We start from the raw sequence: 70,407 nt of genomic DNA on the forward strand, positions 1-70,407 counted from the left end.
GAGCCAGATAAGACTTTTAGGTCGCTAACATTGACGAGTCGAGCCAAGCTAGCTAGCTTATTAACATAATAGTCCAAACAAGCTGAGCCGGCTTATTATCCATCCCTAGATGTGTCTACTCGTAAATATAATAAAATGTTACTAATTTTAAAGTTATTTCAAGAATTACACCTTCATCATACTATCTTAAAATTTCAACCATCAATTATATTTAGATTAAGCTTATAAAATCTAATGGTATTATAATAGTACTTTCTGCAAATCTATACATATCGTTTCTCTTATTTTAAACTAAATATTTGAAAAATAATTTATGGTTGAAGTTTCAAAAGTTTGATCAAATCTGATCTAAAACTTCAAATATTTATAATCGGAGAGAGTTGCTATCTCTTTGTTGATTTTCAAGCAACAGTTTAACAGATTTTCATGTCCCACGAAATATATTTGACGATATTGATTCCGTATTTGTATTCAAAATTATTCATTATATATTCATGACTAGGGTATTCGTATTTATATCCATGCCATAAAACAATGAAAACAAATATGATAGTCATTACCGGTCTGTATACATGCCCTTTTTACCCCAATTCATATTATTCTTTGCATCTCTTCTCAGGAAAAGTACCTGAATAAAACAGAAAGAGAACAATTTTATTTAACGGCGATTTCGGGAGATGTCTCCATTTCATGATTTATTAGCAACATTTATGTTCCCTTTTGTTGTAGGAGATTGATCCTTCATTCCTGTCCTCTCAAATTCATGTATACCATATGGAACTGAAATGTTTTCATGTATAGCTCTTTCTTGTGAAAGCTGTAAGAACCGCCACAGATTATTGCTATGATTTACAGTTAATCATGTGTAACAGCATCTGTAATCCACCAACAATATTCACCAAAGTAAACTTGTCAACTATTCTAGAAATATCAAAGCCAGCTGCTAATTGCAATATCACCTCTTCCAAAACTTTCTGATCTGGAGTGAAGCCCTACTTGTCACTTTGTCAGTCTCTCACACCTAATCTCGTAGAAAAGAAGCATGCAAGCCAACAGAGCGCTCTGCATTCTCTCTTGTAGAGGCAAATCGACAGGACTATCTGACGAGACCGAATGCATCTTATGCCAAGGTTGAAGAAGAAGCATCACTTGGCCTCAGGAGAAGCGGAACACAAAGCAATGCCTTGCCAACTTAAGTGAAAGCTTGATCTTCAAGATGAAATCATATGTACCAGGTCATTTTAGAGCATATTCGGTCGAAATATCCAATGCAACTACCATGCTTGACCAGAGAAGGTTAACATGTTGATTGGCACCAAACCATCAGATCACAGTGCTGAGGGTTTTCCTAGCTCGGGTCAATGAAGGTCCATATATTCTGTAACATTGTAAGGAATAAGGAGTGCAATAGCTTACAAGGTCAGTCACTCGAGCAATATCTGCAATCCAATTTCTTCTGTTTGAATTAAGCTTTACAAGCTTAGAGATGTGGGTGAGCACTGAACTCCAAATGTCTACACCAACAAAGTCATGCTCACCCAAGGTCCAGGAATACCAAAATCTGCATATATGTTTTGTCGCCTTCTGAGAAGTTGTACTAGTCGAATCATATTTTGATGTTCTGCCAGAAAAACACAAATAATGAACAAAGGAATATGTGCTGAGGAAAAGAACATGCATTTGATGCTCATATTTTATTAATATTATAAACTCTAGAAAGGTAGAGACAAACTGGCAACAAATATGATTCTGGCAGAAAATCACCTTGGCTGATAGTTTCCATGAGGCAGCTGTCGACACTTCGCATTTTGCATGTAGCCATGGGGTTGCCAAACCCTTTTACAGAACAGATAACAAGTTACCAAAAGTGTTTATTTCGGTCAGCATTGTTGAGAAGGAAGAAACAATAAGTTAACAGCATGTTTTCCATCAATACCTGCAGGAAATTCACAAAAGATCGCAGGGAGATGACCTTGTAAAGATACAGAGAATGCAGTTTCCAATCCTCCCACATATATTTGATGAAAAGCACTGTTAGATGATAAAATAAAAGACAGTCAATCAACAGGCAAGTAGGCAACAGATTATCATGGTATCCATTATTGGGCTATTCACCACAAGCAATTAATTCAAAACTGGTAAAAGTCACAAAACATACATTGCAAAAAGATTAAAAAAAATAATGTATAGTTTTATGGCTCTTTTGAAATAATTTTGCATACATACTGGTAATCTGTATAAGAGTACGTGAACTGCACTAAAAATAACAAAGTAATAAAGAAATAAATCAAAGATTAAAAATTCAGGACTTTCAAAATATAGAGGCACTTACACATAATATTTCCAATCCACCTTGCATTAGATATCTTCAATTAATTGTCTCCAATCATCAGTAGGATTCAGTTTCAGAGCCCAAAATAAAGTCAACTTCACCTTGTCTCATCAGGTGATTCAGTGAACAATATCAACATCTCATTTCTTAACTGGCTGAACAGCAAGAATATTGCTTCCAGTTTCACGGCAGGAAGCCAATGTTTTATGTAGGCTAACCTCATTGTTTTGGTATCCAAGAAAGCCATTTACACTACTCAGGCTTTCCGACATTCCATTTCCATGTATCCCATAGCAAGTTGCCAAATGGATGTAAGTAGCTGTGTCTGGTTTGAGTCCTAGCTCATGCATCTGTGTGAATAAACTGAAAGCTTTATCCACCTCCCCACAGGATGCATAGACTTTGAAGGCAACATTGCACGCGCACTGGTCAACTGTCAATACAGGGTTCATATATTTCTCACAAACATTTAATGCAGCAGCATGCATGCCAGCTGTCAAATACAAGAATGCGACTATAGCTTGACTGGTCGAGCTCCTGTTGTCACTATATGATGATTCTAACTGTGAAATTTCCTCAGGTGAAATCTGACTTTTCTTCATTATAGAAAGTATCAGTCCAAACGTTGAGGCATCTGGCAAAATGTTTCCTTCCTGCATTTGTTGAACCAATTCTGCACATTCTCTTAGCTTTCCCTTGGCCACAAAACATGCCAGAACAGCATTGTATGAAGCACAGTCAGATAGTAAGCCTGAATTCTGCAAGTCATGAGCAATCCTAACTGACTCATTAAGCAAGCCCATGTTCTTGTAGAGGAATATCATGCTAGTATATGAAACATCATCAGCCTGATTATTTCTCTTCAAACAATCAAATATTTCCTTAACCTTAGTGACCATCCCAAGATTTGCATAAAGATTTAGCATGGAATTAGAAGCAACAATATCAGGACCACTATCCATGTTCTTCATCCTTGAATACAAATCCTGTGCTTCCTTCCAGCAATTGGCTTTACTGTAGGCCTTGATAAGTGAAGTTAAAATAATTTGGTTAGGAGTGATTCCAGATTCTTCCATTAAGTTGCTATAATGTAATGCCTCATCTATTTGCCCTGTCTCAGCAAACGTATCAATCAGCACACCATAAACAACCACATTTGGCTCAATGCCTGAGGCCTTCATTTCATTGTACAGATCAATGGCTTCAGATACCAAATAACTACGGGAGTACATTGTAATAACAGCAGCGTATGTTTCGCACTTTGGTTTAAACCCTGCATCTTTCATTTTATCTAACACTTTCTTAGCCCTCTGTGGAAATCCACCAGTAGCAAACATCTGAATTAAAGAATTAAAGGTGCACTCATCTGGTGAAACACCAGACTCATTCATGTACTCAAGTAGAGGACGAACTCTATCATACCGTTTTGCTGCACCATAAGCCTTGACCATCACATTGTATTCAACTATGTCCCTCCTCCTAACTCCTCTATCAGAGTAGAAAACATACTCAGCTTCCTCCCAGAGACCCCTCTCTGCAAAAGCATCCATGATGGCAGCAAATGCCTTGGAAGAGACCTCCTCGCCTCTGCAATGTCTATTGAAGAATGCATTTGCCTTATCAAGCAACCCCCGATCAATATACATCTTCATGACAGCAGGCAGGGACTGTTCAGGAACACAATCTCCAGACCTAATTATCCCCTCAATCACACCTTCTGCTTCATGTACCATCTTTCTCTCACACAGCAGCCGCAGAACAATCCTATAGCTCACAGCATCCGGCGATAACCCCATTTTCCCAATATGACAGTAGTGCTTCAAAACTCCCTCGACATCCCCCTTGGATGCAAACACTGTCATCATCACATTAAACGTCTTAATGTCTGGATCAGTTCCCCTAACTACCATGCTAGCAAACAGTGCCTCTGCCTCCTTAACATTACCATGCAACCCAAATATGTTGATCATTGTATTGAAAGTACATGTATCCGGCGTAACCCCATAATCCGGCATACCCATAAACATGTCCATCGCATCCTTAAGCCTCCCGGCCTTCCCGTAAAGATCAATCATTGTGTTATATGTGACAGCAAGCTTTGGAACTGTAGGAACTCCCTGAATGCCAGATGCACCAGCATCATCGATGTTGTCATGGCACATGTCAGCAAGCAAGAATTGCATCGGGCCACCTGCATCGAGCGCGCTGTAATCGAGATCAATGAAGCCAACCTCGAACCTGCCGTTGCACCAGTTATTGAAGAGGGCGACCGCATCGGAGTAGCGGCCGTCGCCGTTGAGGATGCGGACGAAGGTGCTCATGGACACCTCGTCAGGAGCCACACCTCGGGTGCGCATGTGGCGGAGCAGCAGGAGGGACTCCCGCGCCTGGCCGGCCTTGGCGAGCGCGTCGGCGAGCGCGGCGTAGGCGGGGTTGGTGGGCGGGAGCGCGTCCTCGCGGTCCATCCTCGCCCACACGGCGCGGAGCTCGCCCCACCGGCGCGCGCGGGCGAGGTGGCGGAGGACGACGCCGTAGTGGATGGGGCTGGGCGCGTACCCCGGGAGCGCGCGCAGGCGGTCGAACAGGTGGCAGGCGCGGCGCCAGTGGCGCTGCCGCGAGAGTAGCGTCGTCTGCTCGCGCGGGGACATGGAGGCGAGGGACTCATCGGATAGGTGGAGGCCGGAATCGACGGCGGCGGCGGCGCTCTTGGACGGGGTCGGGGTGGGCGGAGCGGGGCGGTTCCCGGAGGACAGCGCAGGCTGCGCGGGGAGGTGGCGCAGGTGGACACGGGAGGGTACTGCGGGGGCCGAAGCGGGGAGTCTGGCCTGCGTTGCGGAGATCGATGGCTCGCCGGCTCCGGTGGCTGCGACGGCGGCGGTGGGCGGAGGGCAGGTGGGGGTGGGAGGAGTCAACATGGTGGTGGGGTGGGAAGAATAGGAACGGGAGAGGAGACAAGCGACGGGGGGTTTAAGGCGCGTGGGACCCACTTCCTCATCGAAATAGTAGTAAAACACGATTAGGCAACACTCAGTATTTCTTGTGCCTATAAGTCAAAATTAAAATTTTTAACTTTAAATTTAAATTTAAAGTTAAGTTTGACCAAGACTAATTTCTATCAGGGTCACTTTATCCCATATTAACATATGTGGTTCTACGTGAATAATAAATAGTGCATGAAGTTCAGTCCATACTCGAGTAAGCTAAATACTCCTCCATCGGCGTGCAAGTAACTCCATATGCACACCACTTGCCGCTTTAAGTCTAAAATAGTTTCCATCTCTATTTTAATTTACAAATACACAAAGTCTTCACCTCAGTTTGGCATATAAAGTAATCCTATTTTTTTAAATTTAAAAGGTCACGTTATATATTCAGCAATTTTAGGCATGGCTAAGCATATAGTACATAGGTAATGTAAACCCAAATGAGCACAATTAAAATACTCTAACCCATTTTATGGTTACAAATAGCAATAAATACAAATGTCAAGGTTGATTGTGAACAATTACATCATAGCTACCATTAACACATTTCAAATATTAGTACTAATATTTTCATCTACGCATGTAATTTTGTAAAATAAAGTTTTCATTCCCCAAATTGGTCAAGGAGGGAGTGGAGAAAGCACTTGCCTTGGACTCATTCATGACAAAAACAAATCCAAATATCTCTACGTTATGGTCTTACCACTTATATAATAATTGGGATCATCTGCAGTACTGTTTTTTAGGGCAATATTGCACATATAGTATTACATACTATCCACACCCCTTGTATAAACATAATGCTATAGAAAATAATGTCAAAAGAAAGCATAAAATCCATTTTGCTCTCATATGCATGATTTTGTTGAGAAAATTGATATTTTACCACTCTCAAAACATGGATTCGTTATAATGCCACTTCTTGTTTTGCTTTCGCTACAATACCCTTCTCAAACTACTGCAACACGCTGGATACCATTTTCATTCATTTGGAACAAAAGAAAATGTTTTTGCCTTTTATTCTCTTGTGAGTTTACCAGATTACCCCAAGATTAGAGGTAATAAGCTAGTTCAGTTAATCAAATTGCGTGGGCAATTAGAGAAATATTTTGGAAAATAAAAAATAATTAAGCATATAATATCGAATAAGGTGGTGATACAAGCCATATATTTATTACAAACTAAAATACATATAAAAATAAAAAAATATATGCACCAATACACCATTCGAGCATAATTCTAAGTGTTCTGACAATATTTGAGTTGTTAACTTAATTAACATTTCAATAAAGCATCCACAGTTATAAACTTTCAGTTACTGTTCTGAGTGAGTAAGCTAAGTGTTGGCCGAACGGTCCAGCCCTCTAGCCGGACAGTCCGGTTAGGTTTCTTTTCTAACGGCTAAGTGGTGTCTGCCGGCCTATATATGGCCCCCTTGAGATATAGCCATTGGTGAGGCTTTCTATTCGAATTTTCTGGTTGCTAGGATAAGTTTAGCACCTCTCAAGCCTCCCCACTAACCCAAAACACTTCCTAGAGAGATTAATCGGTGGATCATGTCTTAGGGAGAGTGTTTAGGTTAGTGAGTGGTTGAGTGTTCATTTCTTAGGCGTTGATGGATGCATGCGGAGTCAAGGTGGCCTATTACTCTTGGAGATTGATCTCCTAGACGGATAGGAGTTACCCGTGAGCCTCTGATTTTTGTGGATCGCCCGGGAGCAAATTTGTGAAGGTCTTTGCGTAACATTCGCAATGAAATAGTTAAGATTGATAGTGGATTCTTGCGCTTTCTCATAGAGGGCTGCAGGGTAGAGAGGATTACAACCTAGGGATGGACAAGCCGTCTTGATCTTGACCTTAATGGTCGATCAAAGGGGTTGCTAGTCCTTATATGTGAATCCAGAGACCCGTGTTGGCCTTGTGGAGTAAGTCAAGAGAGGGAAAGGATCGAGAGAGATTGTCACGCCCAGAAATTCCTCACACGAATTTCTGAACTTAATTGTGTATTAAAATCTCTGTCCAGGACCAGCCAGGGTACACAAAAAGACAATGTTGATTACATAACCCTCGTTCTTATAAACAACTGAAAATGACACTTATTCTAACGAAAATGCAGCGGAAAGAAAAGTAGACTAGCTCCAGTGGGTACGGCTCCAGTCCACAGGCAAAGCTTCGACGGTAGGCCAGCTCACTCCTGAGAGTCTCCTCCATCGGATTCCACTTCTAACTCTGGAGGGGGAAGACGGCTTTGGCCGGGCGGGGAAATGCGGCGGCGCTCGGGCGCGGAGGACGGCGACCGGCGGAGGGCGGCGATGGCGCGGCTCGGCGGTGGCGACGACGCGACAGACGCGGCGGTGACAACAAAGACTGCAGCCGCACCAAGAGGAGGGCGACGAAGGACGGCGCCGGCTCGGGGAGAAGGCGGCGACGGCGTACCGGACCCGGCGACGCCCCGACGGGGGCGGAGTCGCTTCAGCGACGGCGAGGCGAGGGTGACGGCGAGTGGAGAGGCGACGGCAGTGACCAGTGCACGCACGCGCGCGGCGACGGCGGCGACCTTGGCGACAGCACACGGAGAGGAAAAAGAGAGGGTGAGGAGGACGACGGCGGCTTACCAGCGGCGGGAGCGGGTGCAGCGAGTCGGCGACAAGGTGGAACGCGAGATGACGGTCGGCAGCGGGTTCGATCGGCGACCGCGGAGGAGATCGTGCGCGGTGGTGATGAGTTCGGGTGCGACGGCGGCTCAGAAAAACGGGCGGCGGCGCGCGGGAGAGGGGGATTTATAGGGGGACGACTCCGGCTAGGATGGGGACGGCCGTTGGAGACCGGGTCGGCCACGACGCGGTCTCGGCAGCGGCCGTTGCGGGCGGCGGTTGCGGCGGCGGCGCGGCGGTGGCGCGGAGTCCGGCTCAGTTCCGGCGCAGGGAGGAGAGGCGAACTTCGGCGTGGCGCGGGCTCGAAAGCTGTGCCGGGGCGGAGAGGGAGGCGCGCGGCCCAGGCGGAGGGGGAGGGAGGCGCGTGCGGAGCGGCGGGGAGCTGGGCCGAGCTGCGGAGCCGGCCCAGGATGGAGGAAGGGGGAGATGGGCTGGCTCAGCTGGGCCGACCCGAGGAGGAGGAGAGGAAAAAGAAAGAAAGAAAAAGAAGAAGGAGAAGGAAAATTGGACTTCGGCCCAATTTGGGGAGGAAGAGAAAAAGAAAGAAAAAGGAGGGAAAAAGGAAAGCCCCACTTTTACCGAATTTTAGGTTACTTTTTGGGCAAAATTTTATACTTATTTAATTTGAGTTTAAATCCAGTTAATCGATTTGGAACCTCGATTTAATTAAATTAATTTCTTTAGGGAGATTTTTCCTAAGTTAATTAAGCCAATTATTATTTACGAATTTCTTTTACGAATTTAGGCTTAGGATTAAACTCCAAGTGTGACAGAGATCCCACTCGCAGAAGCACCTCAACGGAGAGTACGATCGAAAGATCCAAACTTCGGGATAAATCTCTCGTCTCTTCGCTTTTGTGATTTTGGTGTTCCTTCTGTTCCTGTGATCTTTCTTTGTTCAATTTCAGCACACGATCACCTCACGTTCCTAGGAACTTTACTGGAAAAGAACCTTCAAGTCTGCTTTTTCAACTGATCGGACGGTCCGGTGTTCTAACCCGGACGGTCCGGTCATAGCTCTCGGCCTAACCCGAGAGTGCCGACCGGACAGTCCGACCATAGGTCCGGATGGTCCGGCCATACTGACCGCTACCTTTTGGAAGAATTTTTCAAGACACATATTCACCCCCCTTAGACTGTCTCTCTAGGACTTTAATGAGGACCTCGTAGTTATTTTTATTTTTTAAAAGATAGAATTTACATATAATATCTATCAGGAATTCAGCACATGTAGGATCAGCCCTTAGACAATTTAGGATTGCCTCTAGTTCATCTTAATGAACTAAGTTGATATTAAAAATGGAACTTAGTTCAATTATTAAACAAGAGCCAATCCTATAGCCCTATATTTCCACTTCTACTTATGTTTATAAGGCACAATTTAAATTTTTCAAATTCAGGTTTTTTTAGTGTAGTTTATCTCCAGCCTTTACTTTTATATCGCTAATAATATTAATATATATATATATGTATGTACGTATGTATTTTATTCATAAATTATTTTCCATTTGCAATTGTTTTGTGTTTCTCTCAAAAAGCCAAACGACCATAAATTATCCATGGGTCAATCCATGCCATCCGTATATGTGGACAAGTCAAATATGCTTGACAAAATTGCCAATGTGTATTACCACGTAAATATCACGTAGGACAGAACCAGGGTGCAACCCACTAAAAAGGGTAAATTGGTCCAGTTCCGAAGTACAAGGAGACAATATATTTCTGTTGAATGACATAAATCATACTCCGTCCGTTTTTTTGACGCCGTTGATTTTTTTATTTATGTTTGACCCTTCATCTTATTTAAAAATTTTGTCCAAATATACAAAATTATAAATTATACTTAAAGTTTCTTTAGTAATAAACCAAATCATAATAAAATAGTCAATGATTATATAATTTTTTAATAAGACAAAAGATCAAATGTGGGAAATTTAACTATTTGCCACTTTTACATATTGAGTGGCAATAAATTTGCCACTCTTCCCTTACTGTAGCTGTGAGAGGAATTAAGTGAGAGTGGAAAAGAGTGGCAAAAAATTAAAAGTCCCGTCAAAATGTAGATAAAAAGTCAATGGTGTCAAACAAAAAAATTAAAAGGAGTACTCAAACCATAGTTGAGCGAGGCAGCATGGACTTTTTCCATAAATAAATTGCACTACATCTCTTATTGGGTGTGTTATTTTCCATGTAGTAAAATGGGGGATAAATGAGCATGCCGGAGCTCCTAAAAGATGTGTTATGCAAAAAAACATCTATATATGAATATCTTAATAATTGTTTTAAATCTTTTTTAAAAATTTATCACAAAATTATTTAGCCATTTAGCACAAAAGAACACTGAGAAAATATAATTCTCATGTGAATGAATAAATCCTTTCTAGAAATCTATGTAACTCAAAAAACCAAAGTTACATGTAAAATAAAGACTTTATGTTTGATTGTCAATTGCTAATAGTAAAAATGCTTAAATTTGTTTACAGGTAGTACTACATTTATTTTTAAATATATAATATTGTTAATATTGTTGACTTTTGGACATGACATTGACTGTGTCACTAAAAAAATATGCAAGTACCATTGCTCACTTTGTTGTAGTTTGTTTTCATTAAACACACTTTAAGCATGACTTATATATGTGTCTTTTGTGTCTTTGCACTGAAGAAATTAAATAAGATAAATGGTCAAAAGTCAGTAGTGTCATGTATTTAAAAGTAGAGGTAATAGAAGGTAAGTTCCATCATACTGACCAGAAAAATCCATCCATACTTGAACAATTGTTTTGTTACTATAACAAATGCACATTTTGCCTCCTTCAACAAACACCACAATTGGGTGCTCAAATCTCTCTCCTCTCAATTAACTTGGGACTAATGAGAGGCTCAAGTTATCAAAGGAAAAACGTGGCACTCATTGATATCATCCCTCATCCCAAAAGTTGTGGTTTCTATGGGATCTTTCTCTATACATACATGTATGTACCAAATTGAAATTATATATGCCAAAAACCTGGTGTATACACTTAGTACACTCCTGCAAATAGTTTACATATTAATCTGTCAAAAAACACATCTGCCATTTTCGGATCAGCAAAGTACAAATGCCATGGCGGTTGCACACTCAGGCAATCTTTTTAAAATGAGGTACTGCATATAAACTAAAACCAATCAGCTAGAAGGCTATTTTCACTGCTCATTTTCTTTAAGTGCCTCGCAATTTCACATAAAATTTGGTAGTCTTGAAGTTATACACATTTGGAACCACCAAAAGTCTTGTATCATTCCATAATCCAATTTGTCGCATGAGCGAAGCATCATGCTAATGATGCAGTTTTTCTGTACACTCAGCTTACTGAAAACTCTCTTTGCCTCCAATTGCTTAACAATATGTGGACAGGCTGCACTTTGCTTCAAACGGGCTTGCTGAAGAAGTTCATGATCAGGGTCCTTGTCATTTTTTGAATAATCCAAAAACTGCTTTTCTCGAGGATGATATGATTTTAGTGCCAGCCTTAACTGCTGATAAAAAGAGAAGAGACCAAAACAAATAGCTCATGTTAAATTCTCAAATAAATCAGCAGAAGGGAATTCATGCATTTGTGTATTGTTTTGGAACTTGATCGGCAGTTAGCGACGAAAATTTATCTTTAAATGTTCAGACATCATAAACGTTAGCAGTCCAAATTTGTGATATATAAATTCCTGCTGAAGCATGGCCATGGGGTGATGGAAATCAGTTCAGATGGATCCTAATGCATTCAACCATTATATCATAAATGATACAGTGCATATAATCTGACTGAAAATTTTTCTAGCTCTATGTTTGTATGGCTATGATTTAGTACCAGATAATGGCATTTGATCATCAGGTCCAATTACAATTGGGGTGTGTATAGCACTGTATTTGCTTTAAAAACACAATATTTCACCTTTTTGGAGGTTCATAGCCCTTTTCACAGCAGAAAGCAGCAAGCTCTGCATCTTTTCCTTGGGTTTGAATCAAGAAATTTTGTACAAATTTTCATATGAGAATTTGCAAGGTTATTTGTCTTCATATTAAAAATAAAGACAGGGGAACCTTAATCTATGTACATGATTCTTGTCTTTGTAGCATAAGCATGCAAAGGTTCATTGAACAGTAGTGGCCAACAACAGGAACCAAAGGAGGTGAAAAAGAAAATCGTGACACTAACTTTCAGAACCAAAAACAAAATGAGCATTTAACCATGCCATCATAAATAAACTCGACCAGCAGGGGAAATACTGCCCCCACGGCTTTTCAAGCTAAGAAGAAACCTCTGCCAAAGCCAGCCAAGAAATGCCATAAACCCTAGTCCCTTGACAAGATCCACCCCCCATGGTCTAGCGAGCAACTTTTTTTGAACCAACTCTGATGTTTTGCTCCTGAGGGGAGTCAAACCTAGGAGCTGGGTAGGTGCTACCAGGGTTCTACAATCACTAGGCTATAGACCCGTTCCTATTATAAATAAACTGAAGTGAGAAAACAAGTTTCATCGATAGGATGCCAAAGCTATTAACTATTGCATAATATGTGAAAGACGTAAAATTCTTAAAATATGAGCCACAATCTACAGGTATATGCCAGACCAAAAAAACAAATGTTGATTCACCAAACCAAGTTATATATGTTGAAAACTAAAATAACCCCAAAAAAACTATAAATCAATTCGTTGTTGGTTCAAAATATATTATTCGCACAACTTTTTCTTGGATTTTTGCAACAATCAAAGAACCCATGATAGATTTTTTTTTTTTGCGAGGACCATGATAGAATGGCTTTGCTAAGGTTTGAATGTAGACATAAAGGTCATAGTTATAGAATGTACCATTAATTGAACTGGTACTTGTGGGCTTAGAACTAACATCAGGAGCTGTTGGGTTAGCATGGCTGACAGAATCTTGATTGGATCCATCATTGCCACTATTACCTTGCTCCCTTACTTCAGAGGTTTCTTTTTCTCTAGATTTGCTTTCTTGTGCAGAAGCCAAATTAGTTGGGTTAGCATGACTGATAGAATCTTGATTGGATCCATCATTGCCACTATTATCCCGCTCCCTTACTTCAGAGGTACTTTTTTCTATGGGTTTGCTTTCAGGAATAGAAGTCAAATTAGGTGTGGCTGTCTCACTCGAATGGGCCGCAATTCTTGATGGTGAATCCTCTCCCATCCTCACTTCAACATCAGAAGTATGAATATTACCTGAACAATGGTAATTTACTTAGGAAAAGAAAAGATTTTATTCTCACAATTGAACTAAACAATTCATTTCGATCTTTCACCTACCTTGTTGCAGCAAAGCTACATCAATAACTGAACCAACAGATGTTGGCTTCTTGCTTCCCGATGGACTGTAATCGTAAACGGGATCAGCAATTGGGATGTCATCAATAAACTCCACCTCCTTGGCTAGAAAGAAGAAGACCATAACTCATAAGATGTGCGATGTTTTTACTAGTATCAAGGAAGTGATATTGTTTTTTCAGATTACCTGGTAGTTCAATGCTATTCAGTTCAGAAAGTTCAGTTGCTTCTGTTGATGATGACGACGAGTCAATATCATTTGGATGTGGGGATAATTGGTGAAATTCGTTGCTTGTCATCTCCATTTCATGAGGGTATTCAATGACGCTAGGACCATCCAATGATGCATTTTGCGACAAATTCAAATTCGCACTCTCTTGCGCTTCTTCCCAATCATTTATGTTTCCATCAGGAAGTGATATGTCATCATCCGAGGAATCACTTATTAGTAAAGGTGGCTCGATGTTGAGTGCGAGAGTAACATCTCTAGCATTTTGGGCAAGATGGAATTGTTCCTCTGTTTGGCTCAATGGAGGTCTCAGATTTTGGTTTGAGCAATCCTCCAATACTAGTTTATGGCTTTCTTGGTCAGTAACAGAAGAAGTGCTATCCGAGTCTTCTGCAGAACTCTTTTCACTTGCTTCTCCCTCAATATTAGGAACTGGGATTCCCTCATCAGCCATTTTTTCTGTCACAAAGTATGGTCTGAACCGAGAAGGTTGCATATCTTGCCAAAAGTCACTAAGAAATGGTGCTCCTTGTGTAAAGCTTTCATGCCTCCTAAACATCGTATCCTTTTGTGATTGGGAAAAAACAGGAGTAGAGTCCACATGGCTTGGGTTAGCTCCTTCAGAAGAGCTACTCTCATTTGCTTGGTCAAATGGAAGATCAAACTTGTTTAACATTTTCAATGGCGCAGACGGAGCGGATTCTGGAAAATTATCTTCATTGTAAGGAAGGTCAAATGGGTTTTTCCTAGGAGCAAATATGGCTGGAATTTGAACATTGAACTTTGAGAGCTCCTCAATTGTTGGGAGGGAGTCACTACTGCCAAAGTCAATCAGGTTTCTATCAACATATTTCCTTGCCCTGCGTCGAGCAATCAAGCTTTCCAACCGTTGATTTCTCTCAATCTCCAAACACCCTATATTTAGTATGTTCTTCTGATCATCTGCAGTCCATGCTACAACTTTACTGTTTTTCTGCTCATTTTCATTGTGTTCTTTACTCTCTTGGTTCTCAGTTCCATCCTCAATGCTACTGTCATTGGAATCCCCATCTTGAGAGGATCGCGATGAACTTGTAGCTGACCTAAGATGATGGAACGTGTGGAGCATTTGATGGGCGTTGGTTTCTGACCCATCTGATTCACTTGAACTTGATTCAGAGGAAGAACCTCCATTATGAGATCTTCTCTTGGTTACCTTACCAGTGTTGTTGTGTTTGGCTAATCTCTCTTCATTAGATGCAATTCTTGGAGCAGATATACCTCCAACTGATTTATCATTGCCGCCGACATTCCGATTGTAAGCTTTCTCGATTTTCTTGTAGACATGATCATTTTCTGGAATGTTCGGTTCACCATAAGCTAGGATGATTCCAAGGAAGAAGCCAGCAAATAGGAAGATGGGTGATGTTTCCAGGATGAGGGTGAACCAGCCAAAGAAGTACTTGTACAATATGACTAGAAAAACAAGTGAGACGAAAACTGAAGGATGTTGCCGAAAGAATCGGCCTACAGTCTGCAACACTGGCATCTCCTTTCACCTTTTGCAGTTTTATTGTACGTTTTCCCAATGTCTGCAATATGTGTATCAAATGTATCAGGTTCCATGTTAAGAGATTTCAATAGCCAGAATTATTAGAAGCAATTTGTTTTCATTGGAATCTCATATTTTTAGTTTGTGGGCAAGAAACAAAAATAAATGGCCACCTACTCGTTCTGTAAATATTGCTTTATGTCCCGAACAAGACAACAACCAAATACAGTTGTACAATAATTCTTCTTAAGAATTATCGCATCATCGAGAAAAAAAAAATACTCTTTCCACCTCACAATTCCTAGACATAAGTACAGTTCAGTTTTGAGTGTGAAATCTTCTTAACCAATTTATAGTATCGATATATGATATTCATAAAATGTAAAATATATTTATCTGTCCAGACATTTTCATGCCCCATGATGTCACATATGAAACTGGATACTGATCTTCTCAGAAATCCCCACCCTCATCACTGGAAAGGGATGACAATGCATCATTAGAAAACGATAACCCTTTCATGCAAAATTATATTCTAATTCATCTGCTTTCGAGAACCCTACGGATTGGAAGAGTGGCTTGAATCCCCCCCACCCACATTATTTAGCACATTCCTCTCCCCTAACAATGACCCAAAGAGATGATATTCCAAGATGCAGGGATTAGAATTACCTGGAGCGGGGGATCGTCAGGAGATTGCGGTTTCTCTCTTCTTCATTTCTTCCCCCTTTCTTCTCCTGGGATGGTGCTCCTCCTATCTCTTGCCTTTTGCTGGTTTCTTGGGGATTTTCTCTCTCCTCCATGCGAGCCCCTTTTGCTGGTTTCTTGTTATTTTCTCTCTCTCCTCCATGCGAGCGAGAGTGAGGCCGCAGAGAGATACGTGGGGAGTGTCCTGCGGCCTACCACCTGTATAGCTTAGAGTTTATAGTTAGTTTTCCATCATTTTTAAGGATTACTTTTGGGAAAAAGAAAGCTATACATTTCAAGTGTCGGTTTAGTTCAAAAAATATTACATCGAATCTTTGAACATCTAAATAAAACATTAAATATATATGAACATTAAAACTAATTACACAACTATACGGGAAGTCGTGAGACGAATCTTTTAAGCCTAATCAGGACGTGATTAGCCATATATGCTACAGTAAACAACATGTACTAATGACAGATTAATTAGACTCAAAAGATTCGTCTCGCGGTTTCCAGGCGGGATCTGAAATTTGTTTCGTAATTAGAGTACGTTTAATACTTCAAATGGATGTCCAAAAACTTTGATTTGATGTTTTTTAAAAACTTTTTTAAACTAAACGGGGGCCTAAATTTCTCTTTGCACCCTCATATTTTCTTTTTTAAATTTTAAATTTTAAAATTAGAATAGATTTTAGATTTTTTATTATAGTTTATTTTTCAGTCTTGGCTTTTAGAAGACGCTAAGAACACGTATGTAAAAGTTTTATTTATAAATTATTTTTTGGTTGCAAATGTGCCATTTGACAATCACCCCCTTATTTCCTATAACCTCTCCAATTAAATCAAACAGTTAAATTCATTGTTAGTAATAGTTTTGTAAGAAAAATAGTGCCCCTCTATATTTTAATATAACATATGACATCATTTACTTTTAGCATATGCTTGACCGTTCGTCTTATTAAAAAACATATGTAATTATTATTTTTTTATTTGTGATTAGATTTATTACCAAATCTAGTTTAATTGTAACTTAAATTATTATATATTGACATAGTTTTCTTAATAAAACAAATAGTCAAATGTATGAGAAATCAAAAGTATCATCTATAGAGTGAGTACATATGTAGCAATACTTTTTTTGCCTAAAGAATGCAACATAGCCTGTTTGGTATGCCAATTTTCCATTTGATTTAAAATTTTTAGATGTGTCTACAGTTTTTTTAAAAAATTTGGACCATTCCTAAAGGTTATTTGGACTTAGCAATATTGCATCAACTTATAGCAGCTTAGAGAAATTACCATGCGTATTTTTTTTATCTCTGCTACTATAAAAACATATTAGTCCTCCTTCCATTTCCTTCTTCAAACGGCGCTACACGTGCAAAACTTTTGGCCATCTCCAGTTATAAAAGCTGTGCATCCCATTCAAGTAAGAGCAAACCCAACAGCTTATGTATATGTCATCATCTATATGATTATTTGGATGACCATGTAAGAAAGATCCCTCCTCCATATCACCTTGCACTCAACAGATCATCCATAATACATCATTTATATTTATTTTATTATTATTTTAGAACAATATACTCTCATGTTGATATTACTCCCTTTTCTTGTGATTGGATGTTAAAATATGTATGGAGGAGAGAGAACATCTAAATTTAGATGACCTCTCTCCAATTTAGATGGTCATCTATTTTTGTGTGATGGGATGCATGATTTGATAGAGCCTATTTTTCCCTCTTCATCATCTATTTTCAATATGAATGATGGGATGCATGAGCTGCTGGGTTTGCTCTGTAGCATATCCATTGTAATTTACAAATACATTGGCATGATGCTCTAATAACAAAAGGAGGTGATCCATTCTGCGCCATCAAACACGAAATCTATGTTCGATAAAGTGTAGTTCTATAATGTATTATCAAATTTGTTCCTTATATGCAATCGTCGTTAGTCAAACTCTGTTAAGAGGGAGAAAATGTCCCTTTTACCCCTAGAGTATCATGTGTACTCATGGGTTTCATTAGTCATGATCTGCTTTTTTTCTCATTGATGAAAAATTTAATCACTTTTTATCATGCAATATAATTTCATGCAACATGGCCCTATGAAAAATCATTAATTCATCTTAGGGGTAAAATGGTTTTATTTTCTCGATGAAATATTGGACTAACGGTTGACTAACAACCAATACAAGGAAGAAAAAAAAGTTGTTGAATGGTATATCGTGGAATTATGCTTTGCAGTGACATATAGTAGAATCCGTGCTTTGTCAAGGATGGGTCTAATAGACGAATGTCCACGCAATAGACTGCCTCCACAAACACATGCATACCTAGAAACCTTATATATAGAATATTTTAAAGTATAAAGTATATAGCAGAAAAATATCCATATTGAAAATATCATGTTAGAAAGATGTACGTGTTATTTTCGCTTTGTCGATGGCATAGAAAAAAATACAGTCACATTCTCCTGGTGGGATGCAATACAAGCAACTACCCACTAATATCATCAAGTGTTATCTACATATTTATGGATCAATATGGTCCAGGTAAGAAGAATGGAAATTGGAAACAAATAATATTATTATATGTATCTTTTAAGATTTAATTATATATAAAATGCATTTATGGTTAATTGATTTTTTTCCAAACACTGGAGTTTTCATAAATTTATAAGATGAAGTGGTTCAGTCGCTCGGCTAGCTGTCAAGCCATCATCACTTTAGTCAGGAAAAAATACAATCAGTCCTTGCTTCTTTTATTTAGTAATATTCTTGTTAGTTGATTACTGTGTGGTGTTTTAGGAACAGCTAACTGAATGTTCAATTCTAACGAACCCAACCACCACTACACTTGTGACTTGTGTGACCTTTTAAGTTCCTTCGGTCTTCGGATCCTATGTGGCCTATACATTGTGGATAGATAACGGCCTCATCTTTTCACGAATTTTTTTAAAACTTTTTTAACAAATAATATTATTACTATACATCGGAGAAAAATATTTTTGTCATATGAATCTTTTGATCACGCCAGTGTTAGTGGCGTGAAAAGATGTCACACAGAGAATTTGGCGTAGCAGGCTTGCCACGCCAAGTACTCTGTGTGACAACGCTATCTTGTCACGTCAATGTTGGTGGCGTTGCCAAAAGGTTCATACGGTGAAAATATTTTTCTTCGAGATTCAGTAATAAAATTATTTATTAAAAATGTTTAAAAAATAAAAAATCTCTTTTCACTTTAGCTAATGCTTATAAGCCAAAATTTTAATTTTAAACCTTAAATTTAGAATTTTCTCATCGTAAGTTATTTTTTAGCCTTTGATTTTATATCAATATAAATATGTATATCACATTTTATTTAAAAATTATTTTTCTTTTACAAATATATTGTCTGGGATTTTTCCTTTAAAAAATAAAAATACGACCTCCTTAATCTCTATCCTCTGCACTTTGGAATGTTATTTCGTAGACGTATTCGTTCTCAAGAAGAATTAATAGCTGCTGTTGTACAAAATGAGACTTTGGCAACTAGTTTGCCTAATTATTGTTGGTTTGTTAGAAATTTAAACATAAGAAATAGTCCAATAATGTTAGCTCGACATCGGTTCACAATTGAAAACATAGGTTACATCTCATCTTTTTCTTATACTTATATTTATAAGACAAAATTTAAATTTTCAACTTTAAACTTAGAGTTAAATTTAGGGTTTTTCACCGAAATTTATTTTTCAATCTTGGCTGTTAGATCGCTAACAATACATATAAAATTTTTTATTAACAATTTTTTTATAAATATGTCGTTTGGGTTTTTTCATAAGAAAAAGCCAAGATCAACCCCTTAGTTTTGTACTTTCATTCCTTGTTTACCACTTCCATCACCAAGGAAAGAGTTGGATGTTGAATCCTAGTAGAAAACACAAATTTCAGTTACAACCTTAGTCTATCGTTCTTTCTCCATTCCCTCCAACGTTGAAAGGTTGGCATAAGTAAGACCCTGTTTGGATTCAAAAAAGTCCATGGGACTTCTAGGAAAAAGTCTCTCTTCTTCCCAACATGATGGACTTTTCCATCGAAGTCCCTCGAAAATCAGTAGTCCCTTAGGAGGGACTTTTAGGAACTTTTTCTCCCTCTTTTCACGCATTGCCCCTCTTCTCTCTGCTCTGCTGACACTCCTGCCCGCTCGTCCCCGCCCGTCAGCGCCGTCCGCCCGCCCGCCATCCCCGCCCGATGCGCGTCGTCTCCGCCCGGCCGGCGTCGTCCGCCCGTCCACCGACCGGCGCCGCCCTCGCCCCTGTTGACGCTGAAAATAGTAACAACGGTCACACACGTAGGCCCTCGCCCCTAGCCGATGAACCAGACGATCGGCTTTATAGGAATTTCATGACAGTGGGTATAAATATGCTCAGTCGGCTAGGTCAAAGGCAGGATAAATGCCAAACAGACAAACCAACCAATTAATCTTAAAAGATTGGACTCAACCGAGACAGTCTTAAGATTAATCAGCCGATCGAACCGATTTAGCACTTATCGCACAGAAAATCGATAGCCGATAGGAGACTAAACATAGAACTCAGTATTAAACCAGAATACTATACCAATTACTAGCAAAGGACAATAATAATTAGCTACGCACATGCCGATACTAGATCTAGAAGATCGAACCTAATCGAGACAATATAGACCTAAATATATTCATATGTCAAACCAATCAACCATTGTAGCATGCGAATAACAGGACAGTAAACTAGCCTAATCTATCAACTTATTTATTAATTCCAACCGATCGGACAGACCTCTGTAAGAAGATCATACAAAATACACATCAATCAGACCTAACCGAGACAGTGCGCAATTTAGCACGATAGACTCATAGAGATATAAAGATCGATAGATTTAACAAATAAATCAACAGATTACTTAGGATAATGCTGGCTAGAACTCCAGCGATAAACCCTCACGAGCCCCGATCCAATCTGACAACACAAACCCAGCCAACTAGATTGATCCGACCGAACCGAGACAATCAAGTTGCCCATAATCACGCTAGCAGATCGAACAGAAGAACCCGCAAGGATTTGATCAAAAACTACTACTACTTTAAACTAAACAGATCAAAGCAATAATAGAACTTAGCCCATCGATCAACCAGGCAGGAGATCGGACTCAACCAAGAAAGTCCTGTTCTAGTTGATCGACTAGTTTTGATAAACATGAACTTACATTGCGAAGGTAACAAACCCTGCGCCGAAAGCCCAAGCAAGTCGAAGGTTTTGGAGGCGATGCACCGAATTTGATTGATCTAAAGATGATTTACAATGACCCTAGGCTCACATATTTATACCCCGGATCTAACTAACCTAACCGGATAAGAATCTGTTGCTAACTAACTTGTTGTACCCGAACTTTAATTAAATGCAAAAATCCTAAACAAACTCTAAGGTAAAATCTAATTAATCTACATGGACTCACAACTAACACCGAATCGATCTCTACACCTTGGGCCCAATCAGACTCCAACTCCTGTCCGATTCGGACTCTATCGGCTGCATCCATACCACGTCCAATCTCCTGCCTCCAGCCGATTCGCCCCTTCTTGTTCGATTCGATCTTTAGTTGTGTTTCAATCCACAACGGTAATTTGCTAAAATCTGGAGTTAACATCCACTGGTGTCGTCCGCCCGCCCGCCTGCTAGCCGGCGCCGCCCCCACCCCACTCGTCCCCTCTTCTCCCCACTCCACCAGTGGTAGCGGATCCGATCAATGGAAGTTGGAGTAGGTAGCATCTCAAGGATACTATAGTACTTGTACCATATAGTAAGATTTTTTTTAGTCGCTCTTTCCAAATAGGAGGGACTATAAAAAAAATCCAGGGACTACTAAAAGTCCCTGAATCCAAGCAGGCCCTAAGTGTGCTGTGATACAGAATAGATTCTCCTTACGTCAACATGTGGGGGTGGTAAAGTAGTGGTGTTGCAGTGTACATGTGGTGTTTATAAGCCCATAAGTGGTGACAATATTGCTTTATGAAGTAGTTGGTGAACAGTGGAACTAAAAAAAATCAATTGGTGGCAGCTAAGAGAATACCGTTTTTCTCACTAGCAAATAAAGGGAGCTAATATTCTATTGTCCGAAAGAAATACTCTCAAAAATAAAAATAACACGCATATTGGTTGTTGCATTTTGCGCCATTATGCCAACCTATATAGCGCAAGTTTAGGGAGCTTCTGGCCGTTGGAGCTGCTGATATAATTTTCAGAAGTCAGAAGTTCTCCTAAACGACACTCAATTTCTGAGAATCTGGAGTTGCATAATCAAAAAATGAACTAAAAGCCAGAAGTTAGGAAAACCAGCTATTCCAAATTATGAGAAGTTGACTTCTCTCCAGTTGAGAAAAATCTTAAGCTCGCTAAACAAAATCATAGTTTTTATAAGTATACTTCTACGAAAAACACTTAGAAAATAAAAATAACAACCTCCAAACGAAAACAACGAAGAATAGATCAATAATAGCACAAGGTTACGTTACCAGGCCCCATCCTGTTACCAGGCCCCATCCTTCCATCACGAGCCGTTTTTTTTCATTTTATTTGTGTTTATAACCCAAAATTTAAATGTTTAGCCTTAAATTTGGAGATGATTTTAAGGTTTTTTTATCCTAGTTTATTTTATAATATTTGTTTTTAGATTAATAAAAACAAATATATAAAATCTTTATTTATAAATTATTTTCTGGTTACAAAATATCGTTTGGTTTTTTCAAACAACTAGCATTTGTTGAATTTCGCAGAACTTTCAGAGAAGAAAAAAAATTCGGTCTCGTTTAGTTTGCAAAAGTTTTTGCAGAAGATGTTACGTCAGACGTGTGACCGGATGTTGAAAGGGATTTTCGGATACCAATGAAAAAAGGAATTTTATAGTTCACCTGGAAACCGTGAGATGAATTTTTTAAGCTTAATTAATTCATCATTAGCACATGCGAATTACTGTAGTTCTTATGGCTAATCATGCGCTAATTAGGCTCAAATATTCATCTCGTGATTTCTCTCGTATATGTGCAATTGGTTTTTTTAATTTCATCTGTATTTAATACTTTATTTAAATGTTCAAAGATTCGATACGATATTTTTAGAAAATTATTTGGGGGACTAAGGGGTTGTTTAGATGGGCTAAACTTTTTAGCCCCATGTCATATCGGATGTTTGAACATTAATTTGAAGTATTAAATATAGACTAATCAAAAAAACTAATTTTATAAATGAGAGCTAATCCGTAAGACAAAATTTTTTAAGCCTAATTATTTCATAATTAACAAATGTTTACTGTAGCATCATATAGACTAATCATGGATTAATTAGGCTCATAAGATTCGTCTCGTAAATTAGTCCGAGACTATGCATGTGTTTTATTTATAGAGTACATTTACTATTTATAATAAATGTCCAAACATCTGATATGACTAGAGACTAAAGTTTCGATAGAAACAAATACCCCTGGATCGCAGATCTGGATGGTTTGATGACTTCGATCATCAATCAAGCGGTGCTCAACAGCAAATGATGGGCTGCACCGCCTATAGCTGCAGAGGATCCGTGGAACGACGCTTTCTGGGAGGATGATGTGGCGATGGAAGGTGCACGGCACCAACCTGATTACCTGAATCCTAAAGCATTCAAGCAAAGCAAGGCATGTTGGGGTTGGGGTTGGGGGGTACCTGCCACAAAATTGAACCCGTTTACATTTGGAACCTCCTGATTACTGCTTATTTCAGCAACGTTGGTGGCATTGCACTGAACAATGTTTTTACAGAATGCTCTCTCTCTCTCTCTCTCTCTCTCTCTTTTCCTTTTTTGAGAAAAAAAAACTGTCCATTGGATCAGATAATTTGCAGATAGGATATTAAATTCAAGTAATGTTTAATGGTCGGTGTAACCAATAATAGAAATAGTTGTTGGCAAGAGATTTGCATTTCTGGCAAGTAGGAAACCAGCTTGAGAAAAATGTGTGTCTAATAATGATAGAAATCCAATATTTTAAATTCCATACCTGAATTTAACTGTTCTGGCCAGTTTATTACGGTACTTTTCACTAACTTCGAACCAGTTATGTGTTGGTTACATCACTAATATGTTGATTGTTGAGACATGGTGAAATCTGCTCTCCTTCACTTGCTCCAAATAACACTAAATATTCCTTTTGAAGTCTAAAACAGTTTTAATAAACATTGCCAGACAACAGGGCTTAGCTAGAGGGTATGCTAGGTATGTCCTGTCATATCATGTACTCCATATTCGGTATATATATACATACATATATATATATATATATATATATATATATATATATATATATCTAAAAAACTCAGCTAAATATAAATATGTGTTACCTAGTGTATGTATATTGAATCATGTTGTTATTTTATAATTATTACTGATTCGCGAAATGCATTACCAAATTGCATAAGATAATTTTTAGACGGGCATATCCTTAGCTAAAATCTTAGATTCGCCACTGCTAAATAAAATCTATGCAAAATGCCCCATATTCTAATATCAAAATTTCAAATGCATATCTTGATCATGTAAGTTCATATCAGTGACCACGGTTCATCAAACCATTGGTTATTATCGCGTGGTTCACGGTAACCACGGTAACCAAACTTACTAAAATTTCTTGATTAACAAATACTCCCTCTGTCAAAAAAAAACTAATTCATCGGTTTTTGTGCCATCGTTTGGCCATCCGTCTTATTTGAAAAAATTTCAGGAAATTAGAAAAAAAATTAATCACACGTAAAGTACTATTCATGATTTATCATCTAATAAAAACAAAAATATCAATTGCAAAAAAAGTTTTAAATAAGACTAAGAGTCAAAGATTATAGGTAAAAAGTGAAAAATTGGTTTATTTTTGGACGGAGAGAGCAGCGGTTTTCACTTCAAACAACATGGTTGCTGTGGTAAAACCACAATAAAGTTGTTCCTATAGTGGATTTTTAATCTTTCCTAAATCAACATGCGACGATTTTCGTTTCGAACCATATGCATGGTTACTGTGACAATACCATTCTTATGACCGATTTTGAATTCAATTTTTTAAAGCAAAGGCATCACAATTTTCACAATTATTGTGTGATAATCGTGCTGTTGTGGGAGGACGGATTGCGTAGGTCAAATGATTTCCTGAACCCTGAAAAGACTTTGATCTTGAGTGAAGCTCCAAATATGTAGAAGTAATCTGTCCAGAGATGATGATAAGGGTGCATCTCATGCAAGATGCTTTATAATAGCAAACAGGCTATTAGCCTATCGTGATAAATAAAATTCTTGATATTATGGCAAATAACATTCCTAATAGCTGGAAAGTTTGTTGGAACATCTATATTCCAAGAAAATTGGAACATCTAAAGTTTGTTGCATAACTGGGATCATATTAATGTGGAATGTAAAAGAAAATGAGGGCAAGGTGTCAAGGTGAGGAAATAGGAGGTTGTGCATGAATATGAAAATGGCAGAGTAATACAAAAATTTTACTAATGTTTAAAATGAAATCAGAAAATATATTGGTCTAAGAGACGTGAAAAGAATTTGGCTAATGTCTAACATCACATCGTCACATATGACCAAAAATATCGTTTTAAAGCACCCCAAATGTATACTCCTCATGTTTTGTATTAAATATATTAGACGTCACTCTACGTTTGTCCTAAGCTAAACCTTTTTACTAATACTAAATTTATAAGAAAATATATAGTCATTTGCAACGCAAAATAAATCTGCTATAACAATATATCTAACGACGCATTTAATTCAACTAATTTTATTATTGCATAAGATTTTATATTTTCCTATAGATTTAGTCAAAACTGGTACGATTTTAACTTTAGTCAACTTGGAAGATTTTAACTTACAAAGAGAAAAAAAACACAAAACTATTCATAATATAAGACGAAATGAGGGGGAGTATATATTTATCGAAGGCGCGAAGCCATGCAATACATCAAAAATAGGAGGGGCGAGGTAGGAAAGCTCTCCCACCTTGAAAAAGTAAACCAACCAATCGCGGCACCACCACCACCACCGTCGCCGCCGCCGTCGCCGCCTCCTCCTCCTCCCGCGATTCCAAACCAAGCCCAACAAGCCACCCATCCCCGAACGAGACACCGCGTGTCCGCCGCCGGTGGGGTCGCCGGGGGAACGACGCGCGCGCCCGCCCGCCCGCGGAGGCCGGATCTTGGGAAGGAAGGGCGGCCGGTAGCCAGGAGGAGGAGGAGGGAGGATGTCGCGGGCGTCGCTCTCGCCGTCGTCGTCGGGGGACGAGGAGGAGGAGGAGGACGAGGGCGTGGAAGGGTACCGCAAGGGCGGGTACCACGCCGTCCGCCCCGGGGACCAGTTCGCCGCCGGCCGCTACGTCGCCCAGCGCAAGCTCGGCTGGGGGAACTTCTCCACCGTCTGGCTCGCCTTCGACATCCAGACCCAGGTACACCCTCCGCCCCCCCCCCCCCCCGCCCCCCTTCTGATCCGGCCAACCAAGATTGCGTGCGTCTCCGCTCTTGGCGGCGCGTACCTGATCCCTCCCTTCCTGCCAAGAAAAAGATCGAGGAGAGGAGAGGAGAGATGGCTTCCATCGAAGATCCCGGGTCCTTGTCGATTAGGAGAGGAGATCAAAATGGAATTCGATTGCCGCTGCTGCTGCCGCCGCCTCGTTCTCACGGGTTAGAGGGTCGGGGTCCCCGCGAGGGGGGAAAGGGACCGATGCAACCAGTACGGATTTCCGTTTCATATTTTTGAAAATATATGCGTTTCGATTTAGTTTGTCATTTTCTTTCTAGGAAATTCGCTTATCCGGTACCGGAAAGTATCCACTTTTGATGCCGGAACAGAATTACAGTTTGGATGTTTCTTTGTTTTTATGCGCGGTGGAGTAAAATGTCTTAAAAAGTGTCATATAGCCAAATATGTCTGTTCTCATTTAATAGATGCTGGATAAAAAAAAATTTGGCTGGTTTTGGCCGGCTCTTTTAATGGCTGTGATCCAATGATTCTGTTTTTTTTTCTCTCTTAATTATGTGGATTACATTTTGTAATAATGATTGCCATGGTTTATCCCAGTATGGTAGTTTCTTTAATCTTATTGTACTGACAATTGTTCTGGTGTTTTTCTTGTTTACTGAGCAATGCCTAGTAAATTAGAAGTGATTAGCTTCATTGCTTCAATGTTCTGGAGGAAAATTCATTATTCTGAGTTTTGATCTGTTATGCAGAAATTTGTGGCTCTTAAGATACAGAAGAGTGCACCAGAGTTTGCTCAGGCTGCCTTTCATGAAATTGAGTTTCTTTCTGAGATCACCAAGAGAGATCCAACAAATTGTAAATGCATTATCCAGCTGATAGATCACTTTAAGCACGCTGGGCCTAATGGGCAGCACATCTGCCTTGTTTTTGAATTCCTTGGAGATAGCTTACTTAAGCTAGTACAATACAACCGCTACAAGGGCATTGGATTTCGACGGGTCAGGGAAATATGCAGATCAATTTTGATAGGTCTTGATTACTTGCATAGAGAGCTTGGGATCATCCATTCAGATTTAAAGCTTGAGAATATTCTTCTTGTTTCAACAATCGATCCCTCAAAGGACCCCATACGTTCTGGACTTAAACCTAATCTTGAGAGGCCTGAAGGGAATCCTAATGGAGAAGCTATGCTTAACCCGATTGAGAAGAAATTAAAGATGAGAGCGAGGAGGGTGCTTGCAAAGCTTGCTGAGAAAAGGAAATCAGCTGCAGAATATGCACGTGCTGAAAGGAGCTTGGATGGGATTGATATGACATGTAAGATTGTGGACTTTGGAAATGCTTGTTGGGCTGACAAGCAATTTACTGATTTTATTCAGACAAGGCAATACCGGGCACCAGAGGTCATCCTTGGTTCAGGATATTCATTTCCTGTTGACATGTGGTCATTTGCGTGTATCGCTTTTGAACTTGCAACAGGGGAAATGCTATTTACACCCAAGGAAGGACAGGGGTACAGTGAAGATGAGGTATGTATCTTCTTCATTAATCCAGCTCATGATGTTTGTTCTTGAACGTTAAATTTCTGTATTCATATAGTGTGTTTGTTCCAGAGAGAAGTGATTGAATGAAATGAAGTTAAAGGAGGTAGACAAAGGCTAGATAAATATGTTATCTCAGGGTTAGATTGTACTCCCTCCAGTTCCATAATATTGTCGTTTTAGATAAGGGTGTGGCCAAATTTTTAAAACTTTGACTACTAATAACTTAAAATATTTAGTTTGAAAATACTAGGACATCATGTATAGTTGGGTTATGATGGGTTATAAAGAATACTATAATAAAAGTAAACATCTATTTATTTTTTGTATATATTTTAATATAAAATCAGATAGATTTAGAAGACTGTGTCGTTGTCTAAAATGATAAGAATTATCAAACTGGAGAGAGTAACGCTTTAGCTAATGCAATCTCAGAGTTAATCTATACAAATCCAGTATGGCTTAGCTGTCCTTAGTGCAGGACGATGCAAACAATAAATATTTGTAACTACATATGTGATGTGTATGTGCATCATCTCTCTGGCTAAAACTTTCGCATGTTTCAACCTTATTTTTGAACTAGATGGCTCGGCCTGGCAGTTGAATCATCTTTTTTATAATAATTTGCTTCCAATTAAGGACTGTCTGTTATGCAGGATCACCTGGCTTTGATGATGGAGGTCCTTGGAAAGATACCAAAAAAGGTATACATATTCTTTTGTTGGTCAATATCTTTTGGTAAGATCATGATTCTCACCACTGTAATCTTTTGCAATGAGCTCAGATTGCTACCATGGGGACAAAATCGAAGGAGTATTTTGACCGTCATGGAGACCTAAAGCGGATAAGAAGATTGAAGTTCTCATCTATTGAACGTGTCCTAGTTGACAAATACAAAATTTCTGAATCGGATGCCCAGGAATTTGCTGAGTTTATTGGCCCTTTGTTTGATTTCGCCCCAGAGAAGCGTCCAACAGCGGCACAATGCCTTCAACACAAATGGCTTCAATACAATGATGAAAAAATCAACATTAGTGATGCCAAAACTGCTAGTGTTGCATGCAGCCCTGGAACTACCGCCAGCAGTGATTCTAAGAGCATTGATGTAAAACACAACATTGGAGGTACACCTGACACTTTTGCCGAGAGAGCTGATGCAAAGTGCAGTACTAGTAAAAAAAGCATTGTCAACAGTAATGCTGAGAATTCTGATGTACAACCCAACACTGAAAATGTTGGCAATAGAAATTTTAAAAGCACTGATGTTAGTTCCAATACTGTGAGCATCATGAACAAAGATTCCAAAATCACTGGTATAAAACCCAGTATTAAAAGCTTTGCCAACAGAAATGCCAGAAGCTCTGATTTGAAGACTGATATGGGGAGCATAGCCAACAGAGATGGTGAGACGATTGATGTAAAGCCCAACATTGGCAGCACCACCAGCAGAGGTGACAGTAGTAGTGACACAAAGAGCAACATCGGAAGCATTATCAACAAAGATGCCAAAACTATTGATGCAAAACCCAGCACCAGCAGGGATAGCAAGATTGGTGATGCAAGGAGCAACATTGAAGGCATTTCCAACAGAGATACCAAGACCACTGATGTGAAGCATAACATTCGAAGCGTTGTTAACAGTTATTTGAGGAATTTTGATGTGAAGCGCAATAATGCTGGAAGCATTGCTGATGGTGATGTCAAGCACTCAGATTTGAAACCGAACACTGTAAGTGCTGCCAATGTTGATGCCAAGAGTATTAGTGCAAAGCCCAGCACTGGAAATAATGAAAACTGTGATGCCAAGAGCACTAGCACAAAACCCCACATTGGAAGTTTTGAGAACAGTGGTGCAAAGAGTATTAGTGCAAAGGCCAGCACTGGAAGTTTTGAGAGCACTGATTCCAGAAATATTATGAAGGCTAACACTGAAATTGATGCTAACAATGATGCCAAGAATACTGATGTACAAACTAATACTGAAAGTGTTACCAGCAGTGACGATAACGACATTGACACGAAGCCGAACATTGGACGTGTTGCTGCCAGTATACAGAGGTTGGAGAGCAGCATGGGTAAGGTGCAAAGTGGGAGATATCGGTGAGAAAAATCCGTGCTAGCACTGATCCAGTACCTATTTTGATCGGCTTGGATCTTTTTTCTTTTTTTCTTTTTGTGGAGAGGCATATTCATTTTCATTAGATTTGTGTCATTGATTTGATTGCTGAGGTTAATAACTACCCATGTGATGGAGCCAACCTTCAAGATTTTAGAGGATCTGGCAAGCACCAGCTGATGCTTTTACATATCTATATGTTCTTGCTAACTGTAAAAAGTTTTGTATTTGTACACACAATACACATGGAGGTACATATTTCTTATATACCCCTGGACAAATGGTGTTAATGCTCACAGATTTTATTGACATTCACGGTACATAAAAATTCTTTTGGACTTGATCAGTCTGGTACTCCCTCTGTTTCATATTATAACTTTCTAGGTTTGTTTAGATTTATTCATGTATAAAGATATATCTTTTGTGTCTGTGTTTAGATTCATTAGTATACTTATAAATCTAAGCAATGCTTGAAAGTCTTGTAATATGGAACGGAGGAAATATCACACAAACACCTCTCAGTACAATGATTAGTTTCCTTGTGTTATTCTCTTCGGATTTCAATCACGAAGGTTTATGATGATGATTAATGTTACTCAATGTGTGCTTTTCTTTAGTAACTCTTATCTGTATTGCGTGTGATCTCCTAGGCTTTCTGGAGGAGGTTTTTATTATGCATAAGCATGAAGTTGCTAAGTATGAGTAATTGTGAGTGTTAAGGAAAAGGGCGTTATACAAAAATTCCTTACGGGACCTTGTTTATTTTCGATTTGTACCAAATGAATCTATCATAATTAGTAAACGATAATGGTAGAACTGCCGAAAACGGACCTGTTACAAGATCAACTTGGACCAGCTCTTAGTCCTTTACAACATACGATTCAAAAAGTGCATAAATGTTTGTTTTCGATTTCTACCGACCGAATAAATCAGAATGAATTAGAAAATAACAGTTGTGTGGTAGTATTATTAAGGGAAAATTTCATCTATACCACAAACTTTTGAGCGGTAAAAAAAATATCATAAAATTTCCATCTTCCCAACGATACCACAGAATGCAACGGGAGTCGAACGGGAAATAGCGTTCACATTTCATAGGACTAAAATACCCATGTGTAGAAGAGAAGAGCGTGCGAGGATGAAGTTGAACCCAGGGCGTTGGCCGGCGGGCGAGCAGGATGGGCTGGGTGGCTTGGGCGTCGGCTGGCGGGCTGGGTGGTGGCAGGCAGGCGTCGGCCGACGGGCAGGGCCTCGGTTGGTGGGCGAGAAGTTGCCCGGCGGGGCATTGGTGTTGATTGGCGGGCAGGGCGGCGGCCGGCAAGGCGTTGGCGTCGGCAGACGGGGCGTCGGTCGGTGGGCGAGGCAGTGGCCGGCGGACAGGGCCTCGGTCGGCGGGCGGGGCGGCGACCAATAGGGCGTCGGCCGTCGGGTGAGGTGGTGGCCGAAAGGCAGTGTGTTGGCCGGCTGGGCAGGTCGTCGGTAGGCTGAGACCGCCGCCCAGTGATGGCCAGCACGACGCAAATGGGAGAGACGGCGCAGATTGACTCTTCTACTAGCTTGGGGCAATTTCGGGGAGGGTAAACCTGTCAATCGCGCTATTTTTCATGTCGTCCTGTTCCACTCCCATTGTTTTGTGGTATTGTTGGAAAGGTGAAAAATTTTGTTGTATTTTTTGGTACCGCTCAAAAGTTTATGGTATAGATGGAATTTTCTCTATTATTAAAAGATAGATCAATGTTTTTTTTCTATTTCTACTCACTACTACCTCTGTCTTGTAACAAGTACATTTCTGGAATTTAAATTTGTCTCACTCTTCGTGGAGTATTAGTTATTCAATCAATCATCTTATATTCAAATATCTATCCAATTTACTTCTAGATATCTCACACTCCATACCAATACCATATCTTATTTAATAAGAGGCATTTAAACTATTTTCTTTATAACTAATTTGTCTCTACAGTATTAGAAATGTATTTATACTAGGATGGAGGAAATATATCAATTAGAATTAGTATACAATCATGATAGGACATATTGAAAGTGGATCAATGTATGTTTTGTTATTTCTATGGACCAGAATTAATCAGAATCAACAGCAATAGTGGTAGAACTAATGGAAACGCCTCTAAAACCATGGGCTAGACCTTAACCTAACCTAAGTTCCAAGGTTCGTGTTATAGGGTCCCATTTTCTCCAAACAAATGTGAAGAAAATGTTGCATCATCTTGAATAAACCTCTTGTATAGTTGTATGTAGCATGTTGTGTATAGTTTATCCTTACTATGTTGAGTGATTCCGCTATGCTATTGCTTTTTATGATATGATGATAGTATTAATTGTATACATATAGAATAAATCATTACTTATATTTGCATAGTGTTAGTACATGATGTTATATACTCCATCCTTTTCATATTATAAGGCCTTTTAAATTTGTCTAGATTCATCCATCGATCGATTTATACAACTTGTATATGTTTATAGATTTATTAGCATATATAAATCTAGGCAATGTTAAATAGTCTTACATTATAAAATAGAGCGAGTAGACATGTACTGTTTAGTTAAATGTCAAATGCATGAATATATAATGAATATATAGTAACATGGTTTAGTGTTTCTTGGTTTCCAATCAATATCAGCTTGTTTCTACTATAATAGTTTCATTTTCCAATAATTTGATAGTTATCATTTGTTTTGGCTTTGCCATTTTCAAGAGGAAACACACATGGTGCAAGGAGTGATTTTTAGCAGATTATCATCAATTCCGATCATCTCCACCAATAGTTGATGTCACTGCAAAAGAAAAGAGGAAATAGTTGAGGGAAGCTATAGCCTATATGGTGATAAGGATATAGCAAATGGCCTGAGATAAGAATATAAAAATAACCCCTGAACTTATTGAGTAATAAAAATAAGAGATTTATAGACATAATAAAATAAGTATCTCGACGCCTATCTATTCTTTCTTATTTGAGTCATGACCTTAAAGCCAACACAAAACAAAACAAATTCACCAATGGTTAGGCTACAAGCCAACTTTGATTTGGAACGTCCACATATTTGCCGGTCCCAAGCGAGCTTGTATTCTCTGAAAGAATTTGGTAGCAACTATTGAGTATGCTAACCTTTTGATCTAAAAATAGGGTTAGATCTAAAAAGGGCGAGTTAAAATTTCAAAGACTTTTGAGGTTTACAGTTGGGGATTTTTTAAAAAACCTTTTTAATAAATAATTTTATTACTAAATCTCGGGAGAAAATATTTCCACCGTATGAACTTTTTGGCCACATCAGTGTCGGTGGCGTGGCAAGACAACGCTGTCATGCCACTGACAATGGCGTGACAAGCCTACCACGCCAAAAACTCTGTGTGGCAGCGTTGTTGCTGGCGTTGCTAAAAGGTTCATCCGGTTGAACTATTTTCTTGCAGGTTTAGTAATAAAATTATTTATTAAAAAGGTTTTAAAAATACAAAAATTTTAGATTTGGGTTACAAACGGATGCATGAATTTTCATCCATTACCACCCCTACCGGGTAGCTAGAGTAGATCAATTTTATGGTTCTTAAGAAGGTACGAGTAGGTACCACTTTCTATGTAAATTACACTAAAATTTTAGTAACTCTCGGTAACTACTCAATAACTATAAAATTGCTCGCTAGAGTAATGTTGTCTATTTGTTTTTTTAGTGTTTAACATTATTGACTTTTAAAATACAATTAATCATTTATATTATTTAAAATTAATAATAAAATAAATCACAACTAAATAAATAATAATTATATAATTTCAAAATAAATGATGAAATATACGTATAAAAATCAATCCCGCGGAGCATTGGAAAATTGAATGGAGTACTATGAACGAGGTCAACCGTTTCCACCAGCTTTTAGGCAGAGTAGAGTAGAGTGCAGTGGCAGTAAAATTCACAAATTGACCTCGGGATTCACCCAAATTGATCCGACGCAGACGCTTCGCTCTCCTGCTCGGCTGCTCACTCTAGCGTCTGCCATGTGGTCCCCGGTCCCACCCGTCAGCCAGAGCCTTCCTTACCAGAAACACAAAGTGAGAATCGCCCATACACGCCCCTCCTCCCTCCCTTCCTTCCTTGCCACGGCCACCGCCCACCGACGGCGAACCCACCCGACCCCGCTCCTCCGCCGACGCCGGCCCATTTTCCAGGACGAGATCCGGGGGGCTCTGCTCCCCACGTAACCCCCCAATCCCCACCCGCGCCCGGTCCAGTCCCCCGAGCCCAGCAGATTCGGATCCGCCGGCGATGGATCCCGCGGAGGAGAGCTCTCCGCCGCCTGCGGACGTCCACGAGGAGCCCGCGGAGGCGGTGGAAGAAGATAAGGCGGCGGCGGCGGCGGTTCAGGTGGAGCCCGCGGCGCCGGTAGAGGAAGAGCGGGCGGCGGAGAGAGGAAGCGATCACGCCGGTGAGGGCGGCGCGGAGCGGAGCCGGGAGGAGCTGGAGCGGGTGGTCATGGAGCTCAGCTTCCAGAACGAGTACCTAAAGTCCCAGATCGCGGCGAGCAGCGCCGAGGGCGCCAGCAGGGAGAGGGGCGCGGAGGAGGGGTCGGAGCTCGTGAGGGGCTTGAGGGAGCAGGTCGAGAGGCTGAGGAAGGAGGTGGAGGAGCAGAAGCAGACGCAGAGAGCCACGGAGAAGGCCCTCGAGCACGTCAATGTCGCCTACGCCGAGGCGGACGCCAAGGTCCAGGACCTCACCGCCAAGCTCACCGAAGGTTAGTTGCTTTGCTACTGTCCCGTAGCCTTTGCCGGAAATCGTCAGCTGATGGGATTGGAATGGCGGGCGTGTACCACTCTAACATCTCACTTCACTCTAGGACTGAAACTCAAGTAATTTTGGATCATTTTATTTTCTCGTTTCTGTTTAGCTACATGGTAATGATACTGTAGATTGTCTTGCTGGTCAGCTGAAAATTCCTTCATGTTTTTTATACAGCTGATGGCGGCCTTACTTGCATGTTGCATGCAAGTTAAAGATTTGTATATCAAGTAATTCAGATAGTCTAATAATTAATATTGTAGTTGGTAGTCCATTTGCCATGAAACTTGTTTGTTAACCCACCTGATCAATTAACTTGCATCCTCCAAAATATGACGATGTATGTACATGTGCATAATACAAGCAAGTCAAGCACCGATATGAATCACACTAATTGAAGGTCCAGTTATTTTTTATGCTGGCATCTAGATCTGCAGATGCATAGTGGTATGGTGCAGATTACAGCAACTGTAGATAGGATCACATTCTCATGCATGGTTCCTCACGACCTCACTAGGAAAAACTAGTGCGGGTCATTTATCATCATATTAGTATAATGTTTCTAAACAAAATTTAGCTCTGAAGTTACTGTAGTTTAGTTTGATCAGAATACATCTTATATTATGATGCAAGCTGTTTTCCATTTGCTGCTCTATTATGTATGACTGTAGTTTCCTTTTTTATGTACAATCTAAATCATTATTAGTTCCATGTATGTAGCTCAGCAGAAAATGGATAAAGAAATAAAAGAGCGAGATGACAAATACGTTGAGTTGGATACCAAGTTCCAGAGGCTTCACAAGCGTGCTAAGCAACGGATACAGGATATACAGAAGGTGACCAATTTGAGCTATCCTATTTGTACATTAATTTAGGTCTGGGATTAGTTGATCTATCACTTTACAGTCTTGATTTTCTTCCATTAGTGTGGAAGTCAATGAAGAATTTTGAGAAGTTCGTACAATTCAATTCAACAACTGATATGTTGTAAATGTGTAAATGACTTGTTCCTACATGTTGCCTGTAGAATGGTACAAAGTAATATATTGTACACTGACATTTCAATGCAATTCAAATAACCCTTTGAAATCAGTAGCAGTTTTTTTTAACTTATTTCCTGACACATTCGTATGATCTTTACAGGAAAAGGATGACCTGGAAGCTCGCTTTAATGAAATTAACCAGAAGGCTGAGCAGGCCTCTTCTCTCCAGTTGGCAGCACAGCAAGAAGTGGAACGTGCTCGTCAGCAGGCTAGTGAGGCTTTACGGTCAATGGATGCTGAAAGGCAGCAACTACGAACGGTGAACAGCAAGTGAGTTACTGTAGTAATAACAATGTACAATGCACTCACCATACTTTAACATGTTGCTATAAACCCTGTATTCTCTTTTGTATTCATGATGGCGGGACCATGTGATCCAACATGAATGCTGGGGTGTGTTCTATTGCCAACTCTAGCTGGCCTGTTGTAATTATGTTTCTATGCTTATATCTTGAACACTTGTATAGGCAATTTCTGATGAAGTTTATGGCCTATTTTCTGGCTTTCTGCAATAGACATGCTAATGATATACAACTTATACTTACCAGTCGACCAAAATCATGTGTAGGTTAAGAGCTAACCTTGATGAGTCACGTGTTGCACTGGAGGCCAGGAATAATGTCCTTGAGAAGTTGCGACAATCATTGCTTGAAAAAGAACAGGTATGTAAATGCAGAAGGTATTAGGCCCCCTCCATTTCAAATTACTTGTTCTATTTTTGTCCTAAGTCAAATATTTTGATCTTTGATCATCAATTTCTACAAATTCATATAGTTTAACAACATAAAAAAAAATATGTTATGAAATAATTTCTCATGTTGAATCCAAAAATGTAAATCTGATGATAAACTATATGAATTTCTAGAAATTGATGGTACAAATTACAAATAGTTGACTTAGGAAACAACTAGAACGACAAGTAATTTGAAATGAAGGGAATGTTTCCTCTGATGAACTGCAGCATTATTCAGCACATAATCTTAAAAAAAGTTGCCATACTTGAAATGCTGTAAATTGTATTAGGACATGCTAAGTGCCAAGGCGGTACCCTCTGATGCTTATGTCTAGTATTGCTGTTGCATTGGTTCAAATTTGGGGTCATAATTTGTCATATCGGTCAAAAATCAGTTTTTAACTAAATAATCAAACAAGTTAAAGATTCATGTTCATCTGAACATCCCAATGTGTTGCTTGAGCTTGGCTGTTGATACTCATGATAATAACTAACTGTTGTTTGTTTCTATGAGCTAAAATAATGTGAAAAAATAATCTAGCCACGTTTTCCTAGTTACATGTCAACTATAACTTAAATGGACTGATCCAATGTTTGTAAAGTTGTTAGAGCAAACCCAAGCATCACTTCAATCTGCGGAAGAAAAGAGAAATACATATATTGCGGAGCTTACTGCTAAGCATCAGAAGGTAAAGAAAACTAATGCAGAAAAACAGTTTTGCGCTCATAGATTATGTTAACTTGGCCCTTTTTTCCCTATAGCAATCTGAAAGCTTGGAGGCACAGCTAGCTGAGGTTTCTGCAGAGAGGACAAAGGCATCTGAAACAATTAAATCTCTGCAGGTATTGATTTGCACTGAAATTTTCTTTGGACATTATTTGATTGCCACAAGCCCTATTCTGTTCTGGTATCCTCAATTTCTGTTGTGCTCCTGACTTTTGCTTTATTGTTAAAATAACCCATTAAGAAGACTAGAAGATTAATCTCATTATGATGGGACTTAGTGATGAGTTAAATGAAGCATCCTTGTCTAGAATATTTATACATAATTGAACTTTTCCAGATGGTGCTTGTCGAGAAAGATTCTGAAATAGCTGAAATTGAAGCAGCTTCAACTGGAGAAGCTGCTCGAATTAGAGCTTCCATGGAGGAGGTTAAAGGCGAGCTTGCTCATCTAAAGGACCAACATGTACGATACTTTCTTTGTACAAATTCACTTATTGACTTAGAATGTTGACCCATGTGATAGATGCCAAAGTGATTTACATCGTCAATATCCATAGCTGTTGTGGTGGTTAGTATTTATGATTACTTGATGGGTTTGATGAATGCATTACTTGTTTCTATGGTGCATCACTACAAATGAACAATATTAAAATGTTTTCTCCTTTGGCATGGGATTTCTGCCTGTTATTCTGAGTTCTGATCAGGCAGTACATATGTATATTTTTCGATTAGCTGGATAGCATACTTAATTCTTTTAAATGAATAACTTGTATATATCACATAGATTTACCATGTTATACACTTGTATGTTCTGTCCATGCAACCATGTTTCCCAGTATGATCTGTTTGATTCATCTTTTTAATCTGCAGATTGACTTGCCTATTGCATTTTATACCATTTTTTAAAAATCAAATCACCATCTCATTACAGGAACATTTTAGATTTGTAGTTGAGACTTTCCTTTGAACAGCCCTTTTTTGGCTCTTGATGCTGTCTGATCATCATATTTTATGAAGTCATCAGGACTAACTAGATTAGATCTGATTCAATATTTACTCAGGAAAAAGAAAGGCAAAACTGGGAAACCACTTGTGAATCCCTTAGGACAAAATTGGAAGCATCAGAAAGTGCATGCCTTAGATCTGAGATAGAATCTGCGAAAGTTAAAAGTAAGTTTGCTTTCGAGACATTATATTTTGACTTGGAGAGATCACATGCATATAAATATTGGACTATATTGCAGGTCAACTGGAGTTGGAGTTGTCAAAACAAAATCAATTGTTACAAAGCAAAGATTCTGATCTACAGGCTGCAAAAGCTGAGGTATACATTTAATGTGATTGATTGTGAAGCATTATACACAAAACTGAGTTTCGAAGTATATGTCAAGATTCATAATTTGAAGTTTATATCAATACTAAATTTATATTTAATGGAACTTTGACTTCTTTGAAGGGTTGAGTATCACTTTTTCTACTTCATTCTTGCAGTATATAGCTTGATTTAGGCTGGCAGAATCGTATTAAAAAAAGGCTGGCAGAATCTATTCTAGGCCTCAATAGCAAAGTTTTATAATGTGACCAAGCTACTAGTTATTGCCACTATTGAGTGCAGTTTCTCATCCATAATAGTGAGTAGTGACTATTCAGTTGTATACACTCATATATCTTTGTTGTTTGAAATCCTTTTACGCAAGGAATTTATACTGTTACTTTTGAGCGATGATGAGAATTATATATGCTATAAATAAGTAACTGTGAATTTCTTTGATATCCTTTGATATATGCTACAACAATTTATATGCAGTTGTATTTTGTCTACCTCACTACCTCCTTTTATACTATGACTAGCCAAAATGGCTTAATTGTATTATCATTGTTCTGTCCACTGTGCATATAATGAATTAATGATTAGTTCTAAGCCCAGAAGATGCATTTGACATTACATGCGGTGGAATCAGCTGTTAGGGCACCAACTAATTTTAAAGAATGATTCGTTGATATTTTCTAATGGAAATGTGCCACAGGCCCATAGTCAAGTTGTCAAAATGCATGTCGACATGCTTCCATTTGTAACTCCAATTTAGTCTTTTGAACTTTGCAGATTAGTCGTCTGGAAAGTGAATTTTCCGCATATAAGGTCCGCGCACATGCACTTCTGCAAAAGAAGGATGCAGAGCTGAACACAGCTAAAAACTCAGATTTGCTTAAAGCAAATGAAGAAGCAATGATGGTATTACACCATTTTTAAAGATTGTACTGTGACCAGAGATTTGAACTGGCTTGATGATTATTTTGCTCTGCTCCAGGAAGCTGAAAAGGAAATTTCAGTTGCCTTAGCAGAAAGAGATAAAGCCATCCACGACCTTCAAGTTGCTCAATCCAAATATGGTGAAGATATTGAAGCAAGGTGAGACTGACTGGCTTAACATTCTAGTCTGCAATTGTGTGTTGTATTCTTTTGATCTGTTCGTGACATATTGACATGGAGCTCCATAATTGAAATGATAGTCTGTATCAACTGTGAAATTAATATGCTATGCACACTAGCTGTACATTAAGATACTACCTGGTAATCTTTGCTAAATATTTTCAGTTTGTCCTTTACAAATGAACTGGCTGCAATAGCCTGGTAGCAGCATGCATTGTAGCAATGTCGGTCATGTTATTCTATTTGCGTCCTGGTGATTGCTATTCATTCTATGTTCCTGTAAGCTGATTAGCTGATGCACTATATTACTATCAGCCTATTCTTGTAAGTTTCATTCTATACTTATGTTTCATCTCAGGGATTTGGCTCTTGCTGATTCTGACAAAAAATTAAAGAATGCCATGGAAAAATTGGATTCTCTTACTTCTAAATTCCTATCGGAAAAAGAATCATGGGAGAAAAACCTGGCAAGTGTAGAGGAAAGCTGGAGATGTAAGATGTCCATGATTTACTTAGAAATCATTGCCCTCACTCCACAAAAGGGTGTGGTATCTGATGGTAAATTTTTTCAATTGGGTGATGCAGTAAAATGTGAATCTATGAAGGCTCAGAGCAATGGGCATGCTGGAGATGAACTTAAGAAGAACTTGGTGGAGTTGACATTGAAATATGAGAAACTGAAGGTTTCTTCCTGTGACATTTGGTCACTTTATCTGCATACTCATCTAATGTCTTTGACACAGTATTTTAATATATGCTTGCCTTTTTAGGATGAGCATGATTCTTTCCGTGATATTGCTGATAGAATGCTTGAAGAGAAGGACCGGGAGGTGGCTAAGCTCCTCAGGGAAAACAAGGATCTTCATAGTTCTTTAGAGGCTAAAGCAGCAGTAAGTCAGTTTATTTTAAACACAAATTACTATCTTTGTTTACTGTATGGAATATAGTAAACACATTCTTAGTGTTCAATATGTCCTTTGTGACATTATATTTGTATTTATTCATCTTGTTTATGCACTTGAAAATTCATATCTAACCGCTAACAACAAATGGATCGTAGCATGCAATGTGTAAAGCTGATATCTATAAAACAGGTGAATTCCATTTATATCCCCCAGTACATATTCTATCATATATAAATTTAGACATATCCAGTTTGATGTCATGCCCATCTCAATTTAGCCATCTTTTCGCTTATGCTTATGCTTATAAGCCAAAATTTGAATTTTGAAACTTTTTTCCGTTGTAGTTTATTTTCCAGCACTTGCTTTCAGATCACTAACAACACACATAGAAAAGTTTTACCCACATGCTATTTTTGGAATCATTAATAAGCGGTTTCGCTTATGCTTATAAATAGCAAAACAGTGTGACCGCTTCTCTGGGAACAACTCGTGTGCACAGTATAATTTATACTCATTCTGTGTCAGTATTGACAACAAATGTCTAAATTCTGCTTTGTTCCATTTTATTAAAGATGCATTTGTGGTTGTAGTTGGGGGTAGATTTGGTAAGTGAAGGGCAGCAGCGAAAAGGGCCATGAGAGAAAAAAAGAGTTTCTGCAAAAAGAAAAATCAATAGTAAAATCTGTTGCAGGTGCCCAACTTTTGTGTTATTTTCACCAGTAGTAGTTATAGACATCCCTTTCTGTGGAGCCATGTTAGTGGTGCCTTGCTGCTGACACTTGCTGCAGTATGCAGTGTCCTGTGTCCAACCTCCAGAAACTTCTGCTGGCTGTTTCCTCACATACTCGCCACTGCTGCAAGACATCAATGCATACAATTGTCATCTGCATGTTGCCTGCAGTCACTTCTGCATGAATGGAAAACTAAATGATGTGTGAGTGGGAGAGGCCTTTTATTCTTTAGTGGATCCTTTTGTGACTAAGAACTATAGGCCCTGTGAGGAAATAAGTACTTCCTCCACATTTAAATATATGACACTGATTTTATTCAGTCTTTGGTTTGCAATTTTTTGACCACTATTTTTTCTATTACAATTAACAGTAATATCTAACCAAATTATAATATTGTGAAAGTACTTAAAAAGAAAAAAAATCTACCCACATGATTTGTATGTTTTCAAACTGAATAGTTTATGGGCTATTTATGGTCAAAGTTTCAAATGTTTAACCAAATAAAGTCAACAATGTCATATATTTAAATGCAAAAGGAGTAATATTTTACTCTTCCGTGGGGATATATCATTTCGAGTGGTATAACTATGCAGCTAGGAGTAGCTGAAAATACACAGCGTGCAAGTAACTACCGTTTTGAAAGATGACTAACACCTAGAACTTTGTGACATTGTTGACTTGTCCTTTGTGACCCTTTGCATTTGTATCAATGGTAAATAGTAGGAAAACATTGATTTTGAAATTCTTTTAATGAGATTATTTCATTGTTGTTACAGATTAGCAACAATGGGAATCAAAATCCAGGTAAATGGTTGTGGCAGTTTTCTTCATGCTGTTATACCTCCTATCCTATATTCTTCCCTCGGTTTAATAGTTACTCTCGACTTTTTTTGACGTGGACTTTTGTTTCTGCAGGACCTGTTAAACAGGATGCAATGGACATTGAACTGGCTGAGCAGCAAATTCTGGTAATATTGAGTTTGAAACAATGTTGGGCACGCCTTTAAAATTTAAGAGAAATCGATGGATATTGGTTGTGCATGAATTGAACTGCACTTCTGATGTACTTTTGCACTCTTCAATTCTTCATAGCATCACTTACCTACTTATCACTTAATTTTGCTGAGGTTGTGCTGTGATTTATGATAACAAATCATAATTTCCAATTAGCCAAACAAACCAAAATATTTTCTACCTACCAATATTGGTGAAGTATATAAAAATGGATTAGACATCTCAAGATCCTCAACTTAAAGTGTGCTATCTACATTTTCAGCTTCTTGCACGGCAACAAGCACAAAGAGAAGAGGAATTGGCTCAGTCACAGAGGCATATATTAGCACTTCAAGTCAGTTTCAAGCTTACGTATCATTCATTTGTTTTTTCATTTTATTGTTACCTACTATAATTTATTCCTGTACCTTTCTGTAGCAAGAAATTGAGGAGCTTGAGCGTGAGAATCGCCTTCATGATCAACAGGTTTGAGTTTCTTACACCTATCTTTAGTTGCATGCCAGAGATTAATGATTAGATATCCTGATTTATTTGAGTAGCACAAAAATTTCCTGTGTTTTTCTAGTCATGGAATGTGAACTAGGGTTAAATTTTGTTTATAAGTTTAACTAGATTTATGCAGTCAGGGAATGCTAGCCTGGATTAAGATTTGCAAGATATATGCACCAAAATACCTTCATTTGAAGATTGGAGCATAGAGTGTGTGTTTTGACTAATATTTTTTGTTTCAGGAAGCAATGTTGAAGACTGAGCTTCGTAATATGGAGAGATCACAAAAACGAGAAGGAATAGATATGACATATCTAAAAAATGTGATTCTAAAGCTTCTGGAAACAGGTTAGTGAACTATTGTCTTTGACTGCAGTAAATTGACTGATGATCTAAAAATTATTTGGTTTATGCTATCACAGGGGAAGTGGGAGCATTGCTGCCTGTGGTTGCAACATTACTACAATTTAGCCCTGAAGAGGTAAATTCTTGGTATAAAACTGAGTTCCCTTGTATATGATTGCTTGCTTTCTTAGAACTTTCACCAATGCATTATAAAAGCCATCACCTCTGCACCCATGGGCCACAGCTCCCTCTGTTCCCCCAGACCCCTGCTATGTCACTGCAAAGCAACCGATTGGTGCCATACTGCCATAGTGTCCTGGTTCTCTTTAGCTCCTTCACTAGATTGCCCTGCTATATGTACCACATCCATGTTAATCATGGCGGGCAGCATTGAGCAGTGTTTCAGTGGTGTCAACCTTAGAGCAGCGGTGCATGATTGTACAAGATGATCTTGTGGTGGATGGCATGGGGGCACCGGCACTGTTGTCTGGTGTTGGCTCGTTCTGTAGTGGTGCCAGTGGCAACCGAATCCTCTTCTTCAGTCGCCATCACTAGCTCATTGTTGGCTGGGTACCATATGTCTTTCTGTACCTATGTGAGGTCAAATGGTGCTATTGCCCTAGGGTAGAAATGCCATTTTTACTCTCCTGAGTCCCTAGTGCATTTTAATTGTGTGTGGCTGTTAAGTATTCTACTAGCCAGCCAAAATTTTTAATGATTGGGATGCCACTGAACAAACTATCGCTATGAGACATGGTGAAAAAGAAATTCATGCTGCATGCCTCCATAATACGTGCAACATTTTATATTATGTGCATTTTGACTTGGTGGTTGTAATATTCGTTTTGTCTCCATTAGAAAATCTTAGATTTAACTTAACTGAAAAAGTGGCGGAATGATTAGTGCAACTTTCTTCTGCTTAAGGTTTACTGGGACCAGTCATTTGTGGAAATCTAGAATAAGTAGGTGATTGGGCTGACTCCATAATTACTTGGCCTGCTTTGTTATTGGGATTCTTGAAGCTTACTATACGATGCTAGAAAAGAGAGATGCATTTATGGCACAAGAAATATCTCAGTGTTGCACTATAGCATGTCTGATTTGCATTTTAAGGTTCAGGAATGTTGAGTTTTAACCTTGCACAGGCTGATGTATCTACAATTTTGCATATATTTAATGATCTATGACATTTAGGCCGCGTTTGGGTAAGGGGTGGGTAAGTTAACTTATCTGGCACGGAAAACGTAGTAATAGATTAGTACATGATTAATTAATTATTAATTATTAAAAAAATATAAAATAGATTAATATGATTTTTTAAAACAACTTTTCTATAGAAAATTTTTGCAAAAAATACATTGTTTAGCAGTTCGGGAAGCATGCACATGAAAAACGAGAGGGTTAAGTTAACTTATAAGAGGGGGCGAACGCGGCCTTAGTCCGATGCAGAGGCTTAAAATACTGGCTTTTGGTATTGGGAATGAATGACAGCCATTTTTCAAATATTTGAATGTATATTTCGTGCAAACAATAAATCCCGCCTTTAAAAAAGTTTTAATTCCTAATATGGTTAGCCAGAGTGCCAGATAGCCGTTGAAAAATTTAACCCTTCAAAAATACATACATACTTGCAGCATAAACTGCCTCATTGGACATGTGACCGGGGTAGCGTTAGTCTGCCAACTTGTATTGTGGACCGTTGTCTAAATCCTGACGACAAAATAAAGCCAGAAGGCCAATACTTGTTAAGATGTTTGTAATCATGAGCTTAAATCCAAATGAAGTGTTTGTGGATCATCTCTGCAGCTGTAACCATGTACGAGGATCATACTCCTGACGTTGAAAATTTGCTTACTATAATGTTTTCCCTCTGTTTTAAACTTGCAGCTAACGAAGTGTCAGCACGGTGTCCTTTCAACCGTGGCTTCATCGCAAGCTGCTGCGGTACCGGACGGTGGATCCACGCCGAATTCGTTCTTTTCAAGATTCACATTCTAGTAGAGAGAGGTACAGGACATAGATTAACATTCTAGCTGGGGAGTAGCCGGAGAGGATGCTATTTGCGTTGGTGATCCACGAAATCCCAGCGGTTTTTGCTGGCCATGGACTATTCTATTTGTTTATTGTTTCCAGTTTGCCTCTTCCTCTCGTCACGTTCTGTAAAACTAGTGTATATAAACATCATGAACATCCGTGGCGCATATGGGTTCAGGGACAGCTGAAAAATGAATAGTCCGATAGGAAGAAATATATTGTTCTCTATGACGAGGAAAAATGTTGTACAATCACATTACCTTGAGTATTTGAAAACGAAAATCGTGAATCATACTGATTTGAGGCGTTTGTGTTAATTGCTCTGCTTGCCCGTGTTCAGCGCGAATTTAACCGCCCTACTGTGGGTGATTCTCTTCTCGTATTTAGGGATGGCCGTGGGTTTGATCCGTGGGTATTTTAGTATTGACTATAGTTTAACTAAATGAACTAAATTTTATTTTAAGGTGAAACTTAGTTTATTTTGTTGAACTTGACCCTAAATTATCCGTGAATCGACCAATGCCCATCCTTACTCGTATTACAATTTTGTGCGAACGCACTATGTTGTGCTCAGCTTGTCAGCGAGTATTTCTACTGCAACATCTGTCCCAAAATTAATGAGTTTATATGTTTTTGTCCCAAAATAAACGAATTTCTATTTTTTGATAGAATCTTTGACTCTTCGTCTTATTTGAAATTTTTTTAATTAATATTTTTGTTGTTATTATATAATAAAATATAAATAATACTTTCTGCGTGACTAACTTCTTTAATTTTTTAATAAATTTTTTAAATAAAACGGATGATCAAATGCTCGACCTAGGAAACTCAGAAATATTTTTATTTTTTTGGGACGGAGTTGTACTTGTCAGTCTGCTAATAAACCACAAATCCATCACTCTACAAATCTATCACTCTATAAATCTGTTGAACAATATTCACGATGTAACAACTAAGAAAAGGGTGAGTAACAGTAACAACTTTCATTTAGACCAGAGGAATGTTTGTCTTCTACGCTATCATTGTCACTTGATATTTCAACCATGTCTTTACCGTCTTCTATGAATTGGATCCAATGGTAGAGGAGTTACCATTGGAAAAATCTCGACCATCCATTTCAAAACAAACCGTATGTTATAAGACAAACAACCATGGATCTCTCTACTACATTGACTTGCTACATTAAATATAAGGGCAATTTCGTTCTTCCCCTATTTCAATCTATAATATTGATTTTACCCCACCTTTTTAGGGTTTTTCATTTTTACCCCTATTTTTTTAACTCAATCCATATATTGCCCCTCTTTTGGATGGAGTATACTAGCGGTGTTAAGTTAGTCATTAAAGTACTATTTTACCCTTTGTCAAGAATTTTATTTTTACCATTTTATTCTTAATAGTGCTTCTATTGATGTATATATACTGATGTGATTTAGAACGGAGGGCAAAACCGTAAATAATAAACATACAAGAATAAAAATAAAATTTTCGATAAAGGGTAAATGGTACTTTAACGGCTGACTTAACACCGTTAGTACCCTCCCTTAAAAAGAGGGGCAAACTTTTGATTGAGTTAAAAAAACAGAGTTAAAAATGAAACCCCTAAAAAGGAGGTGTAAAATCAATATTAGAGTTTAAAATAGGGATAAGAATAAAATTGCCCCTTAAATATATTATTATTTTTCTGCCATTTGATTTGATACAGTGGTGTACGTTGCATCTGCTAGACTACCGTGCCATTTTTCCTCTCTACGTTTCACTGTGCTAGCCTATTCACTGGAGCAGCTTTGTAGGGTCTGGGACCATGTATAAAGTACAGCTACATTATCAGCCAATAGTAAAATGCATTGCTTTCATTCATTAAAAGCACACGACTATTGGGTGCAGAATAATCAGGCTTCAATTAATACAAACTGTCAGTTTTTTTAGCACAATTTTTTCAATTGATCTTGCAGCTCAAAATAGCCCATGTAATCCTTGTAAAAATCGTGGATACTTCTGCAAGATAAGCCCTGAATATGGCATGTTTGCTCTACCACTCGCCAATACGGTAGGCCCCCGCATGTTAGATTCAGATTTCGATATGTCACTGCTACCGGTTTTTGTTTGGCTTAAATGCTTCCTCCCTAGGCAATATTAGGGCATACACACTGCTCCTACGTGGCGAGTAGATCTGGCTCGCCACATAGGAGCCACGTTTCTAGCTTAGCCGAGCCGATCGCTCTGTAGTGCTTCTCGCGGCCTGTAGAGTCCAGGAGCGTCTTGTTCGTCTGGTGCAGAGTGAGCTGTTCGGGATCCATGTTGAGCAGCTTGTGGCTCTAGCCTAAGCCGAGTAACACTGGCCGTAGAGGCAAACAATTTTCTTTCTCCCGAATCAGCCCCTTTGTGTGCGAGGGGCGAAATATTGGCGCTGATGTGGGCGTGCCCCTTCCCATAATCGTCGTCTTGCCATCATGGTGCATCTCGTCGGCACCTTGTGGAATGGTGACTGGATCTTGTCAGTGCCGCTAGGTACACGTGCTTCGTCCTCTTGTTCCTTTCAGCTCAGCATTGCCAGGCGCCGTCCGAGAGCATTGACGAACAAGAAGGAGGTCACCGAAGCACAGCCTGGAAGAGGTAAACCCTAAACCCTACCAAATTAAGCTTGCATATTGGTCAGATCTGTGATTTTTGAGGGTTTTCTATGGGTTTTTTAATCCATCGAAGTACATCGTAGGGGTAGATGGCTCAGAATCCATTCACCTGTTTCTTTCAAGATCCTGAGACGGTACCAATGTTCTTGCACTCCACAACACAGTCTCCTGCATTCCATCTTTATCCAGCATTCGGATATTCCCATGGATCGTTTCCACTGTTTTGTACCCAGCCGCCAACCGACCCCCACCATCTAAACCTAGGGATGCACCTGCCTCGAACTCAAGATCTAGAACAAGTTGTCAAGTGAGGGCAAGTCCAGAGCCCAACTAACAATGCTCAGGGGAGGATGTACTACACTCAAGAAGAGGACATAAGACTGGTATGTATTTGGTGCACATGTACATTCATCTTGAAATATTTTTCAGATGGAATAGCAAGAACAATTGCCTTACTTTGACTTGATTTATCAGTGACTTGATTTCTCTGATGAAATATTTTTTGAGATTTTAGGATGATGACATATGACTTGATTTATTAGTGACATGTACAAATGTGCTCTGGTTAATACAAAGAGTTTTAAGGGCATACTTGACTTTGACTTAGAAGTGCTACATTTGTACAATTGTTGTGGTTAAGGGGTCAGTAGTGTGATCCTGGTTGTGGAATTGGCTATGACACACATTGTCTTTTTATGCAAACGAAAGCAGGTTAGTGCATGGCTGAATAACTCAACTGATCCAATACTAGAAAATTCAAGAAAAAGGTGAAACATACTGGTCAAAAGTTGCTGAGGTTTACATACTGGTCAAAGGTTGCTGAGGTTTACATATTGGTCGAAGGTTGCTGAGGTTTTCAATGGACTTGCCACCGAAGCTAACACTTTTCCTAGGGTCCATTAGTAGGCCGGTTCTCAAACAACGGCAATAGACTCGCGGACCTTGCCCATCGCATAGATCCAAGTCACCATCTACGCCGATTTCTTCCCCCCTTCCTAGCTGCGAGCTCCTAGCCATGCGTGCATGGTAAGAATTGGGGATAGACAGCCCGTACCTCAGCTTGATGGCGATGGGATGGCAAAACCTAGCTTTGTTGGATTCAAAGGAGGAAGAGAAACCACGAGAAGAAAAACAGTACAACCAGCTTCCATGGGAAATCCGCCGCCCATGCCCCTCCCCCAAGGCTAGAATTGTAACTCAGTCGGTGCATTTATTTGGGCCGAGGATACAAGCACTATTTGCTGAATGGCTACAAGTGAAAGCTTTAGATCTTTGGGTCTCATCTAAGACCACCCAGCATTGAGAAATCTATGGCTCCGTATGAGATGGCTGCTGAGACCACTCACTTTTTTGGGCTGCATTTTTCATGCCCTTAAGGACCCACTTGACCTCCTCTCTTGTCTCAAACCATCATTTGAAGCCACCGATACTAGGAACTCTTGTTCCACTGAGTAGCCAAGCATCGTCGTCCGCCACTGCCTCAATTCATTGCCTATTTTGTCTCTTTGTCCTCGTATTTTGTACGACATATACTCCAAAAATATAAGAGTTTTATGATTTTTTAAAAATATATCTATGTTTCAAAACACAAGGATTTCTATGAGTTTTGCAAAACATATGTGGATATAGTGCATAATTCGTTATCTCTTAAAACCGGGGGAATTGATATATTTTTTTATCATGGCTTGCCTATTTTGGTATGGAACTATGGATAGAAATTTCTACTGTAAATAATAAAAACAATAATGACACCATTCCTTATTGCCATTGACCAAAGAGGCAAGCATTTCACCCCGCCAGGCCCCCAACCCTATCCGTACCCAGAACGAGCCAACCCAAAGCACGCGGAGAACGCGTCTATCCAACCAGACGCCGCCACGTGTCAGGGGCCCCGCACGTCAGCCGGCGTGACGCCGATTCGGCCGCGCGCTGACAGGCAACGGTCGGGGTCGCGCACCGGTTCAAACCAACCAGCACCCGCGATCCGACCGTTGGGAGCAAAATCCATCCCCACCCTTAAAACCTCGCACCGCGCCGACGAGGAGAGAGAAACCCCGCCGCCGCCGCCGCCGCCCCCGCGCGAGCATCGTTGGTGAACGAAAGGTTGGAACTCTCGGTCGTCTCCTTTACGTCTCAGCTCGTCGCGTTTTCGATCTGAGTGGTGGTGGTTTTGATTCGCCGGTCCTTTTTTTTTTTTTTTTGGTTTTTTGTTTCAGTTGCTGTTCGACTTCGACCAGGTGCTTGATCCATGGACCGCCGGCCGCCGCTCGCCGTCTCGCCGCGCAGGCTGCGTCCGCGCCCGCACCGCTCCGCCGCCGCCGCGCGACCACCCGTGGCATGCTCCGTCCAGACCACGCCAGGTACGGCGCTGGTGTTCCTTCCTCCTCACGGTTTGCCGCAGCCCGCAGGATGGGATCCGTGAGGTTTCTTTTGATTTTTCTCGCTTGTTCCGTTTGGGGCTTTCATTCGTCGAGAGAAGAAATTTGGTTGGGATCAGCAGATCTCAAACTTCATATTGTTCTTGACGTTCTCACTCAGATTTCACCATTTCCTTCTTCCCCCATTTCCCTCTTCTCAAACCCGCTCTGTTTCCCTGTACGAATCCCCACCGAGTTCTTGATTTTTTTGACTTGATGCGTTCTTCAAAAATTTCCTCCTCTCAAACTCCATCTTCACACGGCCACCCTTTTTTGCTATTTTTGTGTGTGTGTGTGTGCAGGATCGATCAAGAAAGCGTCTACCCCGATGCGCTCGTCCATCTGCGCGCTCCCGACGGCTTGCCTTGACCCCAGCCCGCGCGCGAAGCTGGACTTCGCCGCCGTTCCCTCGCCGGCAAGAGCGGCGGCTGCGGCGGGGAAGGAGAACCGCTACGTTAAGGACGAGTTGGCTCGGGACCTCGCCGTTCCGGCCATGCCCACCTGGACGGCAGCGCCGCCGACTAGCCCGCTGTTCGAGAGGGGCAGGCTCTACGACCTCTACTCGGCGCGGCGCAACGAGCGGCTCAAGCGCAAGCACGGGTTCCCCGTCGTCGAGGAGGAGGCGGAGGCGATGGCCGCCGACCCCTGCGTCGCCGTCGAGCTCTCCAAGCGGCGGGGCGCCAAGAAGGCCGGCGCCGAGTCCGTGAGGCGGTCCATGCCCGCGGCGGCCGCGGAATTCTCCTACTCCAGCCGCGCCACCACTACCCTGGGCCTGAGGTCCTCTCTGCGCACCAGTAAGGAGATGAAGAAAGCCTCCGTGCCGTCCTTCACCGGCGCGAAGTCGTCGGTGATCAAGGACAGAAGAGCAAGCACTCGATCCTCGGCTCGAAGGTTCTAATCTGACCTTGGATAATCAGTGTCTGATCCAATGGAGTTGATAAAAGATCTTATCGATCTTTTCTACTGGTTTGGCTGATGATATGTTGATATCCTGAAACTGTCTGCTTCATGTCAGTTTGGGTACTGAGGTTGGAGTTGGTTTGGGGAGCAATATGGCTTGATATCTTGGATTTTTGGTATAGAAATTGCTGAATAAGTTGGATACATCTTTACTGAAATCCATACTAGCATTTCTCTTTTGTTGCTCCGGGTGTACATTCATTTGTTGGTGCTATGGTTTGTTATCATGATCTCATGGTATCCTGAATACTGATTGATGAATTTGAGTGCTTGTTATTGCTATGTCTGAGACTAGTGGTCACTGAATTTTTGATACCTGAGATATGATTGGTTTCTCCAATTAATTAGTTGGAGTAATGGCAATATGAATGCTAACTGTAGTTGCTATGGGGGGGGGGGGGGGGTATAGCTTCTTATCTTGGATTGTGGTTTATAGAAATTGGTATAACATCTTTCTATTGCCCGGGATGTTCATTCTTTTGTTCAGCGTGTTCTTTTGTCATGTTTCCTGGGTAGTGGTAAATGTCTGAATTTTTGACCTGGGATATGTTTGTTTGCTCCAATTTGTTAGTGTAGCTTTACACATGTGCATTTCAGCTTATGCAGATCTTATCTTAGCTTCGACGACTCTCTGATCTTATAGAGTTGACAAAACATTTTACCTCTTCTGCTTTGATTTCTGCAAAACTGAAATTATATACTTCAGTGTCAGTAAGAAAATGGTTAGGTGTTGGCATTACGAATGAGATGGTTTTTGGGTCCACGTAGCTCCTTGTCTCATAGAATTTAGCGAATAAGTTGGATAATTTTTACTGACATTTCCACGTAGTGCTTGTTACCATTTCTTATCTGTGATTATCACATCCTGACTGGTTTGCAGTGCTTCTTGAGGGATAAGGAGCGGCCGACCTGGGCTTCCCTTGCCTAGGCCGCCTCCTCTCTCTTTCTTTCCTCCTTTTCTTCTCTCCGGTGCTTGCATGAACACCTTGTGAAGCCCGTTGAGCAGCAACCCTATCTTTGAGAGGTGGCGGGGTATCTATAGCCCTATCTTCAAATCTGTCTGTTAGGGGCAAAAGATGCTCTGTTTGGAACTTCCGAAGGCACCTTTAGAACTTCTGGTTGCCCCTAACACTTCAGAATTCAAAATCTTTTTGAAAAGGCATCTGTTCGGAACATCCGGTGGTCACCACCGAAACTTATGGTAATCTTACGGAACCGAAACTTTCAGTGGATCAGCACTTGAACTTCCAAAAAACACACATAATCAAAATTCAAAGAGCTCAAGTACCTTCAGAACTTTTGATGGATCTCCATCAGAACTTCTAGAAACTTACAAAACCGAAACTTCCGGAAAATGAATTGTTCGGAAGTTCCGGTCACACTTTCGAAACATCTGGTTAAAACAACACAAATCCAAGAAAAATTATAAGAGATATTTCAAAAATATTTTAGATCACTGAACTTATTCTTAGATTTTATTACAATACCTCTCTATATCTCTCTATATAATACTACATTCCTAGACTTTCGATGGATCTCTATCAGAACTTTCAGAAACTTACCGAACTTAAACTTCGGGCAAATGAATTGTTCGGAAGTTCTGGTCACACTTTTGGAACTTCCGGTCAAAACAACACAAATCCAAGAAAAATTGCAAGAGACACACTTCAAAAATATATTTTCGATCACTGAACTTATTCCTAGATTTCATTGCAATACCCCTCTTTATAATACGACATTCCTAAATGACTCATAATCAAAATAAACATTCATCTCAACATGATTATACCATTTTTCTTCTCTTTTCAACATGGGCAATGCAACGACTTCACTTTCATGAGCACTAATCTTCTCCTTCACAATCTTATATAAAACATTAGTTCTCGCCAATTGATTGTCATTCGCTAAAACAAATTAGGGCCTACATGCACTTGCAATCTCCCTCTTTTTAGTAATTATTGACAATCTATTCTATATAATCAAAACACTAGAAATCAAACACTTTAACTGGAACTCAGCCAGCTTGTATTAAAAAAAAAGACATCATAAAAACACCGATAGGAGTAGGATAGCATGTCTCCATATGGCTAGAACGTGTATAAACCCTTTGTCTGTGTGATTCCTCCATAAATTCACTACCCCACTCACTGAATTGAACTTGTAATTTCTCCCGCGGTCCATGTATCGAATGCAAAAGGAGTCCATCGATCTTCCACTCGTGGGGTTCACGCTCCAACAGAAGCATACTAACCTTTTCAATGTAAAACAGATATGCTATCGAAATACAATTAATATTAGATTTAATGAAACTAATTTGGTATTGGAGGTGTTGCCATGTATTTCTATTAAATTTTTCAATCTTAAATTTTCTTTAAAAAATTTAAAATATACATGCACAGTTTTTATGTTTCATGATGTTGACTTTTGGATGTAAATTTGACTGCTGTCTTATCAAAAAAATTAATTTTTTTGTTGAGATTTATTTTATTATTAAAGAAGTTTAAGCATTACTTATATTTTTTTTGCATATTTCAATATAAATTTGAATAAGACAAATGATTGATTAAATATATGTCTAAAATTTAACAATGTTATAATACAAAGATGCATATTTACTCAGTAATTTGAATAAGATAAATGATCAGTCAAAGTATTCCAAAAGTCAATGACATCATAATAAAAGATAAATGGAACAGAGTACTATTATATGAAGCAAATGGAAGAATATTTTAGACACCACTCCATACCCACTCCGTATTTTAACAGATAACACTATTAACTTTCTGACATGTTTAACCATTCATCTTGTTTAAAAATTTTATATAGATTTATGAAAATGCAAGTTATGCATGATAGTCATATAAACATATACTAAAAAGTACATATGGAGTATAACGTTGTACTGCATCATTAATTCGGATGAACCATACATACTGAAAACCAAGTGAGGAAAATAAAGGAGTACACCCACCGCTTTTTTTATTGACGTGGTTAACTTTTGCATATATGTTTAACCATTCGTTTTATTTAAAAAATTATATTACTATTGATTATTTTATTACGATTTGATTTATTAATAAAGTAACATTAATTTGATTTATAGTTTTGTATATTTATATAAAAATTTTAAATAAGACAAAGAATGAAACGTATACCAAAAAATTAACATTGTCAATTAAAAAAAATCGGTGGAAGTATATATAATGCAGTAAAATTGGACGGCCCGGATGGCCACTCGTGAGCTTATAGCCTTATCCACCTCGCCCGCACCCCTCCGTTTCGTCCTCCCTCGCTCAACAACACACCGCCCTCTAGCTATAGCTCGCTCCCGCGGCCTCGCCCTGCTCGCTCCACGCACGCCGCACTCCCCTCGCCCCGGCTCGCCGGCCGGCGCCCGCGCCGCCCGCCCCGCGCCAGTGCACATACATATATACATCTCTATCACGACTTCGTGCGTACGCGACGATGAGGGTGGCCGTGGTGGGCGCCGGGGTGAGCGGGCTCGCGGCCGCGCACGAGGCGGCGAGGAGCGGCGGCGTGCGCGTGACGCTGTACGAGAAGGAGGAGAGCCTCGGTGGGCATTCCAGGACGGTGACCGTCGACGGCGACGCCGGCCCCGTCGACCTCGACCTCGGATTCATGGTCTTCAACAGGGTATACTATAGTATTATTATATACTACTACGTACGCATACATATACATGCCGCATTAATTCATTCCCATGTTTTACAGTTAATTTCTTCGTCTATATTATCAACATTCACTTCTCCCATCTAGCTACTGATACTTTTTTGGCATCTATCAGCATCCCAATCGTATCGATTATTTGCTTCCATTTTATTACTACAATACCAATTTAGGTTAGGAAAAGGAATCGGGACGGAAGTATTTAGTGAAAATTAGTGAGAGGTTTTGTTAATATAGTTGGGTATACGAAGGAGGTAGTAGTTTGAATTGTCGGCGGCTGGGTCGTATATGGGGCTACGTGGAGGCAGCGATCGCCTTACGGTGTCACGCGGCCACAACCGAGGCGACGACCCAAAGTGAGAGCCAGACAGCGATAGATTATTGGCCAAATGGTCACTCACTTCACCAATCTGCTAGTGCTTCCCAAAATATATATGGCCAATAGCCACTGAGCTTAAGCCTCGTGGAAACCAACTAAACACGACACGTCGTCCATATATACATGCTGACTAGCATTACCTCTATTTTATATCATAAGATATATGTTTCGTGCTTCTTATTAAATTTATATTAATGCTAATAAATATGAATATGTATATAAAACATATTTATTGATCTATCCAGTGGTGGAGTCAGCGCTATCTTGTTGCCCAGGCAAATAAATATGTTTGTTACCAAATACCTATGTTTTGTTTGTGTTGTAATATAATTAAGCAATTTTACAGTTATTGAGTAAATATTAAGAGGTACCAAATTTTACACTAAAATTTTAGTACCTTATAGTATCTTGTCAAGAACTGTAAAATTGCTTAATATAAATACAGTGGAAATACAACCGCCGAAACCTTAGCTGCTCATGAGATCTAGCTAAAACATTGAAAGATATGGAGTAGTATGTGTAGTACTTTATAACCATAGCTGATTCGCCAATTGTAGTTTAATTATGACCAATAAACTTGTTGATCACGTGTGCTCGTTTATGGTACGTACTCGTGCTAACTGTAGCTAAACCACGTTTGTACACTGTCTGGTTAGTTCTAGTACAACTGTAGCCACAAGTATGTCGAGCGTGTAGTGGCCATCGGGATTCTGTACTTGTTTTGGGATACGGACAAAGCATGTGATGAGCAGCTGACCCATCTCATCCGGTGCAATCCGTATGCTGCGTGTGGTGTGGGATGTAGTGCGATCTGGAAGCGCCATGCCCCACGTGTACGTTCACCCTTGTCTTGTCTTGCTTTTTTCGCATCGCACGGCCATGATTTAGTGTTAACCGGGGCCAATTCTCTGTAATTTCTTTCGATGTTTTCTATGCCTTTGAGATTTATTTAAATGTCTTGTATATTTCTGAGTTGTTTATCCCTTACGTATCCATTCCATTAGTTGAATATTAGTTTAACAGTTAGGTATGGTAGAGACGTCAACATTATGCTCGGTATATTGCTAAAATCTATAAATGCTTGATGTGAAAAAAGATAAATTACTAAATATTTGTATGAATTTTAAAAAATAACACATAATTTTATTAAAAAATCAAAAAATATTTATTGTAAACCAATCAAGCTCTATAAAATTTAAAAATTACTTCTCAACGAATATGCAGTAAAAAAAATGTGTGGTAACAAACAAAGGGGGCAGAATTATTTCATGACAAACTAAAAAAACATATTTAATTTTTTAAATAAATTTCAAATTAAATTTGATGAATTTGGTACATTTTTCTAAAAATTTAAACCTAAAGATTATATAGTTTTAGTTCTTAATTTTATGGTGAAACTAATGCACGGATTAAATCATAATTTAAAAAATCAAAAAATTAAGTTTTTTTTTAAGTTTGGCATTAATGATTGTATCCTTTTATTTTAGTATAATTTAATTTTTCACTTGAAAATTTATCGAGTAGATAACACATCTTCTATGAGATGGGTTATTAATGTAGTTATTTCAAAAATACTTAACGGTCAACTAAAGAAAATGGTATGGACATGATCAAAATAAAAACTCAGAATATGTGAGGAATAAGGTAAATTTAAGGGTGCAGAAGGTATTGATCAAATTTGCAGGGCCACATAGGAAATTTTCTTTAACTACTATCGTTGTCATAGACTGCTTAAATATACGAGATTCTGGAGATGCACGTAGACATAAGTATCTCTTACGTGACGTCCAACCCAGTGGGTACGTACGGATCAAATTTAAAAGTCATCGAAACATGAATTTAAAAATCTGAATTAGAATACACTAGGAGAGTTGGAGGAATGAACTGAAGTAGTGATGGATGGATGCAGGTGACGTACCCGAACATGATGGAGTGGTTCGAGGAGCTCGGGGTGGAGATGGAGCGCTCGGACATGTCCTTCTCGGTGAGCACGCGGGGGGAGGAGATCAACGTGGAGTGGGGCAGCCGCAACGGCCTCGCCGGTCTCCTCGCCCAGAAGTCCAACGCCGTCAGCCCCGCATTCTGGCGCATGATCCGCGAGATCGTCTACTTCAAGGACGACGTTCTCAAGTGATAATAACAAAACCACACCTAATTACTCTATTATTAAGAGCCTTTTTTTTACCGAAATTAAAAAAAATATATATCATTTTTTTCAAGGTAAAAAAAGTTTGGTAGGCAATAATTTTACAAAGTATTTTAAGGTATCAAAAAAAATTTTAGTATAAAATTCAGACACCTCAAGATAAGATACATGTAACTCGAGATACTAATTTTTTTATATGGGAAAATGTGATAGCTTGAGGTTTTTTTTATAGATATTAAAAAAAGCTCAAATTTAATATCTTGAGGTATCATGAAATTTAAGATATCAAAATTTTACGCTAAAATTAAAGTAAGTTAATTTTTAAGGACGGTAAAAAAAACCTTATTATTAAACCTCCGAAACTACTGCATTCTACACACATATGTGATTATGTATACTCTCCAATTTAGCTAAGCTCTATGTATAATGTATATACATATGGAATTTTCGGGTGGATGGATGGATGCAGATACGTGGAGGAGCACGAGAGGAACCCTGATCTGGACAGGAACGAGACGCTGGGGCAGTTCATCCAGTCGCATGGATACTCCCGTCTCTTCCAGCACGCCTACCTCGTACGTTCGTTCGTTCGTTTCATCCCTCGTGTGTCGACTGATCAGTTTCCTAATTAACTTGGTTCGTGCGTGCGTGCAGATCCCCATCTGTGCGTGCATATGGTCGTGCCCATCGCACGGCGTTCTGGGCTTCTCCGCTTTCTTCGTCCTCTCCTTCTGCCGTAACCACCACCTTCTCCAGGTTTGATTTTTTACTTGTCCCGGTAACTAATTAGTTGCTGCAATTTAATCCTGCCAATAATAACTATCGCTCCCATCGTTTCGCTTTTTTTTACTTATACTTATAAACCAAAATTTATATTTTTAACTTTAAATTTAGAGTTGATTAATTGCTACAAAATAAGTATATATGAGTTTTTTAATTTACAAATATATCGCTTGGTTTTTCCGATCATCACCTATATGTATACGCGATCTGTTTCTGTTTACGGAAAATGCATGCGTGTGTATGCAGCTGTTCGGTCGCCCCCAATGGCTCACTGTGAAGGGCCGCTCCCATACCTACGTAAACAGGGTACGTACGTACAAAATCAGAATCAGCGCAAGTATATGTACTAATCCGACTTAATTTCTGCTACTACTCACTCACATGTGCAGTGATGATGCTTTAATTAATGGTCACTGGTGTAGGTAAGAGAGGAGCTTGAGAGCTTGGGCTGCCAGATTAAGACCAGCTGCGAAGTGCAATCTGTTTCAGCTCTCGATGGGGGTAGGCTACATAACATATATCTGCTGCTTCTCCATGCATACATATATACAGATCGGTATTATATTTATCTTTTTTTTTACGTATTGCCGTTATAACATGTATGTATGTGTACGTATGCAGGAGGTGGATACAGGGTCGTTGAGGCTGGTGGTTCAGAGGAGGTCTATGACAGAATCATATTCGCCGTGCACGCACCTGACGCTCTCAAGATCCTGGGAGACGACGCAACCCACGACGAGCGCAGGATCCTGGGCGCGTTTCAGTACGTCTACAGGTAACAACAGTTAATTCGGGTATATTTTGAGAGTTCTTTTATTATCTTTAAAAAAAAAACTGAAGGTGCCACATTTACACTAAAATCTTTAGTATCTCTAGTATCTCAGTGCACTTGTTAAGGATGATAAAAAAAAATCCACATTTTAAATAGGAATTAAAAACAGGAACAGAATTTTAAACGCGTGCCGTTGTTGCAGCGACATATACCTCCACTGCGACAAGAGGTTGATGCCGCGGAACCCGTCGGCGTGGAGCGCCTGGAACTTCCTCGGCACCACCGCCGCCGGCGTCTGCGTCACCTACTGGCTCAACCTGCTCCAGGTTCGTCAAAATTCAGCCGGCCGGTTTCATCAAATTTCGCCAAAAATTCAAACGAAATCAAACTTGGTTTGATATTCACGGCGTCTGCTAGAACATCGAGGAGTCCGCGGGCAGGGGGAGGCGGCCGTTCCTGGTGACGCTCAACCCTCCGGGCGGCGCCCCCGACCACGTCCTGCTCCGGTGGCGCACCAGCCACCCGGTGCCGTCGGTGGCCGCGGCGGCGGCGGCGCGGGAGCTCGGCCGCGTCCAGGGCGGCCGGGGCCTCTGGTTCTGCGGCGCCTACCAGGGGTACGGCTTCCACGAGGACGGCCTCAAGGCCGGCATGGCCGCCGCGCGGGGGCTGCTGCTCGGCGGCGGCGGGCGGCTGCTGCTGGCGAACCCGAAGCAGATGGCGCCGTCGTGGACGGAGGCCGGGGCGCGGCTGCTGGTCACCAGGTTCCTCGACGGCTACGTGTCCGCCGGTAACTTCACGTACGTACGCCGGCAATCTCGTTGATCTGAGGATGATTTCTGCTTTGGAAATTGTCGTGATGAGAGAAATTGGTGCGCAGATTGCTGGAGGAAGGCGGCACCATGTACAGTTTCGGCGAGGCAGGAAAGAGATGCCAGGCCAAATGTGTGATGCGAGTTCACGACCCGCTCTTCTACTGGAAGGTTATTTTGGCTGCGTTCTTTTGCTACATTTTATTTAATTATTTTCTTCAATTTTACGTGCATGTTCACCAAAGCACTAAATCATATATATTTTTACAAAATATATTTAATAAAATTTTATTATCTTGCCTGTCTAGAGTAAATTTTAAACTATTCAGTATTAATTTTAACATTTATATAATTAAATAGCTATAAAAAATCAGATAATGTTTTATTTCTTAACCGCAAAAGAAAGCAACCTTATTAGTTCATCGGTTACAAAATATAATGGCATGTGCACATTCTAATACCGTGAATTTATATAGTATTAGTTTCTTATATTCTGGGATGATGCCATGAGCAAGGTAGATTGGACCATAGCCCGGCTCCTAGGTCTAAATATCTATTAAAATTATAGTTCAATTTTTTTAAAAAATTATGTGATAAAAGATAAATTTAGAAATTGTATTCTCTTTGTTTTTTCTGACGATATTGACTTTTGAATCTATATTTGACCATTTATTTTATTCAATTTTTTTACACATATGCAAAATTATAAGTTAAGTTAGCAATACATCAAATCATAATAAATAATTAATATTATGTAATATTTTTGAATAAACTAAATAATTAAAAGTTAACTCAAAAGTCAACTGTGGCAACTAAAAAAAGTGGAGAAAATACTTATTAGCCTCACTGTATATTCTTGATTCGTGCCCTTGACTATGTTTTGGAACGTGGGACAGCTGCAACGTGATCTCAATCATATATTATAGGGAGGAGTACATATTAAATTGTGCATCTAGACTAGTTAATGAATTAATTAATTAATTGACTGCAGGTCGCGACGGAAGCAGACCTTGGTCTGGCAGACGCCTACATCAACGGATACTGCTCTTTCGTCGACAAGAAACAGGGTCTTCTCAACCTCTTGTTGGTAATTAACCAAGCATAGTCATTCCACTAATTACATACTTCCTTTTTTGTTATATACTTCTGCCCTTTATCTGTTTCAGAGTAGTACTATATTATAATTTTGAAGCGATGTTCCATTTCTGGCTGCAGATTCTGATTGCCAACAGGGATTCCAACAAGCAGAGCAGCATCAGCAGCAGCAAAATAAGGTTAATTAGCTGTATTAATCAAAACCTAATCGAGAGAAACGAAGGGATCGAATCATCCTTCGAATGATGCACTTAATTAATCACCTGCATTATCCAGAGGCTGGTGGACGCCGATGCTTCTGACGGCCGGTGTCGCGTCGGCCAAATATTTTCTGCGCCACGTGTCCAGGAAGAACACTGTCACGCAGACTCGCCGGAACATCTCACAGCACTACGATCTGGTCAGTCAGTCAGTCACTGCACTTTTTGTTGTTCTGTTTTTTGCAGTAATCGGCTAAACACCTAATTAATCAGGCTTAACACATGCATTTGCGTCTTTGTGCAGAGTAACGATTTCTTCTCGCTTTTCCTTGATCCGTCCATGACCTACTCCTGTGCCGTCTTCAAGGTTATTGTTGCATTAATACATAATGTGATTAAGGTTTAGATAGAATAATTAATAATAACAACGTTAAATTAGTTAACAAAATGGGATGTTTGATCATCTGGCAGGACGAGGAGGAGAGCTTAGAGGCAGCCCAGCAGCGCAAAGTTAGCCTGCTAATCCACAAGGTATATGCAGACATGCAGCACTCTTCTGCATATTCACAATGTTGTTATGCTGTCTCCATTAGTTTAATTAATTCCAGATGCATCTTAATGAACTGATGTACATGATGTGATTGTGAAGGCTAGAGTGGAGCGAGATCACCATGTTCTTGAGATTGGTAGTGGCTGGGGCAGGCTAGCAATACAAGTGGTCAAGCAAACTGGCTGCAAATACACTGGGGTCACACTGTCTGAGGAGCAGCTTAAATATTGCCAGAGAAAAGTGAAGGAAGCTGGTCTGGAGGTAAATCTTACTTTTATGCTATCTCTGTTTTTATATTACTATGGAAGTATTTTTTTATAATAAATATTTTGATGGCATTGTTTCAATAGATGCAATAATGTAGTTAATTAATTCATTTTGCGGGGTATAAATGTAGCTAGTTAAATGAATTTGTTAGTTTAAATTTTAAGAAGATCGACAACATCTGATGAAAAACAACAGAGGCAGTACATACCCTTCCCATAATTTTTGTTGTTTTATTTTAGTTACAACATCTGTTAAAAAAGGAGTTGATTCTTAGCCATTCCAATTCAAATTTTTGCTGACGAGAAGAGATCATAGTATTGGTGTCTCTCCTTAATAGAAAAACAGTATCTTTATCCGCTACTTACTTCTTTTAAGAAAATAATAAATATTAAACGGTAAAGTAAACAGTTTTTGGGAGGGAGAGAGTAGTTGATTCATCTCAGTCTTCATCCGCTAATTATGTCTGCCAGGACCACATGACTTTCATGCTGTGCGATTACCGTCAAATACCAACATCTCGAAAGTACGACAGGATCATATCTTGGTAAGTCCAAACACAAACGTTCTATAAGGCTGCACTGCTTTGATATGAACTGAATGCATGCTTGCTGTGCTGACAGAAAGGAAGAAATTAACATTTGCTTCTCCTAAACAAAAAAAAAACGTATATAAATATGCAGCGAGATGATTGAAGGAGTTGGGCATGAATACATGGACGAGTTCTTCGGCTGCTGCGAGTCTCTGCTGGCACAGGACGGCCTGTTCGTCCTCCAGTTCATCTCCATCCCTGAAGAACGGTACGAGGAGTACAGGAGGAGCTCAGATTTCATCAAAGAATACATCTTCCCTGGGGGTTGTCTTCCATCCTTGTCTCGGATTACATCCGCCATGTCCGCCTCCTCCAGGCTCTGGTAAAATTTTCTTCTTCACAATCCCCTTTTGACAGGATCCTTTTTGGGTTTTCTGATATGTGTCTAGCAAATTGAGCAAACCCGTTGCAGAACAAATAATGCTAGCATTTAATGATGTGAATTTCACCTGGTCCAAAAAATCATGAGAACTTCATAAATATGTGCTATATTTGAATGAACACGTATAATTACTCGTTTCTTGTTGCGAAAATAATAGCTATCCATGAAAAAAATTGCATGTGTGCAGCATCGAGCACCTGGAGAATATCGGGTATCATTACTACCCAACGCTGATACGCTGGCGGGACAACTTCATGGTCAACAGAGAGTGAGTATTTACATATATATATATATATATATTTCAAATGCACAGCAGTACTGTGAGTTCAGATTACTTTCATGCACAACATAACAAGTAGCTAGTGCTTTCTGTCACAACATGTATATATTTATAAATATCTTCAATTTGTTTGTCACATGGATATATGAACTTATCCCCCCCCAATTGGACTAAATGCAGGGAGATATCGGCCCTGGGATTTGATGACAAGTTCATTCGCATATGGGAGTACTATTTCATATACTGTGCAGCTGGCTTCAAGTCACGTACGCTCGGAAACTACCAGATCGTGTTTTCTCGGCCTGGCAATGATAAGCTGATGCCCTTTGCCGACAACCCTTACACAACCTTCCCGGCAGCTTAATTAGCTTGCCCCAACATGAAAAAAAAGTGTGCTTATCTGTCTTCCCAAGGGATTAATTAATAGGGCATTTTTCAGCTAGCCTTGGTGTGTGTGTGTGAACTGCATGAAACGATTCATTTGATTGAAATGTGTTTGTATAACATTCCATTCTTATTATGTCAGTGTTCGATTTCAACTATAGAGGTATAAACGTGCTCCAATGTCAGTGTTAGGATTTGATGATAAGTAAATCCGTGTATGGGAGTACATCTATTGTGCAGCTGGCTTCAACTCACTTTGTATATTTGGAGACTACAGGATTATATTTTCTTGACCTGGCAACGACAAGCTACTGGCCTTTGCTGAGAACCCTTACACATAATTTCCAGCAGCCTAGCCAGATAATGCATTAGAGAGCTTCTGAGGGCATAAAAGCCACTGCTAGGAGAAGTGCTCAACTTCCATGTCGGCTGGGGCGACATGCTAGGAATTGTTTTTTCTTCCACAATTCAAAAGTGAAAATATGGGTGCTTCTAGTTTTTCATATCAGTCCCTGAGACATATCATTTTAGTCATATTTTAAATTTATACGAAACTCCAAAAATTTTATACACATAACACCCTAAAATTCCAAAAATAATATAAAATCCCCCTCACCAGTCTCTCCCCTCCCGGTTTCCTAGCCCTTCTGCCACGCTATGCCCTCTGCTCTACACTACCGATGCCTCAGCTACTGCCCGCTCCGCTCTCACGTGCCAGCGCCGCCTCCTCATCACTAGATGGGGTGCAGGGGCAAAGCTGGAGCGAAATAGAGAAGGGTGCCACAAATATTTGAATTTAGATCGGAGGAATGAATATATGGTAAAAATTCATAACCTTTAGTTAAAATTTTTTCCGAGAAAACCCCTTGGTATATGCACCTTCGCCACTGATGGGGTGGGGAGCTCAGTAGGATGAATGGAAATAGCTATGCATACCGATCCATGTACGACACGCTCGGCATTGGCGCAAACGGAAGGAGCGCATGGTGCATAACGTGCTATACGGACTATCATCGTACACAGATTGTACAAAAACTATCGTAGGTATAGCATCACTCGGCATGAATTGGTGAACGGAGAAAGTTTCAGGGATGGCTACAAGCTAGGTTGACCTCGGTGACAGATAGAGCACAAAACGTGGAAATAGCACGTTTTGTGATGGCATGGGCCAACAGCCGTAGACCGAGTGACGACCTCGACAGTGAGGTTGATGACATAGAGCGATGACAGTGGTTACAGGTGTACCACTCGCATGAAGCACCACTTTATTCGTGGACCATGAGCTTTTCTCTCCCTAACCACCCTTAGACCATTGCAATCTCTGTAGGGTATACACAGCCTCTCTGCAAGCCATGCCCCCTTTTTTCTCTCTCTCCATCTTTCATCGCAAACACTGCTGCAATATTACTCTTAGATAAAGGCACCAGACAATGTGAAATTTACAATTATATGTATAGCAAGAAAAAAAAATACAAGACTATAGTTCTACGAGTTTGGAACGCTATAGTCAGGGAGAAAAAAACACCATGCACCAATAGCACCTACACAGTCCGGACTAATAAAGTGTGATCAACGAATCCTAGCTAGCGTACATAAGCATGCAGGTGTTCTTCTACTTAATCAGTCAAGACTCCAGTTGATTCGATAGTACAGTCCTAAAGCAGCAAAACAGATCAAATCACGCATGTCTAAATTATTGCCACGTACTTATGCGTAAACTGATAGGATATATGTGAATTAATGTAAATAGAAGACCGGCATTGTTACAATGACTCGTGGCGTACGTAATTACAGTGAAGACTCCAGTCAAAGCAAAGTTCCGGTTATCACAGGATATGCCTGCCAAGTTAATCTCAAGACTCCAGTTGATTAATTAAATAGCCAGATCGAGTCCTAAAGCAACAAAACAGATGAAATAATGCACTCCGTCTAGCAACTAATTAACCCTACCACGTACTTATGCGTAAACTGATAGGATATATGTTAATTCACGTACCTACGATAGAAAACCGATATTATTACAACGCCTCTATCTTCAGACCATAACCATTATATAAACAAAGCAGTTGACGGCCATGAACGAACACATCGATCACCAGCACAAAAATTAAGCCAGGCAGATGAAGATGAAGATGGCGCCTTCCAAGTGCATACTGATCATCTTCGTCCTCTTCACCGTCTTCTCGCTGCAGCCATCGGCAGCCGTCAGGGACGCCCAGGTGTTCAAGCCCACCGTCGCCATCGATGTCTCACAGGACAAGATCAACGCCGACACGACCCAGCAGCCATCAACATCGCTGCCTGGGCTGCCCCCGTTGCCACAGCTGCCACAGATCCAAATCCCATGGCTCCAACCACTGCCACCACTTTCGACGATCCAAATCCCAGGTCTCCCACCATTGCCTCATCTTCCGACTATCCAAATCCCAGGGCTCACACCATTGCCACCATTTCCAACTATCCAAATCCCAGGCCTCCCATCATTACCTTCTCTTCCGACAATCCAAATCCCAGGTCTCTCACCATTGCCACCACTTCCGACGATCCAAATTCCAGGTTTCCCACCATTACCACAGTTGCCACCGACTGTTGTTGGTCTAGGATCACCAGGTGCATCACAACAAGTCCCTACCATCACCCAAAGCACACTAGCGGCGCCTACCGATATGACCCAACCGTCGACATCCATGCCTGGACTACCAGGGCTGTCTCAGATCCAAATCCCAGGGCTTCCACCGTTGCCACCACTTCCGACAATCCAAATCCCGGGCCTTCCACCATTGCCAACAATTCCAACTATCCAAATTCCAGGGCTTCCACCGTTGCCACCACTTCCGACAATCCAAATCCCGGGTCTTCCGCCATTGCCAACAATTCCAACTATCCAAATTCCAGGTCTTCCACCACTACCACCACTTCCGATGATCCAAATCCCGGGGCTTCCACCATTGCCAACAATTTCAACTATCCAAATTCCAGGTCTGCCATCCTTGCCACAGCTACCGTCAATTGTTGTCGGTCAAGGATCACCAGGTACAAACAAGTTTCTAGATGTGTTTCATCTTCCTGGATTCCATGTTATTTTTTGTCTGCTAGATCCTTATTCATTGATATTGCTTTTGATAGCAGGACCAGTTCCACCGTTGATGCCTTCTCCTAGTGTCGCTCCTCCATCATCTCCTGGTAACCAACAATTAATTCTTTATGCAAATGTTATCTTTGTTTCTGAATTAACTCTACGATGAATTTTCTATTCTAATTTCTGTTTTTTTTATTTTGTTACACAGGTGCCTCACCCTAATTTATGGCAAGTTCAAGCTGGATGCTGATTAGGAGCCATCAAGATGAAGATTAGGATTTTGACCCCACATATATACTCTAGTACATGAGTAAATGCTGCCTAGTTTTGTGTTAGTTTTACTCATCAGGACATTCTAAATTAGCGTGGTGATTAGGTCTAGCATGGTAATTAGGTCTAGAGATATATTATATATGCAAAGTTTTATTATTTTTCTACATAGTCGGCTTGGTTACAATATTGTACACTATATACTTGGATGTGATTATTACTCACTCTCTCATTGAAAGAATATTTTATACTCGGACCACATATTTGATATTCACCACGAGGTTTGATTACACTTTTGAAACTTTGAGCTTCAAATAACTTCTCAAATACTTAGTTTAAACAGAAAAGGAGTGTACACAGCAGTATACTTTTCTTGAAACAGACTATCATATTTTTATAAATTTTAGTTAAACATAAATTTTATGGTAATTGTTTAAATTTTTGACTAAATCTAATCCTGTACGATACGTTAATTATATTGACAAGGGAGTAATACGTTTGAGATTATACAAAAATAAACTTTTTCAACATATATACATGTACGTATTTAATATGGGCCGGGTGATCGAGCAATGTTTCAAATTTTAACAGGACCGTACCTTATCCAACACAAAACGTACCCAGGAAGTACATTAAAAAAGAGCTTAAAAAGACGACAGAAACGATGCAAATTTTCGCTGGAAGCCTGCAGAAAAGATATACGTATGCAAACTCACCCATTCAAAACCTTCTTTATCTTTTAATGTGGCACCAATATAACTCACAAAAAATTGCAATCTGCGAAGCAAGGACACATTCTGCGCCTTGTGATACATTGACCTGTGAAAAAATGCATGTTTTTTTTTTACAATAATCATATGTTGGAGCAAAGGGTAGGGAGTATATGCTCACAGATCACTGTAATTTCCATATTAGTTCTGTGATAATTCAGTGCTAAACCTGTAGGCTTGGCGAAAGTTGCTTAAATATGTAGTACTTTTGTAATAGTTTTCAAAAATATCTGCTGTTTGCAAAAATTTACTAGATAAATAACTTACCTGCCCAAGAAGATAACCAACGCTCGCAAGAACAATCGATGCAAGAATTACAGCTAGAGTACCCTCAATACTGATCGCACCTTCTGTACCTCGTGGAACAACCTTAAGTGTTGTCACCAGGTACCTACTCTACAAAAAGACCAAAACTGAGCTCTAAGTATAATCTTTTTTTTTTTGTCGGGCCGGTCCAACTGGGCCGGCCAAATTTCATTAAGAGAAACGTAAGTACAGGGCTGATCAAGGAGATCAGAAGTAAAAATGACAGGAAGCTGTCAAACAGCGGTTTTAGGCGATCCAAAACCGGTCAAAAACCTGAAAACTAAAACTATCCTTCCCCCTCTCTAAAAATTCCTGCTTCTCTCCAAATCATAACTTCTGCCCGGATGTCGTTGAAAAGCTCTTCAACGGAGTTTGTTTTGTTCTAAAAAATTCTCAGGTTTCTTTGTTTCCAAATCATCCAAGTGGCTAGCATGAGGAGTGAATCGAACGCCTTACTGTAGCGCGTCCGAAACGCAGTTCGTGCTGCATGCCACCAGTCAGCCAGGTTCAGTTCTGTTCCATTTGGCAGTGGAAAAACTACTCCCGTCCAGGCTTGCAACTTTGTCCAAACTCTCCGAGTGAAGCTGCAGGTTAGGAATAGGTGGTTACAGGTTTCATCCACCTCTCTGCACAGCGTACAAATTTGCTGCGCCGGCCATCTTCTTTTAGCGAGATTATCAGCGGTTAAACAACTTCCCTGAGCAGCTAGCCAAATGAAGAATTTTACCCTTGCCGGTGCCCGTGATTCCCAGATCAGGTCCGCTCCCCAGGACCTTATCCTCGGTAGGAAGAACACTAAGTATGCTGACTTTGCGCTGTATGACCCTCCGCTATCCAGCTTCCAATTGCAGACATCGCTCCCAGTCGAAAGGTTGAGCTCTGCCACCAAGTCCCACAAATATAATCTATTAAGTTCACTATGAGTGCACAAATGTACACACAGGTTTATGTAAGGGAATATTGCAGAACCATGAAATTATTTGAATGATGTGTAGGTCAGGGATCTTACGTTTTTCTTCCATAGGCCTTCCCTATTTCACTGGAGACTGCATGTGTCACTTAGGTTAGTACAGAAACTAGCAACAAAGCCAAGTCTCCAGAGCTGAGCCAACGCTGCACTGCCTGCATTGTATATTGATACCAGAGCACAGACACAACCAGCAGCACTTGTACCAATAACACTTCCAGGCCCTCTCCTTCCTCCCCTTTTCTCTGCCACGCCCAAAGCTTCTTTCTGCTCTATTTTCAACTTAGTTGCTGCTGTGCCCTGGACATGAACAACCAACAATAAACTGAAGACCCATCATGATCCAAGCTTTCAATAAACATAAGAATTATGTTTAGCTGGTATTGTCAATTAGCATGGGCAACCGAAGGAAGTTATGCCACTATATGAAGCCAAAAATCAATGAACCACAGAGCCCACAAACCATTTAATTAGATTGGTGACTAATTCTGAACAGGAAGTGCAACTCCATTGCAAATCTTGACTTATTTAATTGAACTTGGAAAAGAAAGAAACACGAGATGATTCCTCCAGTGTCCACTAGAATAAATCATACCGCAGGATAATCCGTATGCACATTAGAATCACGCAAAAGCATTTACAACAGTTTAGAAAGGAATACTTATTCTATCCTACTTTAGCAAGTGTAAACTTTAATTGCAGTGCTTTTCTAGCGCACAACCTCAGCATGCTTAGAAAATATAGTGGGAAAAAGCAAGGGGGAATTGTTTTTTCCCAAAAATATTACCACACATCCAATAATAATAGATTGATCAGAGCAGTAGGGGGAGCAGGCGAGCAGTACCACAAAGTAAAATTAAGAAGTTTTAATGTTGCTTTAGTTTCCTATTTGATGAGATCAGCACATCCATATTATCCTGAATCACTACAAGAAGCATACAGAATGGCACAATCACTGGCACATATCGTTCGCTGTGTCAGATTATCCATATTCAATAATTGTTTCAAACAATTGGACATATGCCACTCATGCACACCTCAGTTGACAATCTGGGCCCCTACTACCAAGCACTAATCTCTCATACCTATATAGATTCAGATAGTTCAAGTGTACAATACTAGTGCTACTCTAATTTTAGGCCAGTTTCTCCTGAAACATAGTTAAGTGAGAAAAAAACATGTTACTGGTCGTATATGCCAAGCTAATTAACTAATTCATGCTCTAAATTTGGAATCATGAGTCACTACGAAGAAGGGAGCGCCAAACTGCAAACTATTCCACAGGCATAATACAGGAGAATTCCATACAGACCATGCTTATCACTTCGAACCGCCAAACTTGCAAAATGCAGCACCGGATCCACTCACCAAAACGAAGTAGGCGGCGACGAGGATGAGCCCCCCTTGGGCCCGAAGGCGCGCCAGGTGAGGGTGCGCGGCGGCGAAGCCGGAGGGCGGAGAGGCCAGACAGGGGCACCGGGGAGCCAGCGACGAAGATGGAGAGGTTGCTCACGGCGCGGA

At 40.0% G+C, this 70,407-nt stretch overlaps 7 protein-coding genes and 2 long non-coding RNA genes across 11 annotated transcripts; 6 read left to right on the top strand and 3 right to left on the bottom strand.

Annotated features, from left to right (window-relative positions):
* Nucleotides 1-514: 514 nt before the first annotated feature.
* On the bottom strand, nt 515-5,247 carry LOC102714573 (pentatricopeptide repeat-containing protein At1g73710). Its single transcript, XM_006658486.3, has 4 exons — nt 2,333-5,247; nt 1,937-2,031; nt 1,765-1,836; nt 515-1,621 (listed from the first exon to the last, which is right to left on the bottom strand). The coding sequence occupies exon 1, from the start codon at nt 5,245-5,247 to the stop codon at nt 2,473-2,475; it is 2,775 nt and encodes a 924-aa protein (XP_006658549.2). The 3' UTR covers nt 515-1,621; nt 1,765-1,836; nt 1,937-2,031; nt 2,333-2,472.
* Nucleotides 5,248-11,002: 5,755 nt separating this feature from the next.
* Nucleotides 11,003-15,917, bottom strand: LOC102704991. 2 transcript variants are annotated; one of them, XM_015838977.1, is made up of 5 exons: nt 15,726-15,917; nt 13,481-15,093; nt 13,276-13,398; nt 12,817-13,191; nt 11,003-11,485 (listed from the first exon to the last, which is right to left on the bottom strand). In XM_015838977.1, the coding sequence occupies exons 2-5, from the start codon at nt 15,048-15,050 to the stop codon at nt 11,421-11,423; spliced, it is 2,133 nt and encodes a 710-aa protein (XP_015694463.1). In that variant the 5' UTR covers nt 15,051-15,093; nt 15,726-15,917; the 3' UTR covers nt 11,003-11,420. The 2 variants fall into 2 exon arrangements, with proteins under 2 accessions (XP_015694463.1, XP_015694462.1); XM_015838976.1 differs by having other exon boundaries at nt 11,003-11,488.
* A 7,381-nt stretch (nt 15,918-23,298) lies between these two features.
* On the bottom strand, nt 23,299-25,870 carry LOC107304642. Its single transcript, XR_001550713.2, has 2 exons — nt 25,785-25,870; nt 23,299-23,461 (listed from the first exon to the last, which is right to left on the bottom strand). It is a non-coding gene; the product is annotated as an uncharacterized LOC107304642 (long non-coding RNA).
* Nucleotides 25,871-25,931: 61 nt separating this feature from the next.
* Nucleotides 25,932-30,258, top strand: LOC102714847 (serine/threonine-protein kinase SRPK-like). The gene is made up of 4 exons (XM_040525965.1): nt 25,932-26,226; nt 27,011-27,790; nt 28,459-28,506; nt 28,587-30,258. The coding sequence occupies exons 1-4, from the start codon at nt 26,026-26,028 to the stop codon at nt 29,904-29,906; spliced, it is 2,349 nt and encodes a 782-aa protein (XP_040381899.1). The 5' UTR covers nt 25,932-26,025; the 3' UTR covers nt 29,907-30,258.
* A 3,749-nt stretch (nt 30,259-34,007) lies between these two features.
* Nucleotides 34,008-45,463, top strand: LOC102705266 (protein GRIP). The gene is made up of 21 exons (XM_006657622.3): nt 34,008-34,665; nt 35,430-35,545; nt 35,853-36,022; nt 36,321-36,414; nt 37,088-37,174; nt 37,248-37,328; nt 37,550-37,675; nt 38,274-38,382; nt 38,457-38,536; nt 39,317-39,445; nt 39,522-39,622; nt 40,002-40,135; nt 40,229-40,326; nt 40,414-40,533; nt 42,056-42,083; nt 42,195-42,247; nt 42,556-42,627; nt 42,711-42,758; nt 43,025-43,130; nt 43,205-43,263; nt 45,015-45,463. The coding sequence occupies exons 1-21, from the start codon at nt 34,200-34,202 to the stop codon at nt 45,123-45,125; spliced, it is 2,388 nt and encodes a 795-aa protein (XP_006657685.3). The 5' UTR covers nt 34,008-34,199; the 3' UTR covers nt 45,126-45,463.
* Nucleotides 45,464-49,778: 4,315 nt separating this feature from the next.
* LOC102715130 lies at nt 49,779-51,455 on the top strand. Of its 2 annotated transcripts, XM_040526103.1 has the most exons (3): nt 49,779-49,897; nt 50,011-50,154; nt 50,514-51,455. In XM_040526103.1, the coding sequence occupies exons 2-3, from the start codon at nt 50,043-50,045 to the stop codon at nt 51,107-51,109; spliced, it is 708 nt and encodes a 235-aa protein (XP_040382037.1). In that variant the 5' UTR covers nt 49,779-49,897; nt 50,011-50,042; the 3' UTR covers nt 51,110-51,455. The 2 variants fall into 2 exon arrangements, with proteins under 2 accessions (XP_040382037.1, XP_040382038.1); XM_040526104.1 differs by lacking the exon at nt 50,011-50,154.
* A 3,016-nt stretch (nt 51,456-54,471) lies between these two features.
* LOC102715408 lies at nt 54,472-63,798 on the top strand. Its single transcript, XM_040526102.1, has 20 exons — nt 54,472-54,825; nt 57,147-57,367; nt 57,853-57,958; nt 58,038-58,139; nt 58,413-58,472; nt 58,589-58,667; nt 58,788-58,941; nt 59,141-59,264; nt 59,356-59,735; nt 59,816-59,918; nt 60,739-60,834; nt 60,963-61,021; nt 61,119-61,242; nt 61,347-61,409; nt 61,514-61,573; nt 61,692-61,853; nt 62,330-62,403; nt 62,540-62,770; nt 63,018-63,098; nt 63,291-63,798. The coding sequence occupies exons 1-20, from the start codon at nt 54,637-54,639 to the stop codon at nt 63,472-63,474; spliced, it is 2,652 nt and encodes an 883-aa protein (XP_040382036.1). The 5' UTR covers nt 54,472-54,636; the 3' UTR covers nt 63,475-63,798.
* A 1,816-nt stretch (nt 63,799-65,614) lies between these two features.
* Nucleotides 65,615-66,151, top strand: LOC121054990 (formin-2-like; the record flags this gene model as incomplete). The annotated part of the gene is made up of 1 exon (XM_040526302.1): nt 65,615-66,151. A coding segment is annotated over exon 1 (537 nt), but the record flags the coding sequence as incomplete, so codon positions are not given.
* A 233-nt stretch (nt 66,152-66,384) lies between these two features.
* LOC107304653 lies at nt 66,385-67,092 on the top strand. Its single transcript, XR_001550719.1, has 3 exons — nt 66,385-66,527; nt 66,621-66,677; nt 66,782-67,092. It is a non-coding gene; the product is annotated as an uncharacterized LOC107304653 (long non-coding RNA).
* Nucleotides 67,093-70,407: the final 3,315 nt, after the last annotated feature.

The sequence above is a fragment of the Oryza brachyantha genome, chromosome 7 (assembly GCF_000231095.2).
Source record: "Oryza brachyantha chromosome 7, ObraRS2, whole genome shotgun sequence".
NCBI lineage: Eukaryota > Viridiplantae > Streptophyta > Magnoliopsida > Poales > Poaceae > Oryza > Oryza brachyantha.

Coding starts and splice junctions, on each gene's coding strand:
- LOC102714573 (XM_006658486.3), bottom strand. CDS start 5,247: ATGTTGACTCCTCCCACCCCCACCTGCCCTCCGCCCACCGCCGCCGTC.
- LOC102704991 (XM_015838976.1), bottom strand. CDS start 15,050: ATGCCAGTGTTGCAGACTGTAGGCCGATTCTTTCGGCAACATCCTTCA. Junction 13,192..13,275: donor TGTAGCTTTGCTGCAACAAG/GTAGGTGAAAGA, acceptor ACCATTGTTCAG/GTAATATTCATACTTCTGAT. Junction 11,489..12,816: donor AAGTACCAGTTCAATTAATG/GTACATTCTATA, acceptor TCTTTTTATCAG/CAGTTAAGGCTGGCACTAAA.
- LOC102714847 (XM_040525965.1), top strand. CDS start 26,026: ATGTCGCGGGCGTCGCTCTCGCCGTCGTCGTCGGGGGACGAGGAGGAG. Junction 27,791..28,458: donor AGGGGTACAGTGAAGATGAG/GTATGTATCTTC, acceptor TCTGTTATGCAG/GATCACCTGGCTTTGATGAT. Junction 28,507..28,586: donor TTGGAAAGATACCAAAAAAG/GTATACATATTC, acceptor CAATGAGCTCAG/ATTGCTACCATGGGGACAAA.
- LOC102705266 (XM_006657622.3), top strand. CDS start 34,200: ATGGATCCCGCGGAGGAGAGCTCTCCGCCGCCTGCGGACGTCCACGAG. Junction 38,537..39,316: donor TACAGGCTGCAAAAGCTGAG/GTATACATTTAA, acceptor TGAACTTTGCAG/ATTAGTCGTCTGGAAAGTGA. Junction 40,327..40,413: donor TGAAATATGAGAAACTGAAG/GTTTCTTCCTGT, acceptor TTGCCTTTTTAG/GATGAGCATGATTCTTTCCG.
- LOC102715130 (XM_040526103.1), top strand. CDS start 50,043: ATGGACCGCCGGCCGCCGCTCGCCGTCTCGCCGCGCAGGCTGCGTCCG. Junction 50,155..50,513: donor CTCCGTCCAGACCACGCCAG/GTACGGCGCTGG, acceptor GTGTGTGTGCAG/GATCGATCAAGAAAGCGTCT.
- LOC102715408 (XM_040526102.1), top strand. CDS start 54,637: ATGAGGGTGGCCGTGGTGGGCGCCGGGGTGAGCGGGCTCGCGGCCGCG. Junction 58,140..58,412: donor GTAACCACCACCTTCTCCAG/GTTTGATTTTTT, acceptor GTGTGTATGCAG/CTGTTCGGTCGCCCCCAATG. Junction 61,243..61,346: donor TCTCACAGCACTACGATCTG/GTCAGTCAGTCA, acceptor GTCTTTGTGCAG/AGTAACGATTTCTTCTCGCT.